We start from the raw sequence: 72,089 nt of genomic DNA, 5'->3' as shown, positions 1-72,089 counted from the left end.
GTTATGAAGGCCCTTCACATTGTGCAATGTGTCAGAAGAATGAAGAAAACATCCAACATCTCTTCGTGGGATGTCCTTTTGCTCGTGCCTGTTGCCAAGAGCTAGTAAGACCACTGGGGGTAAGTATACTGCATTCACTACCTATGCATATGCTTCTAACAACTTGGAAAAAAAAGTATCCATATACTTTAAAAAATAAAGAAATAGTTAAAAGATATTGGCTGAGTTTTCCCTCATTTATATGTTGGCAAATCTAGTTAGCAAGAAACCAGAGGATCTTCAAGGACTGCACTCCAAGCAACAGAATAGTTCTGGCTAAAACTTGGAGCATGACAACCGAATTCATCAACTCCAAAGGAGCCAAAGCAATAGATAACAAATATATGTAACACAAGGAAAGAACCTAGTTAGAATTTGCGATGAGCAAGAAGCAAAAAACAAACATTAGCAATACAACTATCAGTATATTTTTTATTAGTGCTCAGAAATGGAAAATCAGAATTAAAAAAGAGGATTTCAAAGAATGGTCAGAAAATTTAAATAGGCCCTGTTTATTGTTTGATCAAGCTTCTAAGTCTAATCTAAGCAAGGTTGGAGCTTGAGGTCTCATTTTCGATCCAGGAGGAATCAATCCCATCACTTATGAATGGGGATTAGGATAATTATCCAACAACGGGGCAGAAGCATATGGTCTCCTCTTGGGAATGGAAATATTAAGGCAATACGATATCAAGAATCCAAACATATTGGGGGATTCTGCAATAATTATTCAATCAATTCTTGAAAGAAGAAGCCTCAAGAACTAGATGATGAGTCAAATAACCAAAAGGGTGGAAAAAAATCTTCAGTATCTTGGAGAAGTCACCTTCAATCATATCCTAGAGAAAATAATTGTACTATTGATATGCAGGCCAATTTGGAAGTCAATCGTCCTGTGGGAGAATCCATAATTGACAATGACATTTCTCAAAAATCAATCCCATAGGACCTCAACCCTTCAATTGCAGAGATTTGCATCCAAGCCGAGAACATCAAGGCAAGAAACACTCGCTTCAGTGCGAAAAGCTAGAAATCAGAAGCTCACAAAAATCAGGAAAATCACAATGTACAAACATCATTTTCAGAGTTTTTCTATCAAGCGAATAATAGCTACCCAAGCTTGCCATGAAATGATCAAGTTCTCTATCTTGAAGTGGCCCTCAACGCAGCTATATAGCCTTCCTCTCCCAATGATTGTTCTCAACTCTTCGTTGCTCATTCTCTCTGGTTTTCTCTTGTTTGCGAGGTTAGTTCCATGCGCTCTCCTTTATTTTCCGCCTTGTCACAGAAGCAGCTCTCAATCATCTTGTAAAAGTCATTGTGCTTCTTTAGTGTTTGAGCTAACCCTCTCTGCTTTAGTCTTTCCCCTCCCCTTCACGCAGCTCTGGTGGCATTTGTTTCTCCCCTTTGCGCTACTCTGGTGGTATTTGCTTCTCCCCGTCGCACAGCTCTAGTGGTTTGTGCGTCTCCCCTTTGCGCATCTCTGGTGGTCCATGCTTCTCCCCTTTGCACAACTTTGGTGGATTATCTTCAACCTCGACTCTTGGCTTATTTTGTTATTTCCTAAGAGAGTCTCTCTAGCCTATGAATCTCTGTTCTCCTCTCAGTGGCAGTTGTCAGTCACCATTGGCCTGTCTTGTGGAAAAATTAGCATCTACTCTCGACTTCTTATTGCCTCTGGAAAATGTGCCAAAGTGCGAGAGTTGTGCTGTGTGTAGAGCCAAACAATTCATGAACGAGTAGATTAGATAAATGATCAAGGACTATAAATTTAAAGCAAAGTCTGAGAACTCCTTCCTTAAGAGACAACTAGAAGAGCAAAGGAAGGAAATTGCAGCTCTAAAGCACAAATGTAAGCACATGGATGAAACGATCAACTATTTGAAGAATTTACTGATCAATCAAATGGGAGAGAACTCTAACTATCAAAGCAGCAAGAACCAACCTCCGTCTCATCATGAATCTTCTGTCGACAAAAATTAGATACTACATTTCTTCTCTTTTCCCCTCTGCAAAGTTCTTCCACTAGTAGTTTATTATGTTATGTAAATGCAAATTATTGTTGAAACGGTTCGAATGTATTTATAAGAATAGTCCAATTGGTATTTTCATAACCAAAAAGGGAAGGGTATGGAAAATAAGAATTGTTTGCCCTCTATTTTTCTTCCGAGATGCCTCTCTCCATTTTGCACCGACGTAAGGGGAGCTTGCCTCCTTTTTTTGTTTGAAATAGAAATCTAATAACCAACTCTGTTAAAAAAAAAATACTAATAATTCAAAATATAATACAAATCCTTTATTTATAAAAAGAACTCATGATTATAGAGAAATATAATACATTGAAATTGTGTTTAAAATTATATATTATTATATCCATGAAAAATTTATATTTGAAATAATAACAATATATATTTATTATTATATTTTATTGAGATTTTAACTGATTTATCTGATTATTAATTAAACTTTAACATTTAAATAATTAGAAATGAATTTTTTTTTAATAGATATGTAATCTATTTATATCTATTAAAATTAAATTATAATTTCATCTTAAAATTACTTTATAAGAATTAAATCAATACATACATGCTTGTCAATTTAATTTATTTAAAAAAATAAAAAAACTATTGAACTGTTTTAATTTTGATCATTACATTTGGATATTCCAAGAACGAGTCAAAGTAAAAACAAAAAACTATTGAACTGTTTTAATTTTGATCATTACATTGGATATTTCAAGAACGAGTCAAAGTTTAAACGGTAATTTGGATATTTCAAAAGTGATCTCACTCCATGTCTAATAACATTTTAATTTAAAAAGATTTCATAATAAAAGTAATTATTTTTTTTCGAAATTATTGAGTAATTAGTACCAAGTTTCAAATCCTATCAGAAACACTTTTAGTTTTTTATTATAAAATTCAAGAAATGAGCTCCCAACTCACATAAAGTCTCAATTCATGCTAAATTTTAAATTTTTAGATATCTAATTTACAAAATATATACATGTAAAACTTAATTTTCAATAACAATTAAAAAATCACTACTCTAAATAAGTTCCAAATAGATATTTAAAAAGTTATCTCACTCAATAATAATAATAAAACTTTTAATTCTAATCACAACATACTCGATATTTAAAAAATCATAGTGTGATAAGTCCCAAGTGGATATTTAAAGGGTGATCTCACTCCATAAATCCCAGGTGACACTGAGAATGGGGTGGTCATTGGCCTGTATCCAATGACTAGTCTAAGTCATGATGAGCCATTCACAAAATAATCCCATGTGATTGTGATGTATACGTTTTGGCAGGTCTGCTAAACTATGTGGGGAAATAATTGGAAAACTGCTACGTAAGGAAATGACGAATAGAAATTTGCAAATATAAGTTAAACCAGAAAAAGAAATAAATCAAGACAGGTGTATGAGAAATGATTGAAAAACTGTGAGCTACTTGTGATCGTAGAGTTTTTTGAAATAAATTTTAAATCAAGCCTTTTGAAATAATTTTTAAATTAATTTAAAATTAGAATAATTAATTTAAAATTAGAATAGATTTAAATAAATAAAATTATAATAATGATGGAGTAGGGTATTAATAATAAATTTAGATGTCAGTTAAAAGTGTAAAATAATTGATGATAAATTATATTGTTAAATATTTTTTTATATTAAAAGGTAGTGGGTAGTGAGGGGAGGAGAAGCCACGAAAGGCGAGGGATTTTTTTAATCTCGAATGAAAATAAGTGATTAAGTATTTTTGGGACTAGGTAAGAAGACCAATAACCAAGTTGAAATGTATGGGTTTTTGTTTGAAATATGCTAAGCAGAGAAAATGGAGATCACTAGGCTTGTAATTTTAGGTGATTCTCTTCTCACTATCCATCATCTACATAAAAGATATTTTCCTAACACAATCAATTAAAGCTCCTACTTCATAGAATTATTGGGGCCCTTGATCAATTTCAACACAAGACTTTCTTCCATATCCGAAGATCCTTAAATAAGGAAGCGGATGAGCAAGCAAGCCTTGCTCGTCTTCTAAAAACAAGTCAAGTTGACATCAACAATTTTAAGGACTCGTGAAACATTCCACGACTCGTATTTCTCCAAAAATGGTCTTCCTACATCCTTTTAGAACAACTCCATTTAATCTAATTGAAATATATGATAAGAACATTGAGGGAACTTATTATACTCTCCCCCTCTTAGATATTAACCCCATCAATATGGATCATGCAATAACCACTTGGCACTTCATAAAATAGAAGGTGGAAATTGGAATGTGGGCACGTCATGTTGAGGATCCTCTTCATAATACCTCGCATGTGGAGGGGACTCAAGCCGAACATCGTCACAACCTCAATTAGGATTTGGCACATGAAGTGTTGATGGGTTTAACGTGGTGGCTAATCATCAAACTTAATAGCGATGAGATATGTTCTCCATGTGAATTCTCTGGCACTACAAACAAATTTATGGATAGACTTGGTTGCTCTGTATATGGCCTCTAGGGAGGTTAAGCTTGTTACAATGTTGATAGGATTCACTGATTGGAAAGAATATCTGTGTAATTTTCAACATTCTAATTGGTGAATTAGGGAATGACTAGTCCATTTTCATGGTCAATGGAAATGTTGGAGATAAGGGGATTGGCAATTCCGATGCATTGTGGACTTTCTAGTCTAAATGTGTGGTGAATCCCCCTACAACCACCCCCCCTTCCAAATTCAATCCAAAACTCTAAATTTGTTTTTTGGATTCATCAAATGTTGATCTGATTGGTTGGAGTGAAGTAACTGGTCTCAGGGTTCATAGCTACGAAGGGATTCACAACCAATTTGAATTGTTTATGACCTCTAAGTATCCCTCTATTTGCTTGGTTGATATCATCTTTTCCTGTAGTAAACTTCTGTAATTTGAGTCTTTATGTGTCGATTTGGAACTTTTCTCTCTACATTTCAGAGTCAGGGGTTCTCTAGTTCCCTCTCTTCCCCTCCCTGGTCCTCTCAGTTTCCCTCATCATACCTTTCGGTACCCCTTTCAACTATTGGATCCCCAACTCCTTTTAGTACTACAAATTGGATCCCCGCCACTAATAAAGGGTCAATGGAACTGAGAAAATAATTACTAGTTGTTGTAGGTGACAACAGTATTGGAAGTAGGGGTCTTTAGAATAAAAATTATTTACACCTTGAGAACATGGATTTAAACTAGAAATTACAATAGAAATCAAATACAGTTGTCTTCCTCACTTAAGAAGCTCAATCTTTAAAGGACAAATTCGAGAGATAAGACAATGAAATGGATGTTTTATGCAAGTTTATTAGTGTCATGCAAATTCATTTAGCAACATGGGAAATTCAATTCTCAACAAGTAGTGCTTCGAATATGCCTCATGGCAACTTGTCAATTGATCTCAATAGGCATGTAAATGTTGACCTCTCTCTCTTTAGACCTAAATTTTTGTTGCAAATATATCCTTTTATTGGATTAGTTTTGAAAGTTATATGTTTTATCGACTATATGCAGTAAGTAAGTCATATACAATAGTTTTTTGATAACAAAAGTTTTGGTTCCACCTTGTTATAGACATATTTGGGCACTGTAACTCCAATCACATATGTCCATAAACCAAGGGCTCTCAAACCCCTAAAAGTGTTGTTTCATAGCCTAAAGGATCAAGGTCAACTGATTACATCATTTCCCAGAAGTTCTCCCTGAAAAACTGCTCAGAACTAGTCAAAACTGGACCATACAGACTGCTCCATGCTGAGGGTGTGATGCATCTCACCTACTACACACAAAGGGTGCGATGGGCGAGAGAAAACAATTGGCAGAAGCAGTTTGCTAGGTGGAAACTCAAAGAATCTTCTAGAAACTGCTCATATGACACTTGCCTCTCTGAATTCGCCCAGGGATGAGTAAGAGATCATGAAATATCCAAGTGGAACCAAGAAATATCAATGAAATGACACTAATCGAAATCCCAGAAGCTGACTCACTCTCCTGCAAACATCTATATATGGATCCCTCATCTTAGAAATCCAGAGGCTGAAATTTTGTAATTTGCAAGGAAGTGTTGTTGGTTTGTCTTTGAAGACATTGTATTGTTGGGTGAAATTGCTTTGTATGAGGTGAAGAGGGCCTTCATGCTGGGAGGATGATGCCGGATCAGACAGCTTGGTTGTAATCCTCTCTTTTACTACTTCTATCAATAAATCTATTTGAGTTTTCCTCCATATGCTTGTATATCTCTAAATCTTGTATTTGTATATGCATTTATATGGTTAATGTACATCTGATCCTACATTGTTTATGGTTATAGATATCTATGCTTTGATGGTATTTTGCTACTTTGACTCTACAGGTGTTCTTTGAAGCGGGACAAGTGAGAAAGGAGTGGCGAAAGCTCTATCAAGGGAGAGAGGAAACAAGCAAGGAGACTAGCGAAACACTGAGGTTGGTACTCTCTGCTTCTCTCTCATCTATCTCTCATAAAGGAAAACACAAGTAACTTTAGTTTTTTTGTTTCTAAGATAGCTACCCATCTTAGTGGGACTAGCAGCTCTGAATGGACACTAGTTTTCTCAATAACAAAATGCCGACTCTGCTGGGAAGCGAATAGTTTGCTTGTTTTGTTACTGTTGTTTGCTTTATAAACCACAGACGGAGCCTGAAGTTAAGCCAACTATCCTTCGAACTGCTTTTGCTATGCAACTGCAAAGTAGATCAACGCTACTTTAGTAAATCTCCGGGTTGGTTTATGAACTGAACATCTGACTTGCAAACATCCTAAGTGCCCTGGTGGTAGCTCAGATAACGTCATTAGATCATCCCCTATACTTTTTGTTTACTGAAAATTCTTAGCTCAGCCTAAATCCCTGAACTTAGCTGTAAACTGTGAGTGAAAACCAAGCTCAGGCTCGTCCCTGGACCATCGCATTGTCTCTCATTGGAAATCTGGATGCATCACACCTCCCATGTGTTGCAGGTGAGATGCATCCTTGTTTCCCTGTGTTACAGGTGCGATGATTGAGTAAGACTCTTTCTGCCTCCAGATTTTGGTTTTTTCTTCATTGTCTTCAGCTTTATTCAGTATTTTTGTTGTCTATGATCAGTATATCATTGTCAAAAATATCTTCCTTTGCATTATTCAGCCGTCGCTGATAAGGAATTGTGAATGTTTTTAATGTATTTTTCATCATTTACAGTTCTCCTTTGCAAATAGTAGCTTAATCGAACTGTCGTCTTTTGATTTGAAAGTGTCGCAAGTGTCATTTTCATTCAAGAAAAAGAGTGTCATAAAGCATTCCTCTTTTATATAGTCGATTACACTTTTGCCATTGTATTTGATTTGAATTAATAGTATTTCAAGTGTCGAAAGCAATTTTAAATTCGAAATCGCAAAGTGTCGTCTTAGTCTTCCTTTTGTTTTTTGAAGAGAAAATTGTTAGTACTGTCGCTTTGAAAGAATATAGTTCAGATCTGTACTTAGTTTTCTTTTGTCATTCTCACATTGAGGAAACTGAAAAGCAGTACATGCATGTGCATTTTCATTTAGACTGCATGCTGAAATTGATTTAGGAAAAGTGCATCTAGTGTATGCTCTCTGCTCTATGTTGAAAGAATTTCATTTCTCTTTCCTTAGTAGCTAGGATTTTCATTGCAAAAAGAAAGTAAACGACTGTTTATCATCTTAGATTGCATATTTAGGAATTTTATATCTACATCACGCAGTGAACCTTAAAGGAAAACTTCTTAAGAAAGATCAACTGTAAAATAAACCTCAATGAACATAAAAACGCTTTGGAACCTAATGCACAACATCTAGAAGTCTAGGCTAGAGATGTATTCCGGCGTCGTAAAGCCTGGTAACTATCGCTTTCATCATAGGTTGGGTGATTCCTCCTCTTTGAGACGACAAGTGCCAGTACGGACTTGTGCTCCCACGTACCGTCGAGTATATATTTGGAGACCACAATAGGCTACATCCTTTATCCTTAGGAAGCCGTGTCTTCCACCCTATCGATCGCAATGCACCAAACACAGTATTTGGGAAGATTGACTATTGTACCGTAAAAAGTATTCTGCAGTTTTGCGATTAGTTTGGTAATCCATCTGTCTAGATTTCTAGAGAAGTCACTTTCATTCCTTTTCAGACTCCCTAAAAGAAAAGGTCCATCTAAGCACTTGTCACTTCAGGCTCATTAAAAATCAAAGGCGACTAGAGTCATCTTTAGATTTTTCTCGACTCTTAAAAATTGAAAAAGCAAGTTGTGTCAAAGCGTCATAAAATTCATTTAATTCGGAATAACATTTTCCCCTTTTTATTTTGATTTGATCAAGTAATCCACAATCGTGGAAGAAAGTCAATCAAAACCCCGTCGTTCGCAGAGACTAACGAGTCAACCATTTTTGACTCCAGAAACAAAACCATTTCGAGCCAAACGATCTCGTTTAACTGGGTCAAAATCTCCTGTTTTGTTTGAAACTTGTGTTTCAACATCCTCATAGACTCCAGTTACTCCAACTATTTCTGGTATCCCTGCCTCTACAGAAGAAGTTCCATAGTTACAAGAGGACATTAGAACTGATCCTTGTGTAATGGTAAACACTTCTATTCCTAAACGAGCTCTGTCTAGGACTTATTCGGAAGGTGTCACCCCTCTAACATCTATCGTTGCAGAGTGTGTACCTTCTTCGGCACCAGAAATATTTTACGGACCTGACGATCTACCTCTTCCACCTGGACTGATTGCTATAGAAGAGATTGTGGAGGATCTTCCATCCAGTACACCATTGCATTTTGGAACTGGGATCCACCTATATCCTTCTGATATAGAAGTTAGTCACCCTTCATCGCAAGTTCCTGTAGAATCATTAGGAAATATTTTGGATAGACTTAATATGTCTGAACAACCATCGACATCTAGGATTGTGTCATCTAATACAACAGCAGCAAAACCTCTTGCCACTACTCCAACAATGTTCGTTGGTATACCATATGTCCCAACTAGCTCTCAACCGGTAGATGGAGTCCACCCAGGGACTGTTTCAATAGTATGGTCTGTTCCTGTTTATTCATCCGGAATATTATCTGGAATTTCTTATGTTGAGTCTAAGCAAATTGATCCTTCACAACAGTGTCAATTTGGGCAGTCCAGTCTACAAAGACTAATTTTCCCTTTGAACAATGGATTTCCACCATATGGGGGGCAGTATGCCTTTTCCTTGTTCCCTCCAGGAGAACAACCATATGAGAGTTCACAACAGAATTTGGGTCAAGCTGGAACTGCATCCAGTAGTTGGGTGCCAATACTTCCTCAATAACCAAGAGTTGTATATTCAATACAGCCAAATTAGTCTATGTTGAATATTCCCACTACACTGGCTATTGTGACGGTGTCGCAAGTGCAAGCGTTGCCTGTTGTATGTCAACCTCAAGTCTCTGAGGTCGTAATACAATAACCTCTTGTCTCAACGACTCAACCACAATTTCTGATTAGTGGCTCCTTAACTGAAGCGACTCAGGCTCAAACGGGTACTATCACCCTTCATCTTGGTCAAATATCCAGTATTGGACAACAGCAAATGGCTTCACAACCATGGCTGGTGCAATATCAACAACCGCAATTCCAGCAAGCTTACCCAGGACCTGAGCAACAAAGCTGTGCGAGTAATGGACAACCGTATATTCAAAATGGTTACCATCAATCATATCATAATGGTTATGCCCATCAACCTTATCAAAGTTATCAGCATCAAATACATTATGCTGGTATGAAAAGACCCACTGCTCAGGCGATCTCATCTTATTCTGGGTATGCTTCGCAAAACCTGAATCAACAGTTTCCCTCCATCGCAACTTTAGAATTACCAGATCTGAATTTGCTAACAAATGATCCAATTGCTTACGCCCCTTGGTGGCCAAAGATTCCTCATAAACTTCTATCAGATATTCCTAAATTAAATGGAAATCCGGGTGAAGATCCGTCGAATCATGTGATCACATTTCATCTGTGGTGTTCGTCCAACACTCTCAATGATGATTCGATTAGGCTTCACCTTTTTCAGTGAACGTTAACTAGTTCGGAAGCGAAGTGGTACATCGAATTGCCTAGAGCTTCATTTGATAACTTCAGTGCCCTTGCCACCACCTTTTTAACCCATTTTTAGTTACAAATAAGGTATAAAACAGGAACAGAGCTTCTTACCAATTTTAAGGAGACGACAACCACTCACATATCTGATCATATTCATGAGTGGCAACGTCATCTTCGAATGGTAAAAACATATGTTCCTGATCAGCTGCTAGATGAATGGTTTATTAAGTCATTGTTACCTTCTATTACAGAAGATGTGGCTAAGGGGGGAGTTGTCACTGAAGAGCAAGTCATTGCTTGTGCGCAATATCTAGACTTGATCTATACTTAGTCTGCCATGCTCTATGACAAAATTCCTGATGCTCCTAAACCAGAGTTTTTCGTTCCTCCTCCTAAATCAAACAAAGAATCTCATGCCGACAATGGCATGATAGGTACAACCAGCATGAAAACCGCAAAGGCTACATCAAAGAAAGCCCATATGGTTTCTGGTCAAAATGCGAATGAAGAACTTCTTGCCTCGGAGGTTAATGTCGTGTCGACCGAAAAAGGCAAAGAACCGAAGCAACCAGGGGGCAAGAAGAAAGGGAAAAGTAAAAAGAAGAAACAAGATGATTCGTCTCCTGAAAAAGCTTCTGCAAACCCTTATGGGCAAAAGAAACCTCTTGGGCCATGTCACATATGTGATGAAGACCATTGGATGAAAGATTTTCAGTATAAAGCTGAGATTAAGAAGTTCTTTAAGAGTTCAAAAACTTCAGCAATATTGACCGATCTGTTTCCGAACCCAAAAACCAATCTAGTTGCTAGCGACAATACTTCCCCATCCCAGTGCTTATGTTGTCCATTTCGAAACAACAAAATGATGCTTTGATATCGACAAGGAATAAAGATTACGGGAATCCACAGCTGTCGAACAACAAGGCTGCAGATGAACCTAGTATTTCGACAACAACTTTGACCGAAGTTGTGCCACCCATCATTCCTGAGCTAACGATAAAGCTGCCAAAGGGAGTAGTACAAAAATCGACATTTAATCCTCGTTCTCAAGCAGCACAGAATTATAATATAGTAGAGGATTTGGCCCAATCGCCATCCGTTATGTCGACGCTAGAAGTACTGCAAAATTGCCCCTCCCAAAATCAGGCTCTATTATCAACAATAGGTGGGATTGACCCAACGGATTCCAATCTTGTGGCCTTTAATCATATAGGATATGAACCTCAGTTACCAGCACAACTTGCTTTCGTCATCCAAGTTAAAGCCCTCAGCAAAACTGTTCATCTAACAATTATTGATGAGGGGGCATCTACCTGCATTATGTCAATGAGTTGCTGGAAAACTTTAGGCTTGCCACCCTTGTCAAGATCATCAACGACATTAAAAGCATTCGATGGACAAACATACACCCTGTACGATATTTTAAGTAACTTTCAAGTTGAACTGGGGGGCAAGACAGTAGAAATTGATGTCAAAGTTATCGATTGAAACCTCGATTAAAATATCCTACTGGGAAGGCCCTGGATTTATGCTATGGCCACTGTTGTGTCAACTTACTTAAGAAATATTGCATTTCCCTTTCAAGGAGGAATTACAATCGTTGATCAACAAACCTTTCTCCCCAACAATTCACAAGTTACAGGAAGCATTCCAATGATCCATGGAAGCTCTCATTCGCTTCAAAATGTCAGAGTAGGCCTACTAAAATACCTGGCCTTAATGGGTACTTTTGCCTTATCGCCTCCAAGAAATCTGGTGGAAGTGGCCACGATAGGAACCTGCAATATGATATCTTCCATTCAGAATATTTCCGAACATTTTGTTAGCATGGATCATCAATAGGTATTGCCTCCAAGCCCAATAGAAATTTTGTGACAATCAATTTTCTCGGCATGGGCAGAAAACCCAAATCAACGCTCATCAAGTGTTTGGATAGATAGGTCAAAGGAATATGGCACCTCTTCAGATCCTTGTTCACATGTACATTCTACAGATGAAGGAATTATTTAGTCGATGATGATAGGAGAGGCACCATGGGAAGATTACCACCATCGTTCCCATCTTCCGGATTACAACGAAGATTATTCTAGTGACCTTAATCATCCTTCAGTTTTTTATTTTCTATCAAATACTGTAAATACGGTGGATTCCGAGCGAAATCTATCCCATATTGAAGAAATTATCACCATAAATATCTCGACCAAACCTAATGTTGTAGAGAATATTCATGTCGACAAATCTTGTTCTTCTTTAGAATTAGAAATATATTGCACTCTCTTTAGCGAATTCAGAGATGTCTTTGCATGGTCATATGAAGAAATGCCAGGCGTTGACTCGAGCATAGTTGAACACGAAATCAAGATGTATCCAGATGTCAAACCAGTACAACAACAGCTTCGACAAGTGCACCCGAAGAAATCCGCTATCATCAAGGCAGAAGTTGAAAAACTTTTACATGCTGGTTTCATTTACTCGGTTCCTCTAATTGATTGGGTATCGAATATTGTTCCTGTGATGAAAAATCAAGGAACGATTAGAGTGTGTGTCGATTACAGGGATGTAAATAAAGCTTGTCCAAAAGACAACTACCCTACACCCTTCATCGACTAGATAATTGATGAATGCACCGGATGCGAAATCTTTTCGTTTATGGATGGACTTTCTCGGTATAATCAAATAAATATCCGCCCATAGGACTAGTCGAAGATTGCATTTATATGTCCGTGGGGCACATTCGTGTACCGCAAACTACCTTTCGGTTTAAAGAACGTAGGGGCAACTTTCCAGAGGGCTATGAATTATGCCTTCCATGACATCGAGAACATAGTTCAACCATATCTCAACGATCTACCGGCTCATTCTCGAAAGCGGACTGATCATCTGCAGCATTTGAGAGCTATATTTCTACGTTATCGACACTACAAGATACGACTCAATCCGCACAAGTGTGTGTTTTGTGTCGATTCAGGTCGTTACCTTGGCTTCGTAGTTTCTAAGGACGGAATTAGACTCGACCCATGTAAGGTTCAAGCAATCATCGATATGCCTCCACCTTCAAATTTGCTTCAGATTCAGAAACTCCAAGGGAAAGCAAACTTTCTGAGGATGTTCATTCCAAATTACGCCGAACTTGCTAAAGGTTATACGCATCTTTTGAAAAAAGAAGTACCCTTCAACTGGGATCAGGTTGCGCAAGCTTCCTTTGATGCTCTAAAGGATTCCCTAATAAAAGCATCATTAATGTACGCTCCTGACTATCAAAGAAGCCTGATATTTTTATGATTCAAGAGACAAAGATAAATGAAAAAGAAATGGAAACAATGACCCAAAAAATTAAAAAACCACCAAGGAACATCAATTCCAACAAACGAAGCTTTAAGAGGTATTTGTACATTATGTAAAATAGAGAATTGGGAGTTGATTCAACAAAAAATAGAGTTTCATTGGATAATAATAATAATAATAATAATAATAAAATTTTAAAAATTAAAAATTAAAAATTAAAAAATTAAAAAATCACTACAGGGATTAGGAAGTCTGTTGGACCACCTTAAAAAATTATCTTTTGTAGGTCCAAAACATAGGCATAATATAAGAGGGGATCACAACTTGGTATTGAATGCAGAGGAGAAGTTTGGTGGGAAATATAATGTTGATCCATCAAAGGAAATGGTAGAATCCATTATGGAAACTTGCAGATTAATGGACATGCCTCCTCGCAATGGAAAGTATACATGGAGAAACAAAAGAGTCGGTAAAAATAATATAGAGGAAAAGCTTGACAGATTTCTAATCCAAGACGAAATAGCCACCTCCTTCAGTGAAATAAAATCCAAAATCATTTACAACATAGCATCGCATCACAAACGGGTGGAACTTTCACTTGGTTCATTAGAAAATTTTGGCTCTGTTCCTTTTAAATTCATTTCCATCTAGAACGACAATGAAGAAGTTAAATAAAATATTGCAGAAGTATGGGCAAATCAAATTATAGGCTCTCCTAGTTATGTCTTGGAATCTAAACTTAAAGCATTAAGGAAAGAGCTGAAACATTGGGCAAGGAGAAAAAAATTAGAAACACACAAAAAAAGCTAGAAATAACAGAAAAAATAGAGAGAATTCAAGTGGAAAAAGAGTAGTAAGAGGAAATGCAGGAGAGTCTATGGCAAGAAAAGCAAGCGTATTGGGAATTGTATAGGAAAAACATAATGAAAGAAGAAGAGTGGAGACTAAAGTCCCAAAGCCTATGGCTTAAAGTAGGAGACAAGAATACAACTTTTTTCCATATTACTGCTAGGATAAGGAGAATGAAAAATCAAATAGACAGTATTAAGGATAATGAAGGAAAAGAAGTGAGAGGACAAGAGGAAATAAATAAGGAGGATTTTAGATATTATAAAAATTTGCTATCATCCTTAGCAACAAATGATGAGTATGAAGAATTTTTATCGCATACCCCAAGAAAAATCAGTTATGGAGAAGACAACGAATTTAGAAAAGAAGTTGAAGAAAAGGAAGTGGTTTCTATTATTTGGGATTTACATCCAGATAAGGCCCCAGGCCCGGATGGGTTCCCTATCTCCTTATATAAAAATAACTGGAGTATCATAAAAAAATATTTGGTAAGAATGATGAGAAATGGTTTTGGGAAATACAAGATAACAGGATTCAAAAATCCTCTTTCCTCACTCTAGTTCCAAAAGAATCGAATGAAAATAATTTTAGTAGGTTCAGGCTGATCTCACTGTGTAACTCCTACAAAATTATTACAAAGATTCTGGCAAATAGAATAAAAGCAGTGCTCCCAAAAATTATCTCAGAAAACCAAGGAGGATTTGTTCCAAAAAGACAAATCCTTGACAATATTCTAATAGTTCAAGAAGCACTGCACTCTAGCCTTCTGAAAAAGGAAAAAGGAATGATAATCAAGCTTGATATGGTAAATGCTTTTGACAGGGTCAATCTGGGCTTCCTTGTGGTTGTCCTTCAGAGGTTTGGTTTCTCAAAAAAGGCAATAGACATAATTAAGTTCTATATAGTGGTTCCTTGGATTTCACCATTGATCAATGGAAGACAAAGTGAATTTTTCCAAAGTTCAAGAGGGCTTCGAGAGGGTTTCCCCCTATCTCCCTTCCTATATATTATTCTGGTGGACTCTCTAAGCCGAAATCTCGAAAAATGCAGACAAGATCAGTCTATCACAAGTCTCTCAATTTCTGAAGAAGTAAAAAGCATAAACCACTCTGTATTCATAGACAATACCTTGGTTGTGCGAGGGGCCTCTTGTATAATGGAAAGAAGAATAAAAAATGTGTTGAACAATTTTATGGAAGTCTCTCCGGGGCTTCCAAATAATAATAAATGTAGAATTTTCTGATGGAACACTCCTCTTCGCTCTCTCCAAAAAATATCATAAATTCTAGAAATCTCTTTATAAGAAAAATGGAGCCACTTTCATTACCTTGGCCTCCTTATCTCCAAAGAAAATCTGAAGACCAAGATATGGAATAAGTACATTGAAAAAATGAAAAAAGAAAAGGGTGCAAAACTGGGGAATGAACTAACTAAACATGGCAAAAATGGTGGTATTAATCAAGGCATTACTAACAACACTCCCAATTTATGAGTATGCAACAATTCTAGCTCCTGCAAGCATACACAAACAAATCGAACTAGTAATCAGGGGGTTCCTATAGCAAGGAAGTAAAGTAGAAATAAAGAAGCTTAGCCAGGTAAAATGGGATGAAGTAACACAACATTATGAGAAAGGTGGTTTGGCTATAAGACTTCCTGGGATAATGAATTTGGCATTGGGGGCAAAAATAACATGGATATTTATAACTGGAGAGAGCAGCTAGCAGAAGTAAATCCTGGAAGAAAAATATATGAACCATAATAGAATTATTTTATTAGAAAAAGGTTTCCCAATAAGGCCATGCACCCAGGTCTGGAGTTTGATTAAAAAGACCCTTTCCCTAATCAAAGAAAACTCCTCCATGATCCCTGGGAATGGTAAACTCATCAAAATATGGAAGGACAAAATAATGGGAAATCAACCTATAACTTTCCAAGAAAATCTACAAGATCTTAGAAGGTGTATGGAAACCAAAGGAATCAGTACTCTGGAAGACATCTCTCTTTGGCGAGATGGATATTGGGAGGACTGGAGGATCCTCAATCTACCCCAAGGCCTTGTCCCTCAGTGGAAGACACTAATATCTCATCTTAAAAGGGTTGCACCATTGAGTATGGACACAAAGGATACTCTTCATTGGGACCCTGATGGAGGGGCTTTTTCAGTGAAATCTGGATATGAAACCTTACATCAGAAAGGAAATAGTGATTGGGAACTCTAGAGGGAGGCATGGAAAATAGAATCCCTGCCTAAAATCAAAGTGTTCATGTGGACACTCCTCAAAGGCAAGATTCTTACCGTTGATAATATTAAAAAGAAAGGTTATGAAGGCCCTTCACATTGTGCAATGTGTCAGAAGAATGAAGAAAACATCCAGCATCTCTTCATGGGATGTCCTTTTGCTCGTGCTTGCTTGCAAGAGCTAGTAAGACCACTGGGGGTAAGTATACTGCATTCGCTACCTATGCATAAGCTTCTAAAAAGTATCCATATACTTTAAAAAATAAAGAAACGATTAAAAGATATTGGCTGAGTTTTCCCTCATTTATATGTTGGCAAATCTAGTTAGCAAGAAACCAGAGGATCTTCAAAGACCACACTCCAAGCAACATAACAGTTCTGGCTAAAACTTGGAGCATGACAACCGAATTCATAAACTCCAAATGAGCCAAATCAATAGATAACAAATATATCTAACACAAGGAAAGAACCTAGTTAGAATTTGCGATGAGTAAGAAGCAAAAAACAAACATTAGCAATACAACTATCAGTAGATTTTTTATTAGTGCTCAGAACTAGAAAATCAAAATTAAAAAAGAGGATTTCAAAGCATGGTCAGAAAATTTAAATAGGCCCTATTTATTGTTTGATGGATCTTCTAAGTCTAATCTAAGCAAGGTTGGAGCTTGAGGTATCATTTTCGATCCAGGAGGAATCAATCCCATCAATTATGAATGGGGATTAGGATAATTATCCAACAACGAGGCAGAAGCATATGGTCTCCTCTTGGGAATGGAAATATTAAGGCAGTGCGGTATCAAGAATCCAAACATATTAGCCCCAAGGGTTAGCTCAATCGGTCAAGCCGGGGCCTCGCCAATGGGAGGTCACAGGGTCGAAACCCGAAAGCTCTTGGGGTTAGGTCTGTGATGGCCGAGGGGTGTGACCCCCTTAGGGTGGGGTCCACCCTAGAGACTTCCGATCCTGGACGTAGCGGACCACTGACCATGGTATCCGTGAACCAGAAGTGAAAAAAAAAATAAAAAAATCCAAACATATTGGGGGATTCTGCAATAATTATTCAATCAATGCTTGAAAGAAGAAGCCTCAAGAACTAGATAATGAGTCAAACAACCAAAAGGGTGGAAAAAAATCTTCAGTATCTTGGAGAAGTAACCTTCAATCATATCCTAAAGAAAATAATTGTACTGCTGATATGCAGGCCAATTTGACAGTCAATCGTCCTGTGGGAGAATCCATAATTGACAATGAGATTTCTCAAAAATCAATCCCATAGGACCTCAATCCTTCAATTGTAGAGATTTGCATCCAAGCCAAGAACATCAAGGCAGGAAACACTCGCTTCAGTGCAAAAAGCTAGAAATCAGAAGCTCACAAAAATCAGGAAAATCACAATGTACAAACATCATTTTCAGAGTTTGTCTATCAAGCGAATAATAGCTACTCAAGCTCGCCGTGAAATGATCAAGTTCTCTATCTTCAAGTGGCCCTCAGCGCAGCTATATAGCCTTCCTCTCCCAACGATTGTTCTCAACTCTCCATTGCTCATTCTCTCTAGTTTTTTCTTGTCTGCGAGGTTAGTTCCATGTGCTCTCCTTTATTTTCCACCTTGTCACAGAAGCAGCTCTCAATCATCTTGTAAATGTCACTATGCTTCTTTAGTGTTTGAGCTAACCCTCTCTGCTTTAGTCTTTCCTCTCCCCTTCACGCAGCTCTGGTGGCATTTGTTTCTCCCCTTTGCACTACTCTGGTGGTATTTGCTTCTTCCTGTCACACAGCTCTAGTGGTTTCTGCGTCTCCCCTTTGTGCATCTTTGGTGGTCCGTGCTTCTCCCCTTTGCACAACTTTGGTGGATTATCTTCAACCTCGACTCTTGGCTTATTTCGTTATTTCCTAAGAGAGTCTCTCTAGTCTGTGAATCTCTGTTCTCCTCCCAGTGGCTGTTGTCGGTCGCCATTGGCCTGACTTGTGGAAAAATTAGCATCTACTCTCGACTTCTCATTGCCTCTTCTTCTTCCTGTAGGAAAGGATGTGTGCATCCCTCAGGAAAAATGGAGCGAATCCTCTGGAAAATGTGCCAAAGTGCGAGAGTTGTGCTGTGTGTAGAGCCAACAAATTCATGAACGAGTAGATTAAAGAAATGATCAAGGACTATAAATTTAAAGCAAAGTCTGAGAACTCCTTCCTTAAGAGACAACTAGAAGAGAAAAGGAAGGAAATTGTAGCTCTAACGCACAAATGTAAGAACATGGATGAAACGATCAACTATTTGAAGAATTTACTGATCAATCAAATGGGAGAGAACTCTAACTATCAAAGCAGCAAGAACCAACCTCCGTCTCATCATGAATCTTCTGTCAACAAAAATTAGATACTACATTTCTTCTCTTTTCCCCTCTGCAAAGTTCTTCCACTAGTAGTTTATTATGTTATGTAAATCCAAATTATTGTTGAAACGGTTCGAATGTATTTATAAGAATAGTCCAATTGGTATTTTCATAACCAAAAAGGGAAGGGTATGGAAAATAAGAATTGTTTGCCCTCTGTTTTTCTTCCTAGATGCCTCTCTCCATTTTGCACCGACGTAAGGGGAGCTTGCCTCCTTTTTTTGTTTGAAATAAAAATCTAATAACCAACTCTGTTTAAAAAAAAAAATTACTAATAATTCAAGATATAATACAAATTCTTTATTTATAAAAAGAACTTATGATTATAGAGAAATATGATACATTGAAATTGTGTTTAAAATTATATATTATTATATCCATGAAAAATTTATATTTGAGATAACAATATATATTTATTATTATATTTTATTGAGATTTTAACTGATTTATCTGATTATTAATTAAACTTTGACATTTAAATAATTAGAAATGAATTTTTTTTTGATATATATGTAATCTATTTATATCTATTAAAATTAAATTATAATTTCATCTTAAAATTACTTTATAAGAATTAAATCAATACATACACGCTTGTCAATTTAATTTATTTAAAAAAATAAAAAAACTATTGAACTGTTTTAATTTTGATCATTACATTTGGATATTCCAAGAACGAGTCAAAGTAAAAACAAAAAACTATTGAACTATTTTAATTTTGATCATTACATTGGATATTTCAAGAACGAGTCAAAGTTTAAACGGTAATTTGGATATTTTATAAGTGATCTCACTCCATGTCTAGTAACATTTTAATTTAAAAAGATTTCATAATAAAAATAATTATTTTTTTTCCGAAATTATTGAGTAATTAGTACCAAGTTTCAAATCCTATCAGAAACACTTTTAGTTTTTAATTATAAAATTCAAGAAATGAGCTCCCAACTCACATAAAGTCTCAATTCATACTATTAAAACTTAATTTTCAATAACAATTAAAAAATCACTACTCTAAATAAGTTCCAAATAGATATTTAAAAAGTTATCTCACTCAATAACAACAATAATAATAATAAAACTTTTAATTCTAATCACAACATACTCGATATTTAAAGGGTGATCTCACTCCATAAATCCCAGGTGACTGAGAATGGGGTGGTCATTGGTCTATATCCAATGACTAGTCATGATGAGCCATTCACAAAATAATCCCATGTGATTGTGATGTATACGTTTTGGCAGGTCTGCTAAACTATGTAGGGAAATAATTGGAAAACTGCTACGTAAGGACTAAATTGTGATGTATATGTTTTGGCAGGTCTGCTAAACTATGTAAAGGAAATGATTGAAAAACTGTGAGCTACTTGTGATCGTAGAGTCTTTTGAAATAAATTTTAAATCAAGCCTTTTGAAATAATTTTTAAATTAAATTTAAAATTAGAATAGATTTAAATAAATAAAATTATAATGATGATGGAGTAGGGTATTAATAATAAATTTAGATGTCAGTTAAAAGTGTAAAATAATTGATGATAAATTATATCGTTAAATATTTTTTTATATTAAAAGGTAGTGGGTAGTGAGGGGAGGAGAAGCCACGGGAGGCGAGGGATTTTTTTAATCTCGAATGAAAATAAGTGATTAAGTATTTTTGGGACTAGGTAAGAAGACCAATAACCAAGTTGAAATGTATTGGTTTTTGTTTGAAATATGTTTAGTAGAGAAAATGGAGATCACTAAGCTTGTAATTTTAGGTGATTCTCTTCTCACTATCCATCATCTATATAAAAGATATTTTCCTAACACAATCAATTAAAGCTCATACTTCATAGAATTATTGGGGCCCTTGATCAATTTCAACACAAGACTTTCTTCCATATCCGAAGATCCTTAAATATGGAAGCGGATGAGCAAGCAAGCCTTGCTCATCTTCTAAAAACAAGTCAAGTTGACATCAACAATTTTAAGGACTCGCGAAACATTCCACGACCCGTATTTCTCCAAAAATGGTCTTCCTACATCCTTTTAGAACAACTCCATTTAATCTAATTGAAATATATGATAAGAACATTGAGGGCCCACTTATTATACTCTCCCCCTCTCAGATATTAACTCCTTCAATATGGATCATGCATTAACCACTTGGCACTTCATAAAATAGAAGGCGGCAATTGGAATGCGGGCACGTCATGTTGAGGATCATCTTCATAATACCTCGCATGTGGAGGGGACTCAAGCCGAACATCGTCACAACCTCAATTAGGATTTGGCCCGTGAAGTCTTGATGGGTTTAACGTGGTGGCTAATCATCAAACTTAATAGCGATGAGATATGTTCTCCATGTGAATTCTCTGGCACTACAAATAAATTTATGGATAGACTCGGTTGCTCTGTATATGGCCTCTAGGGAGGTTAAGCTTGTTACAATGTTGATAGGATTCACTGATTGGAAAGACTATCTGTGTAATTTTCAACGTTCTAATTGGTGAATTAGGAAATGACTAGTCCATTTTCGTGGTCAATGGAAATGTTGGAGATAAGGGGATTGGCAATTCCGATGCATTGTGGACTTTCTAGTCTAAATGTGTGGTGAATCCCCCTACAACCAACCCCCCCCCTTCCAAATTCAATCCAAAACTCTAAATTTGTTTTTTGGATTCATCAAATGTTGAGCTGATTGGTTGGGGTGAAGTAAGTGGTCTCAGGGTTCATAGCTACGAAGGGATTCACAACCAATTTGAATTGTTTCTGACCTCTAAGTATCCCTCTATTTGCTTGGTTGATATCATCTTTTCCTGTAGTAAACTTCTGTAATTTGAGTCTTTATGTGTCAATTTTGAACTTTTCTCTCTACATTTCAGAGTCAGGGGTTCTCTAGTTCCCTCTCTTCCCCTCCCTGGTCCTCTCAGTTTCCCTCATCATACCTTTCGGTACCCCTTTCAACTATTGGATCCCCAACTCCTTTTAGTACTACAAATTGGATCCCCGCCACTAATAAAGGGTCAATGGAACTGAGAAAATAATTACTAGTTGTTGTAGGTGACAACAGTATTGGAAGTAGGGGTCCTCAGAATATAAAATATTTACACCTTGAGAACATGGATTTAAACTAGAAATTACAATAGAAATCAAATACAGTTGTCTTCCTCACTTAAGAAGCTCAATCTTTAAAGGACAAATTCGAGAGATAAGACAATGAAATGGATGTTCTATGCAAGTTTATTAGTGACATGCAAATTCATTTAGCAACATGGGAAATTCAATTCTCAACAAGTAGTGCTTCGAATAGGCCTCATGGCAACTTGTCAATTGATCTCAATAGGCCTGTAAATGTTGACCTCTCTCTCTTTAGACCTGAATTTTTGTTGCAAATATATCCTTTTATTGGATTAGTTTTGAAAGTTATATGTTTTATCAACTATATGCAGTAAGTAAGTCATATACAATAGTTTTTTGATAACAAAAGTTTTGGTTCCACCTTGTTATAGACATATTTGGGCACGGCAACTCCAATCACATATGTCCATTTCCCATAAGTTCTCCCTGAAAAACTGCTCAGAACTAGTCAAAACTGGACCATACAGACTGCTCCATGCTGAGGGTGTGATGCATCTCACCTACTACACACAATGGGTGCGATGGGCGAGAGAAGACAAATGGCAGAAGCAGTTTGCTAGGTGGAAACTCAAAGAATCTTCTAGAAACTGCTCATATGACACTTGCCTCTTTGAATTCGCCCAAGGATGAGTAAGAGATCATGAAATATCCAAGTGGAACCAAGAAATATCAGTGAAATGACACTAATCAAAATCCCAGAAGCTAACTCACTCTCCTGCAAACATCTATATATGGATCCCTCATCCTAGAGATCCAGAGGCTGGAATTTTGTAATTTGCAAGGAAGTGTTGTTGGTTTGTCTTTGAAGACATTGTATTGTTGGGTGATCTTGCTTTGTATGAGGTGAAGAGGGCTTTAATGCTGGGAGGATGATGTCGGATCAGACAGCTTGGTTGTAATCCTCTCTTCTACTACTTCTATCAATAAATCTATTTGAGTTTTCCTCCATATGCTTGTATATCTCTAAATCTTGTATTTGTATATGCATTTATATGGTTAATGTACATCTGATCCTACATTGTTTATGGTTATAGATATCTATGCTTTGATGGTATTTTGCTGCTTTGACTCTACAGGTGTTCTTTGAAGCGGGACAAGTGAGAAAGGAGTGGCGAAAGCTCTATCAAGGGAGAGAGGAAACAAGCAAGGAGACTAGCGAAACACTGAGGTTGGTACTCTCTACTTCTCTCTCATCTATCTCTCATAAAGGAAAACACAAGTAACTTTAGTTTGTTTGTTTCTAAGATAGCTACCCATCTTAGTGGGACTAGCAGCTCTGAATGGACACTAGTTTTCTCGATAACAAAATGCCGACTCTGCTGGGGAGCGAATAGTTTGCTTGTTTTGTTACTGTTGTTTGCTTTATAAACCACAGACGGAGCCTGAAGTTAAGCCAACTATCCTTCGAACTGCTTTTGCTATGCAACTGCAAAGTAGATCAACGTTGCTTCAGTAAATCTCCAGGTTGGTTTATGAACTGAACATCTGACTTGCAAACATCCTAAGTGCCTTGGTGGTAGCTTAGATAACGTCATTAGATCAGCCCCTATACTTTGTGTTTACTGAAAATCCTTAGCTCAGCCTAAATCCCTGAACTTAGCTGTAAACTGTGAGTGAAAACCAAGCTCAGGCTCGTCCTTGGACCATTGCATTGTCTCTCATTGGAAATCTGGATGCATCGCACCTCCCGTGTGTTGCAGGTGAGATGCATCCTTGTTTCCCTGTGTTACAGGTGCGATGATTGAGTAAGACTGTTTCTGCCTCCAGATTTTGGTTTTTTCTTCATTGTCTTCAACTTTATTCAGTAGTTTTGTTGTCTATGATCAGTATATCATTGTCAAAAATATCTTCCTTTGCATTATTCAGCCGCCGCTAATAAGGAATTGTGAATGTTTTTTATGTATTTTTCATCATTTACAGTTCTCCTTTGCAAATAGTAGCTTAATCGAACTGTCGTCTTTTGATTTGAAAGTGTCGCAAGTGTCATTTTCAGTCAAGAAAAAGAGTGTCATAAAGCATTCCTCTTTTAGATAGTCGATTACACTTTTTCCATTGTATTTGATTTGAATTAATAGTATTTCAAGTGTCGAAAGCAATTTTAAATTCGAAATCGCAAAGTGTCGTCTTAGTCTTCCTTTCGTTTTTTGAAGAGAAAATTGTTAGTACTGTCGCTTTGAAAGAATATAGTTCAGATCTGTACTTAGTTTTCTTTTGTCATTCTCACATTAAGGAAACTGAAAAACAATACATGCATGTGCATTTTCATTTAGACTGCATGCTGAAATTGATTTAGGAAAAGTGCATCTAGTGTGTGCTCTCTGCTCTATGTTGAAAGAATTTCATTTCTCTTTCCTTAGTAGCTAGGATTTTCATTGCAAAAAGAAAGTAAACGACTGTTTATCATCTTAGATTGCATATTTAGGAATTGTATATCTACATCACGCGGTGAACCTTAAAGGAAAACTTCTTAAGAAAGATCAACTGTAAAATAAACCTCAATGAACATAAAAACGCTTTGGAACCTAATGCACAACATCTAGAAGTCTAGGCTAGAGATGTATTCCGGCGTCGTAAAGCTTGGTAACTATCGCTTTCATCATAGGTTGGGTGATTCCTCCTCTTTGAGACGACAAGTGCCAGTACGGACTTGTTCTCCCACGTACCGTCGAGTATATATTTGGAGACCACAATAGGCTACATCCTTTATCCTTAGGAAGCCGTGTCTGCCACCCTATCGATCGCAATGCACCAAACACAGCATTCGGGAAGATTGACTGTCGTACCGTAAAAAGTATTCTGCAGTTTTGCGATTGGTTTGGTAATCCATCTGTCTAGATTTCCAGAGAATTCACGTTCATTCCTTTTCAGACTCCCTAAAAGAAAAGGTCCATCTGAGCACTTGTCACTTTAGGCTCATTAAAAATCAAAGGCGACTAGAGTCATCTTTAGATTTTTCTCGACTCTTAAAAATTGAAAAAGCAAGTTGTGTCAAAGCGTCATAAAATTCATTTAATTCGGAATAACATTTTCCCCTTTTTATTTTGATTTGATCAAGTAATCCACAATCGTGGAAGAAAGTCAATCAAAACCCCATCGTTCGCAGAGGCTAACGAGTCAACCATTTTTGACTCCGAAAACAAAACCATTTCGAGCCAAACGATCTCATTTAACTGGGTCAAAATCTCCTGGTTTGTTTGAAACTTGTGTTTCAACATCCTCATAGACTCCAGTTACTCCAACTATTTCTGGTATCCATGCCTCTACAGAAGAAGTTCCACAGTTACAAGAGGAAATTAGAACCGATCCTTGTGTAATGGTAAACACTTCTATTCCCAAACAAGCTCTGTCTAGGACTTATTCGGAAGGTGTCACCCCTCTAACATCTATCGTTGCAGAGTGTGTACCTTCTTCGGCACCAGAAATATTTTACGGACCTGACGATCTACCTCTTCCACCTGGACTGCTTGCTATAGAAGAGATTGTGGAGGATCTTCCATCCAGTACACCATTGCATTTTGGAACTGGGATCCACCTATATCCTTCTGATACAGAAGTTAGTCACCCTTCATCGCAAGTTCCTGTAGAATCGTTAGGAAATATTTTGGATAGACTTAATATGTCTGAACAACCATCGACATCTAGGATTGTGTCATCCGATACAACAGTAGCAAAACCTCTTGCCACTACTCCAACAATTTTCGTTGGTATACCATCTGTCCCAACTAGCTCTCAACCGGTAGATGGAGTCCACCCAGGGACTGTTTCGACAGTATGGTTTGTTCCTGTTTGTTCATCCGGAATATTATCTAGAATTTCTTATGTTGAGTCTCAACAAATTGATCCTTCACAACAGTGTCAATTTGGGCATTCCAGTCTACAAAGACTAATTTTCCCTTTGAACACTGGATTGTCGCCATATGGGGGGCAGTATGCCTTTTCCTTGTTCCCTCCGGGAGAACAACCATATGAGAGTTCACAACAGAATTTGGGTCAAGCTGGAACTGCATCCAGTATTTGGGTGCTAATACTGCCTCAACAACCAAGAGTTGTATATTCAATACAACCAAATTAGTCTATGTTGAATATTCCGACTACACTGGCTATTGTGACGGTGTCGCAAGTACAAGCGTTGCCTGTTGTATGTCAACCTCAAGTCTCTGAGGTCGTAATACAATAGCCTCTTGTCTCAACGACTCAACCACAATTTCCGATTAGTGGCTCCTTAACTGAAGCGACTCAGGCTCAAACGGGTACTATCACCCCTCATCTTGGTCAAATATCCAGTATTGGACAACAGCAAATGGCTTCACAACCATGGCTGGTGCAATATCAACAACCGCAATTCCAACAAGCTTACCGAGGACCTGAGCAACAAAGCTTTGCGGGTAATGGACAGCCGTATATTCAAAATGGTTACCATCAATCATATCATAATGGTTATGCCCATCAACCTTATCAAAGTTATCAGCATCAAATACATTATGCTGGTATGAAAATACCCATTGCTCAGGCGATCCCATCTTATTCTGGGTATGCTTCGCAAAACCTGAATCAACAGTTGCCCTCCATCGCAACATTAGAATTACCAGATCTGAATTGGCTAACAAATGATCCAATTGCTTACGCCCCTTGGTGGCCAACGATTCCTCATAAACTTCTGTCAGATATTCCTAAATTAAATGGAAATCCGGGTGAAGATCCGTCGAATCATGTGATGACCTTTCATCTGTGGTGTTGGTCCAACACTCTCAATGATGATTCGATTAGGCTTCACCTTTTTCAGCGAACGTTAACTGGTCTGGAAGCGAAGTGGTACATCGAATTGCCTAGAGCTTCATTTGATAACTTCAGCGCCCTTGCCACCACCTTTTTAACCCATTTTTAGTTACCAATAAGGTATAAAACAGGAAAAGAGCTTCTTACCAATTTTAAGCAGACAACAACCACTCACATTTCTGATCATATTCATGAGTGGCAACGTCATTTTCGAATGGTAAAAACATATGTTCCTGATCAGTTGCTAGCTGAATGGTTTATTAAGTCATTGTTACCTTCTATTACAGAAGATGTGGCTAAGGGGGGAGTTGTCACTGAAGAGCAAGTCATTGCTCGTGTGCAATATATAGACTTGATCTATACTTAGTCTGGCATGCTCTATGACAAAATTCCTGATGCTCCTAGACCAGAGTTTTTCATTCCTCCTCCTAAATCAAAAAAAGAATCTCATGCCGACAATGGCATGATAGGTACAACCAGCACGAAAACCGCAAAGGCTACATCAAAGAAAGACCGTACGATTTTTGGTCAAAATGCGAATGAAGAACTTCTTGCCTCGGAGGTTAATGTCGTGTCGACCGAAAAAGGCAAAGAACCAAAGCAACCAGGGGGCAAGAAGAAAGGGAAAAGTAAAAAGAATAAACAAGATGATTCGTCTCCTGAAAAATCTTCTGCAAACCCTTATGGGCAAAAGAAACCTCCTGGGCCATGTCACATATGTGATGAAGACCATTGGATGAAAGATTGTCAGTATAAAGCTGAGATTAAGAAATTCTTTAAGAGTTCAAAAACTTCAGCAATATTGACCGATCTGTTTCCGAACCCAGAAACCAATCCAGTTGCTAGCGACAATGCTTCCCCATCCCAGTGCTTATGTTGTCCATTTCGAAACAACAAAATGATGCTTTGATATCGACAAGGAATAAAGATTATGGGAATCCACAGCGGTCGAACAACAAGGCTGCAGATGAACCTAGTAGTTCGACAACAACTTTGACCGAAGTTGTGCCACCCATCATTCCTGAGCTAACGATAAAGCTGCCAAAGGGAGTAGTACAAAAATCGACATTTAATCCTCGTGCTCGAGTAGCACAGAATTATAATATAGTAGAGGATTTGGCCCAATCGCCATCCGTTATGTCGACGCTTGAAGTACTGCAAAATTGCCCCTCCCAAAAGCAGGCTCTATTATCAGCAATAGGTGGGATTGACCCAGCGGATTCCAATCTTGTGGCCTTTAATCATAAAGGATATGAACCTCAGTTACCAGCACAACTCGCTTTCCTCATCCAAGTGAAAGCCCTCAGCAAAACTGTTCATGTAACAATTATTGATGAGGGGGCATCTACCTGCATTATGTCAATGAGTTGCTGGAAAACTTTAGGCTCACCACCCTTGTCAAGATCATCAACGACATTAAAATCATTCGATGGACAAACATACACCCCGTACGAGATTTTAAGTAACTTTCAAGTTGAACTGGGGGGCAAGATAGTAGAAATTGATGTCGAAGTCATCGATGGAAACCTCAATTACAATATCCTACTAGGAAGGCCCTGGATTTACGATATGGCAACTGTTGTGTCAACTTACGTTAGAAATATTGCATTTCCCTTTCAAGGAGGAATTACAATCGTTGATCAACAAACCTTTCTCCCCAACAATTCACAAGTTACAGGAAGCATTCCAATGATCCATGGAAGCTCTCATTTGCTTCAAAATGTCAGAGTAGGCCTACTAAAATACCCGGCCTTGATGGGTACTTTTTCCTTATCGCCTCCAAGAAATCTGGTGGAAGTGGCCACGATAGGAGCCTGCAATATGATATCTTCCATTTAGAATATTTCCGAACATTTTGTTAGCATGGATCATCAATAGGTATTACCTCCAAGCCCAATAGAAATTTTGTGGCAATCAATTTTCTCGGCATGGGCAGAAAACCCAAATCAATGCTCATCGAGTGTTTGGATAGATAGGTCAAAGGAATATGGCACCTCTTCAAATCCTTGTTCACATGTACATTCTACAGATGAAGGAATTATTCAGTCGATGATGATAGGAGAGGCACCATGGGAAGATTACCACCATCGTTCCCATCTTCCGGATTACAACGAAGATTATTCCAATGACCTTAATCATCCTTCAGTTTTTGATTTTCTATCAAATACTGTAAATACGGTGGATTCCGAGCGAAATCTATCCAATATTGAAGAAATTATCACCATAAATATCTCGACCAAACCTAATGTTGTAGAGAATATTCATGTCGACAAATCTTGTTCTTCTTTAGAACTAGAAATATATTGCGCTCTCTTTATCAAATTCAGAGATGTCTTTGCATGGTCATATGAAGAAATGCCAGGTGTTGACTCGAGCATAGTTGAACACGAAATCAAGATGTATCCAGATGTCAAACCGGTACAACAACGGCTTCGACAGGTGCACCCGAAGAAATCCGCTGTCATCAAGGAAGAAGTTGAAAAACTTTTACATGCTGGTTTCATTTACCCGGTTCCTCTAATTGATTGGGTATCCAATATTGTTCCTGTGATGAAAAATCAAGGAACGATTAGAGTGTGTGTCGATTACAGGGATGTAAATCAAGCTTGTCCAAAAGACAACTACCCTACACCCTTCATCGACCAGATAATTGATGAATGCACCTGATGCGAAATCTTTTCATTTATGGATGGATTTTCTGGGTATAATCAAATAAATATCCGCCCACAGGACTAGTCGAAGATTGCATTTATATGTCTGTGGGGCACATTCGCGTACCACAAACTACCTTTCAGTTTAAAGAACGTAGGGGCAACTTTCCAGTGGGCTATGAATTATGCCTTCCATGACATCAAGAACATTGTTCAACCATATCTCAACGATCTACCGACTCATTCGCAAAAGCGGACTGATCATCTGCAGCATTTGAGAGCTATATTTCTACGTTATCGACACTACAAGATACGACTCAATCCACACAAGTGTGTGTTTTGTGTCGATTCAGGTCGTTACCTTGGCTTCGTAGTTTCTAAGGACGGAATTCGACTCGACCCATGTAAGGTTCAAGCAATCATTGATATGCCTCCACCTTCAAATTTGCTTCAGATTCAGAAACTCCAAGGGAAAGCAAACTTTCTGAGGATGTTCATTCCAAATTATGCCGAACTTGCTAAAGGTTATATGCATCTTTTGAAAAAAGAAGTACCCTTCAACTGGGATCAGGTTGTGCAAGCTTCCTTTGATGATCTAAAGGAATCCCTAATAAAAGCATCATTAACGTACGCTCCTGACTATCAAAGAAGCCTAATATTTTTATGATTCAAGAGACAAAGATAAATGAAAAAGAAATGGAAACAATGACCCAAAAAATTAAAAACTACCAAGGAACATCAATTCCAACAAATGAAGCTTTAAGAGGTATTTGTACATTATGTAAAATAGAGAATTGGGAGTTGATTCAACACAAAATAGAGTTTCAATGGATAAAAAAAATAAAAATTAATAATAATAATAATAATAAAATTTTAAAAAATTAAAAATTAAAAAATTAAAAAATTAAAAAATCACTACAGGGATTAGGAAGTCTGTTGGACCACCTTAAAAAATTATCTTTTGTAGGTCCAAAACATAGGCATAATATAAGAGGGGATCACAACTTGGTATTGAATGCAGATAAGTTTGGTGGGAAATATAATGTTGATCCATCAAAGGAAATGGTAGAATCTATTATGGAAACTTGCAGATTAATGGACATGCCTCCTCGCAATGGAAAGTATACATGGAGCAACAAAAGAGTCGGTAAAAATAATATAGAGGAAAAGCTTGACAGATTTCTAATCCAAGATGAAATAGCCACCTCCTTCAGTGAAATAAAATCCAAAATCATTCACAACATAGCATCGCATCACAAACTGGTGGAACTTTCACTTGGGTCATTAGAAAACTTTGGCTCTGTTCCTTTTAAATTCAGTTCCATCTAGAACGACAATGAAGAAGTTAAATAAAATATTGCAGAAGTATGGGCAAATCAAATTATAGGCTCTCCTAGTTATGTCTTGGAATCTAAACTTAAAGCATTAAGGAAAGAGCTGAAACATTGGGCAAGGAGAAAACAATTAGAAACACACAAAAAAAGCTAGAAATAATAGAAAAAATAGAGAGAATTCACGTGGAAAAAGAGTAGTAAGAGGAAATGCAGGAGAGTCTATGGCAGGAAAAGCAAGCATATTGGGAATTGTATAGGAAAAACAGAATGAAAGAAGAAGAGTGGAGACTAAAGTCCCAAAGCCTATGGCTTAAAGCAGGAGACAAGAATACAACTTTTTTCCATATTACTGCTAGGATAAGGAGAATGAAAAATCAAATAGACAGTATTAAGGATAACGAAGGAAAAGAAGTGAGAGGACAAGAGGAAATAAATAAGGAGGATTTTAGATATTATAAAAATTTGTTATCATCCTCAGCAACAAATGATGAGTATGAAGAATTTTTATGGCATACCCCAAGAAAAATCAGTGATGGAGAAAACAACGAATTTAGAAAAGAAGTTGAAGAAAAGGAAGTGGTTGCTGTTATTTGGGATTTACATCCAGATAAGGCCCCAGGCCCGGATGGGTTCCCTATCTCCTTATACAAAAATAATTGGAGTATCATAAAAAAATATTTGGTAAGAATGATGAGAAATATTTTGGGAAATACATGATAACAGGATTCAAAAATTCCTCTTTCCTCACTCTAGTTCCAAAAGAATCGAATGAAAATAATTTTAGTAGGTTCAGGTTGATCTCACTGTGTAACTCCTACAAAATTATTACAAAGATTCTGACAAATAGAATAAAAGCAATGCTCCCATAAATTATCTCAGAAAACCAAGGAGGATTTCTTCCAAAAAGACAAATCCTTGACAATATTCTAATAGTTCAAGAAGCATTGCACTCTAGCCTTCTGAAAAAGGAAAAAGGAATGATAATCAAGCTTGATATGGTAAATGCTTTTGACAGGGTCAATCTGGGCTTCCTTGTGGTTGTCCTTCAGAGGTTTGGTTTCTCAAAAAAGGCAATAGACATAATTAAGGTCTATATAGTGGTTCCTTGGATTTCACCATTGATCAATGGAAGACAAAGTGAATTTTTCCAAAGTTCAAGAGGGCTTCGAGAGGGTTGCCCCCTATCTCCCTTCCTATATATTATTATGGTGGACTCTCTAAGCCGAAATCTTGAAAAATGCAGACAAGATCAGTCTATCACAAGTCTCTCAATTTCTGAAGAAGTAAAAAGCATAAACCACTCTGTGTTCGTAGACAATACCTTGGTTGTGGGAGGGGCCTCTTGTATAATGGAAAGAAGAATAAAAAAGGTGTTGAACAATTTTATGGGAGTCTCTCCGGGGCTTCCAAATAATAAAAAATGTAGAATTTTCTGATGGAACACTCCTCTTCGCTCTCTCCAAAAAATATCATAAATTCTAGAAATCTCTTTATAAGAAAAATGGAGCCACTTTCATTACCTTGGCCTCCCTATCTCCAAAGAAAATCTGAAGACCAAGATATGGAATAAGTACATTGAAAAAATGAAAAAAGAAAAGGGTGCAAAACTAGGGAATGAACTGACTAAACATGGCAGAAATGGTGGTATTAATCAAGGCATTACTAACAACACTCCCAATTTATCAGTATGCAACAATTCTAGCTCCTGCAAGCATACACAAACAAATCGAGCTAGTAATCAGGGGGTTCCTATGGCAAGGAAGTAAAGTAGAAATAAAGAAGCTTAGCCTGGTAAAATGGGATGAAGTAACACAGCATTATGAGAAAGGTGGTTTGGTTATAAGACTTCCTGGGATAATGAATTTGGCATTGGGGGCCAAAATAACATGGATATTTATAACTGGAGAGAGCAGCTAGCGGAAGTAAATCCTAGAAGAAAAATATATGAACCATAATAGAATTCTTTTATTAGAAAAAGGTTCCCCAATAAGGCCATGCACCCAGGTTTGGAGTTTGATTACAAAGACCCTTTCCCTAATCAAAGAAAACTCCTCCATGATCCCTGGGAATGGCAAACTCATCAAAATATGGAAGGACAAAATAATGGGAAATCAACCTATAACTTTCCAAGAAAATCTACAAGATCTAAGAAGGTGTATGGAAACCAAAGGAGTCAGTACTCTGGAAGATATCTCTCTTTGGCGAGATGGATATTGGGAGGACTGGAGGATCCTCAATCTACCCCAAGGCCTTGTCCCTCAATGGAAGAAACTAATATCTCATCTTAAAAGGGTTGCACCATTGAGTATGGACACAAAGGATACTCTTCATTTGGACCCTGATGGAGGGGCTTTTTCAGTGAAATCTGGATATGAAACCTTACATCAGAAAGGAAATAGTGATTGGGAACTCTAGAGGGAGGCATGGAAAATAGAATCCCTGCTTAAAATCAAAGTGTTCATGTGGACACTCCTCAAAGGCAAGATTCTTACCGCTGATAATATTAAAAAGAAAGGTTATGAAGGCCCTTCACATTGTGCAATGTGTCAGAAGAATGAAGAAAACATCCAGCATCTCTTCATGGGATGTCCTTTTGCTCGTGCCTGCTTGCAAGAGCTAGTAAGACCACTGGGGGTAAGTATACTGCATTCGCTACCTATGCATACGCTTCTAAAAAGTATCCATATACTTTAAAAAATAAAGAAACGGTTAAAAGATATTCGCTGAGTTTTCCCTCATTTATATGTTGGCAAATCTAGTTAGCAAGAAACCAGAGGATCTTCAAGGACTGCACTCCAAGCAACAGAACAGTTCTGGCTAAAACTTGGAGCATGACAACCGAATTCATCAACTCCAAAGGAGCCAAAGCAATAGATAACAAATATATGTAACACAAGGAAAGAACCTAGTTAGAATTTGCGATGAGCAAGAAGCAAAAAACAAACATTAGCAATACAACTATCAGTAGATTTTTTATTAGTGCTCAGAACTGGAAAATCAGAATTAAAAAAGAGGATTTCAAAGCATGGTCAGAAAATTTAAATAGGCCCTGTTTATTGTTTGATCGAGCTTCTAAGTCTAATCTAAGCAAGGTTGGAGCTCGAAGTCTCATTTTCGATCCAGGAGGAATCAATCCCATCACTTATGAATGGGGATTAGGATAATTATCCAACAACAGGGTAGAAGCATATGGTCTCCTCTTGGGAATGGAAATATTAAGGCAGTGCGATATCAAGAATCCAAACATATTGGGGGATTCTACAATAATTATTCAATCAATGCTTGAAAGAAGAAGCCTCAAGAACTAGATGATGAGTCAAATGACCAAAAGGGTGGAAAAAAATCTTCAGTATCTTGGAGAAGTCACCTTCAATCATATCCTAGAGAAAATAATTGTACTGCTGATATGCAAGCCAATTTGGCAGTTAATCGTCCTGTGGGAGAATCCATAATTGACAATGAGATTTCTCAAAAATCAATCCTATAGGACCTCAATCCTTCAATTGCAGAGATTTGCATCCAAGCCGAGAACATCAAGGCAGGAAACACTCGCTTCAGTGCGAAAAGCTAGAAATCAGAAGCTCACAAAAATCAGGAAAATCACAATGTACAAACATCATTTTCAGAGTTTGTCTATCAAGCGAATAATAGCTACCCAAGCTCGCCATGAAATGATCAAGTTCTCTATCTTGAAGTGGCCCTCAGCGCAACTATATAGCCTTCCTCTCCCAATGATTGTTCTCAACTCTTCGTTGCTCATTCTCTCTGGTTTTCTCTTGTCTACGAGGTTAGTTCCATGCGCTCTCCTTTATTTTCCGCCTTGTCACAGAAGCAGCTCTCAATCATCTTGTAAATGTCACTGTGCTTCTTTAGTGTTTGATCTAACCCTCTCTGCTTTAGTCTTTCCCCTCCCCTTCACACAGATCTGGTGGCATTTGTTTCTCCCGTTTGCGCTACTCTGGTGTTATTTGCTTCTCCCCGTCGCACAGCTCTAGTGGTTTGTGCGTCTCCCCTTTGCGCATCTCTAGTGGTCCGTGCTTCTCCCCTTTGCACAACTTTGGTGGATTATCTTCAACCTCGACTCTTGGCCTATTTCGTTATTTCCTAAGAGAGTCTCTCTAGCCTGTGAATCTCTATTCTCCTCTCAGTGGCAGTTGTCGGTCACCATTGGCCTGTCATGTGGAAAAATTAGCATCTACTCTCGACTTCTTATTGCCTCTTCTTCTTCCTGTAGGAAAGGACGTGTGCATCCCTCAGGAAAATTGGAGCAAAATCCTCTGGAAAATGTGCCAAAGTGCGAGAGTTGTGCTGTGTGTAGAGCCAAACAATTCATGAACGAGTAGATTAGAGAAATGATCAAGGACTATAAATTTAAAGCAAAGTCTGAGAACTCCTTCCTTAAGAGACAACTAGAAGAGCAAAGGAAGGAAATTGCAGCTCTAAAGCACAAATGTAAGCACATGGATGAAACGATCAACTATTTGAAGAATTTACTGATCAATCAAATGGGAGAGAACTCTAACTATCAAAGCAGCAAGAACCAACCTCCGTCTCATCATGAATCTTCTGTCAACAAAAATTAGATTCTACATTTCTTCTCTTTTCCCCTTTGCAAAGTTCTTCCACTATTATTTTATTATGTTATGTAAATGCAAATTATTGTTGAAACAGTTCGAATGTATTTATAAGAATAGTCCAATTGGTATTTTCATAACCAAAAAGGGAAGGGTATGGAAAATAAGAATTGTTTGCCCTCTGTTTTTCTTCCGAGATGCCTCTCTCCATTTTGCACCGACGTAAAGGGAGCTTGCCTCCTTTTTTTGCTTGAAATAGAAATCTAATAACCAACTCTGTTAAAAAAAAAAAATTACTAATAATTCAAAATATAATACAAATCCTTTATTTATAAAAAGAACTCATGATTATAGAGAAATATAATACATTGAAATTGTGTTTAAAATTATATATTATTATATCCATGAAAAATTTATATTTGAAATAATAACAATATATATTTATTATTATATTTTATTGAGATTTTAACTGATTTATCTGATTATTAATTAAACTTTAACATTTAAATAATTAGAAATGAATTTTTTTTTAATAGATATGTAATCTATTTATATCTATTAAAATTAAATTATAATTTCATCTTAAAATTACTTTATAAGAATTAAATCAATACATACATGCTTGTCAATTTAATTTATTTAAAAAAATAAAAAACTATTGAACTGTTTTAATTTTGATCATTACATTTGGATATTCCAAGAACGAGTCAAAGTAAAAACAAAAAACTATTGAACTGTTTTAATTTTGATCATTACATTGGATATTTCAAGAACGAGTCAAAGTTTAAACGGTAATTTGGATATTTCAAAAGTGATCTCACTCCATGTCTAGTAACATTTTAATTTAAAAAAAATTCATAATAAAAATAATTATTTTTTTTCGAAATTATTGAGTAATTAGTACCAAGTTTCAAATCCTATCAGAAACACTTTTAGTTTTTTATTATAAAATTCAAGAAATGAGCTCCCAACTCACATAAAGTCTCAATTCATACTAAATTTTAAATTTTTATATATCTCATTTACAAAATATATACATGTAAAACTTAATTTTCAATAACAATTAAAAAATCACTACTCTAAATAAGTTCCAAATAGATATTTAATAATAATAATAGAACTTTTAATTCTAATCACAACATACTCGATATTTAAAAAATCATACTGTGATAAGTCCCAAGTGGATATTTAAAGGGTGATCTCACTCCATAAATCCCAGGTGACACTGAGAATGGGGTGGTCATTGGCCTATATCCAATGACTAGTCTAAGTCATGATGAGCCATTCACAAAATAATCCCATGTGATTGTGATGTATACGTTTTGGCAGGTCTGCTAAACTATGTGGGGAAATAATTGGAAAACTGCTACGTAAGGAAATGACGAATAGAAATTTGCAAATATAAGTTAAACCAGAAAAAGAAATAAATCAAGACAGGTGTATGAGAAAAATCTGGACTAAATTGTGATGTATATGTTTTGGCAGGTCTGCTAAACTATGTAAAGGAAATGATTGAAAAACTGTGAGCTACTTGTGATCGTAGAGTCTTTTGAAATAAATTTTAAATCAAGCCTTTTGAAATAATTTTTAAATTAAATTAAAATTAGAATAGATTTAAATAAATAAAATTATAATGATGATGGAGTAGGGTATTAATAATAAATTTAGATGTCAGTTAAAAGTGTAAAATAATTGATGATAAATTATATTGTTAAATATTTTTTTATATTAAAAGGGTAGTGGGTAGTGAGGGGAGGAGAAGCCACGAGAGGCGAGGGATTTTTTTAATCTCGAATGAAAATAAGTGATTAAGTATTTTTGGGACTAGGTAAGAGGACCAATAACCAGGTTGAAATGTATGGGTTTTTGTTTGAAATATGCTTAGCAAAGAAAATGGAGATCACTAAGCTTGTAATTTTAGGTGATTCTCTTCTCACTATCCATCATCTATATAAAAGATATTTTCCTAACACAATCAACTTAAGCTCCTACTTCATAGAATTATTGGGGCCCTTAATCAATTTCAACACAAGACTTTCTTCCATATCCGAAGATCCTTAAATAAGGAAGCGGATGAGCAAGCAAGCCTTGCTCGTCTTCTAAAAACAAGTCAAGTTGACATCAACAATTTTAAGGACTCGCGAAACATTCCACGACTCGTATTTCTCCAAAAATGGTCTTCCTACATCCTTTTAGAACAACTCCATTTAATCTAATTGAAATATATGATAAGAACATTGAGGGCACTTATTATACTCTCCCCCTCTTAGATATTAACCCCATCAATATGGATCATGCATTAACCACTTGGCACTTTATAAAATAGAAGGTGGCAATTGGAATGCGGGCACGTCATGTTGAGGATCCTCTTCATAATACCTCGCATGTGGAGGGGACTCAAGCCGAACATCGTCACAACCTCAATTAGGATTTGGCACCTGAAGTGTTGATGGGTTTAACGTGGTGGCTAATCATCAAACTTAATAGCGATGAGATATGTTCTCCATGTGAATTCTCTGGCACTACAAACAAATTTATGGATAGACTCAGTTGCTCTGTATATGGCCTCTAGGGAGGTTAAGCTTGTTACAATGTTGATAGGATTCATTGATTGGAAAGACTATATGTGTAATTTTCAACATTCTAATTGGTGAATTAGGGAATGACTAGTCCATTTTCATGGTCAATGGAAATGTTGGAGATAAGGGGATTGGCAATTCCGATGCATTGTGGACTTTCTAGTCTAAATGTGTGGTGAATCCCCCTACAACCACCCCCCCTTCCAAATTCAATCCAAAACTCTAAATTTGTTTTTTGGATTCATCAAATGTTGATCTGATTGGTTGGGGTGAAGTAACTGGTCTCAGGGTTCATAGCTACGAAGGGATTCACAACCAATTTGAATTGTTTTTGACCTCTAAGTATCCCTCTATTTGCTTGGTTGATATCATCTTTTCCTGTAGTAAACTTCTGTAATTTGTGTCTTTATGTGTCGATTTGGAAATTTTCTCTCTACATTTTCAGAGTCAGGGGTTCTCTAGTTCCCCCTCTTCCCCTCCCTGGTCCTCTTAGTTTCCCTCATCATACCTTTTGGTACCCCTTTCAACTGTTGGATCCCCAACTCCTCTTAGTACTACAAATTGGATCCCCACCACTAATAAAGGGTCAATGGAACTGAGCAAATAATTACTAGTTGTTGTAGGTGACAACAGTATTGGAAGTAGGGGTCCTCAGAATATAGAATATTTACATCTTGAGAACATGGATTTAAACTAGAAATTACAATAGAAATCAAATACAATTGTCTTCCTCACTTAAGAAGCTCAATCTTTAAAGGCCAAATTCGAGAGACAAGACAATGAAATGGATGTTCTATGCAAGTTTATTAGTGACATGCAAATGCATTTAGCAACATGGGAAATTCAATGCTCAACAAGTAGTGCTTCGAATAGGCCTCATGGCAACATGTCAATTGATCTCAATAGGCTTGTAAATGTTGACCTCTCTCTCTTTAGACCTGAATTTTTGTTGCAAATATATCCTTTTATTGGATTAGTTTTGAAAGTTATATGTTTTATCGACTATATGCAGTAAGTAAGTCATCTACAGTAGTTGTTTTGATAACAAAAGTTCTGGTTCCACCTCTTGGTCTTCCTTTCAAGGAACAATTGCATGGAAAAGGAATGTAAACATCAACAAGTGTTTTATTGCGATTGAGTACAAACTTATAGAAGAAATACTCATTTTTGTTAATATATATATATATGGAAAATTGTATTAGAAAAAAACATGTATATGATAAAAATTGTACTAAATTGTGATGTATTTTTGTTAAAGAAAATAAATGAAAACAAGTATATGATAAAAACATGTACTTAAAATAATGAAGACCCATGAACTAATTGTATCTCAAGTGTTTTTTGGAAATAGATTCTAAATTGAAATAAAATTATGATAGAAATTAAAAAAATGTAAGTAATGAAATGATATATCACTAATTGTAATTGTAATGGAGTAGTGAAGTTAATAATAATTTTAAATGTTTATTTATATAAAATAATTGACCATAAATTATTAAAATATTCTTTATATTTAACATAAGAAAATAAATTAAAGTGTATGCTAATATTTTTTTGTTAAATTGTGATGTATATAATTTGGTGTTTTAGTAAACCAAATAAATAAATGGATGAAAATATTTAAACTAATTATGGTTTGTATATTAACTCCCATCACCCATAGCCTCATATATATGAGATTATAATTTGCATATTAACTCCCTTTACCTCCATCTTTAATATGCAAACCATAATATATGAGGGTGGGTATGGGGAGAGTTAATATTCAAACTATAATATATAAGGGTGGGGCTACAGGGAGTTAATAAGCAACCCATATGGAAGTTAATAGGTACAAACCTTAATAATAATTATGGTTTCCACATTAACTTCCTACAACCCTACTCTCACTCTCATATATTATGTGCAAATCATAATATATGAGAGAGTGAGAGTGGGATGCGACGACACCAAAAATTATAATTAGTATGGTTTACATATTAACTCCCCTCAACTCAACCTCCACCCTCATTATTATAGTTTAGTATGGTTTACATATTAATTGCCCCCATCCTATATTATAGTTTGGTATGGTTCATATTAATTGCACTCATGCTCACCCTCATAAATGTGGTACTCATCCTCATATATGGCGAGGGTAGATTTGCATATTAACTTTGTCTACCCACCCTCATATGATATGGTTTGCATATTAACTCTTTCGTTTATATAGAAAAAATTTTACATCAATTTTAAATAAATGTAATTGTGAAATAGCAATTAGGTAAAAATAAATAAAATAATTTATTATTAATCTAGTGAACTTAATAATGAATTTAAATATTCATTGGAAAGTGTGAAATTGTTAATAAATATATTATTAAAATATTTTTTTGGTATGAAGATGATTTATTCAAAATTTGTAATTTTAATTTAAGAATAAATAAAAAAATATCAAAGTTAAGTTTTATGAAAATTTTGAAAATTTTAAAAATAACGAAACTGATTGCATATTATAAATTTTATTTTATTAATTTGGGAATATTTTAGATAAAAATTCCTAATTTTACAATAATGAAAATAACAGATATTATATCAAATTTGAGTGATTACTAAAAAGTAACCATTTAACTTTGCAGACTATGGCCCATACTATATTAAATTTGAGTGATTAAGGATGCCCATATTATATCTAAATTGAGTGGTTACGAAAAATTAGGAATCTTAACTTAAGACTATGGCCCATATTCTATTAAATTTGAGTGATTAAGGATGCCCATATTATATCAAAATTGAGTTGTTACGAAAAATTAGGAATCTTAACTCAACTCCTCTTAAGATGCTGACAAATTAAGTAGATGACAATGAATACGAGAGGATAGGGAATCTATGGATCTAAGTTCCCCACTTTGTTCAAAAATCATTGATTGGGAAACTTCTCTATATATAGGCGAGCCGGTAGCAATTTCGTTTCACAACTACTGTGCAGGCCATTTCCAAGTGTGTAGGGCGGAGAAATCTGTGAGACACCCGCCATCACCATGAGTACTTTGGCTGTAGCTGATGCAGAAAGACGAGTAGGCGATTATCATTCCAACCTGTGGGACGATGCTCTCATACAGTCGCTCTCCACGCCTTATGAGGTGATTCACTTTCATTTTAATTTGTTTCTTTTTAATTACTTTACACACGAACATGTCAAAGCACGAAATTCTAATGGAGTTGTCTATAATGCGATTTTTTGGAGATTCCGGTGACGGAATCTGGCCGAAGAAATTGAGGTTAAATCTTGATTTGTTGCGGTTAAAATGGTTTTTTAACTGCATATTTGGATTCAACAGCCTGGAAAACCCCTGGGACGCTTTCATTGTGCAGAAACTAGCTATCAAACTTGCGATTCCAATAAATTCCCGCAGGATTTCGACCGGAAAAACCCACCAGAAAAAGTTTCAAAAAGTCGCGTTATAGACAACTGCAATTCTAATTCAAATTAAAAAAACAACAAACCGTCCCTACCACACTACCTACGCTCATTAACTTCTTTCTTTCGTTCCTTCTTTAGAATGGACTGATTCTCTCTTGTACTCCAATTTCCCATATTTGGAGTTTGAAAGAGCTCTAACCTGCACTGCAATTTACGATATTTGAGCAGGCATCTCCGTACAGTGATGTTGCTGAGAAACTTATTGGCGAGATAAAGGAGATGTTCGCTTCAATTTCGATTGAAGATGGAGACGATGAGACATGTTATTTCCTTCAACGCCTTTGGATGGTCGATAACGCTGAGCGTTTGGGGATTAGCAGGCATTTCGAAAATGAAATCAAAGCAGCCATTGAAGATGTTTACAGGTATAGCCACTGTTTATTTTTAACGCCTGGTATAATTATTAGATGTTTTGTTGACCTTTTTCTCTTTGAGTAACTATTTATTTTTTAATGTTTACTATAATTATTATATGTTTTTGAACTTTTTCATGTTCAGTATAATTATGAGATGTTTTGGGACTTTTTAATGTTTAGTATAATTATTAGATATTTTTCACGTTAAGTAACCATTTATTTTTTAATGTTTAGTATAATTATGAGATGTTTTTGAACTTTTTATCCCTATTCAGTAGCCATCGAAGATGGTTACAGGTCAATCCAGATTGTTATATAGTCACCTTTTATATTTATATTTATATATATAATATATATAAAGCATAATTTTATTATTAAATATTTTTTTTTAAGTTATATAGTCCTCTAAAAAATGAGAAATCCAAAATAGCTAAGTGTCAAAGAAATTATATTTTATAAGCCTAATTTATTATTAAATATCTTTTATATTTAATATATAATTTTATTATTAAATATTTTTTAATAATGTTTTATTATAGATTAATTTATTTATTTTTAAATAATAAGTTTAAATTGCTGAATTTATTTGGAAAATCTATAATTTCATAACAAATTTTATTAGCAGAAGGTGACTCAAAAATTTTAAAAATATAATAATTAAACTAAGTTGCTTTTTAATAGTAGTTGTTGTAGGTTTCCTATTTCAATTTAAGGTGGAAGAGGATTTTTCGACTTTCTTCTTTTATTTTTATTTGATCCCTAGATTGATTCTTAAGGGAATATGCTCAATATATGCTTAAGTTGAATGCTTATCAATGGTTGTAGTGTGTTACATAGTTTGTTAGGTTGCATTGACTTTTAATAAGTTAAGAAAATTAGATTCATGCAAAATGGCTACCCACCTACCAATTTCCTAGGGATTTAAGATTATTCTAATTCTAATATATTCATATTCTAATTAGATGGAGAAATTACTATATAGACAAATTTTATTTAGCAAAATGATCCATTTTACAATAAGATGTGTAGTTCTTTTTTTTCCCAAATTAAATTATATTTGTGCCACATGACTCTAGACCCACCAATTTTGTAGGGATTTGAGATTATTCCAATTTTAATAAGTTCATATTTTAATTAGATGGGTAAATTAACATATAAGCAAATTTTCTTTATCAAAATAGTCCATTTTACAATAAGAATAAAATGTGTAATTCTTTTTTTTCTTTGCAAATTAAAGTTGACCCATAACTTTTTTATACATGATTGATTATGTAAATATGTATATTAATAAGGCATTCTTTGTGTTGCAATAATTTTTTTGTTACAATATTTTTTATATTTAAGAAATTTTAAACCATATCAACTACATTAATCATTGGGATGATAAAAACATTATAGATATGAGATATATTTTTTATATAATTATACTACTAAAATACACAACGTAAAAATAAATTGTTTTGACACAGCAGTCATTGGAGTGATAAAGGCATTGCATGTGGACGACATAGTGTTGTTGCTGATCTCAACTCAACTGCTTTGGCATTTAGAACTCTACGATTACATGGATACAGCGTGTCTTCAGGTATGCATTTATAAAACGGTAGAATACATAGATATAAAGAGATAGAACATTTAGATATTATATATGGTTTGGGTTTTCTAAAATAGAAAATACTAAAATGATTATGTTTAAAAAAATTATTTTATAAATAATTATAATTTAAATTTATTTAAAATAATAAAAAATTATTATTATTAGATAAATAATATATTTAATTTGGAAATAAGTAATATATTAAATATATTATTATAATAATTTCAGTTTTTGTGATGAAAAATTATTATTATTATTAATTTAGATAAATAATATATTTTATTTGGAGATAGATAATATTTTAAATTTTATTATGTTATAGGAATGTCTATTTTGGAATAAAATTTTTAGACTTTTAATTTAATTATCAATGATTATTAGGTGGATATTCTTAGTAGTATACATGAATCAAAAGTTGACATTTATCTAAGTAATTATGTATTTTTTGTTTTTTAATTAAATTGATTAATTGGAAAAAAAATGTCATGTAAACAAGTGTCACATGAATTAACTTACTGTTTCTTTCGCATGTTGTACTGATAAGTTTTGGTATCAGCTCATGGTATTATAACAAAGCCTCTTTACAAGTTTAGAATCTAAATGGCAAAAAAAAGTAAATTTCATGGATAAGAATCTTGTTCCATATTTTTTCAAATATATATGTGTTTAACCTATAAACTATTATTTTTATTATTAATAATAATAATTTAAAATAAAATTATAATTTAGTTACCTATTAAATGATAAAATATTATATAAAATTGTGAGATTTCAAATTTTTAAATATTTATCAAAAAAATTATTTACAATAACTATCATAAAAATCATTCTAATTATAACACCTTTTTAGATACAGTTAAAAAATCTGAACACAAATTTACTTTTGCTGAGGCTTTAAGACAAGTTTTTATTTCATTTACAGATGTTTTTAAGATTTTCCAAGACCAAAAGGGGGAGTTTGCCTACTCTGCCAATCAGACAGAGGGAGAGATCAAAGGCATTCTCAATTTACTGCGGGCCTCGTTAATTGCCTTTCCTGGGGAGAGAGTTATGCGAGAGGCTGAAACCTTCGCTACAACATATTTAAAAGAAGCCCTGACGAAAATTCAGGGCTCCCGTCTCTCGCAAGAGGTGAGCCACCGGTAAAAATTTAGAACCTCCTACTTGCTTGATATTATATTATATTTTGACATTTAATGTTGTGGGTCGCAGATAGAGTACGTTCTCGAATATGGGTGGCTCACAGATTTGCCGAGATTGGAAACCAGGAATTACATTGAAGTATTAGGAGAGGAGATTACGCCATATTTTAAGTAAGCTGAGGAAATATATTCGTTTGTTTTATGATATAGTTGTTTGTAAATTTATGAGTTATGGATAATTGGATTTTAGATATTACTAGATTTTGGTATGGGATAGATAGGAGTGAAATTAATTATTTAATTTTATTTATTAATTTTTACTAGTACTATTGGTTAAGGATAGGCTTTCCTAAGATCCAGATTAAACCTTATGGAGGCTGTTGCATTTTTGTTAGGGGAAGACACATGCTAAAGTCTAGTCAGCTTAGGACCGAGGTCACAGTTTCTCAAGCCATAAGTCAAAACTAGAGAAACACAAAAGACAACTTGACAAACAAAAAAACTATTTAACTTCAATCATGTTTATCAAAATTTTGAAATATTTTAAAATTTACAATCTAATTATTCTAAAAAAAATTACAAACACATGAATAAATTTAACTATTTTACTTCATTATTTTTGAAATATTTCAAAATTTACAATCTAATCACCCTAAAAAAAATTGCAAACACATTATAAGTATCACTATTAATTAGTGTCTATCTAAATTGCTGAAATTTGAAAATTGCAATTTTCTTTTGGTTTTTTCAGGAAGCCATGTATGGCAGTTGAAAAGCTTTTAAAGCTTGCAAAAATAGAGTTCAATCTCTTTCACTCCTTACAACAGACAGAGTTAAAACATCTCTCCAGGTAGATGAACCGTGCCACTGGATTCTGTCTTCTTCACATACAAACTTGGAATTGGGTGCTCTGATCATCTAATATTCATCTATAAATTTTTTATGCAGATGGTGGAAAGATTCGGGTTTCGCTCAACTTACATTCACTCGGCATCGTCACGTGGAATTTTACACGTTGGCCTCCTGCATTGCCACTGAGCCCAAACATTCTGCATTCAGACTGGGCTTTGCTAAACTGTGCTATCTTGGAATAGTTTTGGATGATATTTATGACACTTACGGAAAGATGGAGGAGTTGGAACTTTTCACAGCAGCAATTAAGAGGTGATGATTGTCATTTTAGTAAAATTCAGAAGAGTTTTAGATATAAGCCGATAATTATTTTTAACTGTTTTAAAAAAGTTATGGTTATATATCATTATTTTATAAGGTCATTTTTGTTTGCCAAGTTGTTTGTGCTTTTCTAGGCTTGATATGTGGTTGAGAAACTCTTACCCATGGGCATCTAAGGAGTCAAAAAGGGAGAAACTCTGACCCATGGGCATCTAAGTAGTCAAAAGGGATTGCACCAGTTTGTGTTCTTCCAAGCTTGACACGTGGCTTGAGAAACTCCGACCCATGGGCATCTAAGTAGTCAAAAGGGATTGCACATGTTTGTGTTCTTCCAGGCTTGACACCTGGTTTGAGAAACTCCTACCCATGGGCATCTAAGTAGTCAAAAGGGATTGCACCCAAATCACCGGGGGATTGCACCCAGCCTTCTGCCACACCAACCCTAAATTCACTGGATTTTAGCATATCCCCTCCCCTAGTACATGCTCAATAGCCTAGATGTTTGATCTTGGGTGGCCTTGCACTTGACTTCACAAGGTCATCCTTATTTTCATGATCAACTTTTAAATATTTCCATAATTATGACCTAAGTCAATTGTTTAACTTGGCTCATATCATTTAAATTTCTAAAATTTACAGTCTAATTAAAATTCCTGAATAACTAATATCCCTTTTTGATAATTTTAATTTTAAAATAGCAATATCAAATAAGGTTAATAAATTTTAGAAATCTGAATAATATGACTTAAAGTACTTTGTTCATATTCATCAAATCCATAATATTTCAAACTCTGCAATAAACACAAAGATGACTCTAATTGACTTCTACTGATGGGAGATTCCAGTATTCAATTACTAGAAAATTCAATAATTAACACTTAATTTGATCTGCCCAGAATCAACACCAGACATAAACTCACAAAGCACAAACAAACCAATTACAGTAATCACTTTCAACAATGATTTTACAACCAAGGTCAATATGAATTTACAAACAAAACCAAATAAAATATAGGAATCAATTTCAACAGTGATTTTAGAACTTTAGTTACCTAGAAAAACTGAGAAAAAAAAAAAATCACCTTTCCCAATGATTTTACATGAATAAGGATTAACCATTAACTGACTTAGCAAAATTGTGTTGATTTGTATAAGTAATAATGTTTTGGTATTTTTTATGAGTTGTAAATTTGTTGGTTGATATAAATTTAGTTACATCAAATTTTTAGATTTAGCATTCGAATTTCAGAAAAGAAATTACAGAGAAACTATTTTTAAGAAATTAATGAGGTAGAATTCATGTGAATATTTGGGATGGTTTAGAATTAGTGTTTTGATGGTGTAAAATTGGAGTCTTGAATTTCACAGTATAAATTTACTGTTCAGTATAAAAGTTTATTGTGTTCAGTATAAGTCAGCTGCAGTTAAGCAGATGAGTCAGGTATAATAAAGTATGAAGTATATGAGTCAGTGGAGTACAACTTTTATAAGGAAACTTTTATCAAATTTCTATTTTGGTTCTTTCTTTAAGTATTAAACTATCCCGAAAACTAAATTCAGCCTCACTTAAATTGAAAAAAAAAAACACTTCGCTGTACATTTACCCATTAACTGTCTTATCCGTTTTGTAATCAGATGGGATCCATCGACCACAGAGTGCCTTCCTGAATATATGAAAGGAGTATACATGGCATTTTACGATTGTGTTAATGAAATGGCTCGACAGGCGGAGAAAACTCAAGGCTGGGATACGCTGGACTATGCGCGAAAAACTGTATGCAGCAATAGTTAATCGAAATAATAGATTTATTTGCACATCAAAAACTCTTTTCTGATGCATGAAATGCCTCCTCGAATTTTGTTTTTTTGCTGTGCAGTGGGAAGCTTTATTCGATGCGTTTATGGAAGAAGCAAAGTGGATCTCCAGTGGTTATGTGCCCACATTTGAGAAATATTTAGAGAACGGGAAGGTGAGTTTTGGGTATCGAGCAGCCACACTGCAACCCATCCTCACACTGGACATTCCTCTTCCTCTACACATCCTGCCAGAAATCGATTTTCCATCCACCTTTAATGATTTGGCATCTTCCATTCTTCGCTTGCGAGGTGACATTTGTGGCTACCAGGTGAACTGACATTTTTTGTTAGGCATTTTTATGTAAATTGCAGTTTTTGGGAATCTCTAGAAATCTGAAATCAAGAGAAAGATCAATTAACCCTTCTCCTCCTGACCATATTCCCTGAATCTACAATGTCATTTCCAATGAAATCAATTGTTTTGGTTTTGAATTTCAACTGCATGATAGTGATCACAGTACCCCATGGTGATTGCAGGCCGAGAGAAGTCGTGGGGAACAAGCTTCTTCGATATCCTGTTATATGAAAGATAATCCGGGATCAACTGAGGAAGATGCTCTGAGCCATGTCAACGCCATGATCGGTGGCAAGATCCCTGAGTTTAATTGGGAGTTTATGAAACCCAGCAAGGCTCCAATTTCTTCCAAGAAATACGCTTTTGACATTCTCAGAGCTTTCTACCACCTCTACAAATACCGAGATGGCTTCAGCATTGCCAAAATTGAAACAAAGAAATTGGTGATGAGAACTGTCCTTGACCCTGTACCAATGTAAGTCTATCAATAAAGTCTGAGTCCTTTCGAGAACTGTCCTTGTCCCTGTACCATGTTAAGTCCTATTCATAAGTCCTATTGAGTACATGCAATACATATGGACCATGGAAGCCTAAGGAAGCTTAATATCATTCTAAGAGTTCTTTTATCTTCTATGAGAAGTTCTTTTACTCAAGTAATTGCCCCATTTCATCATGGAACTCATCAAATTGCCCCATTTCATCATGGAACTCATCATTGTTTCTTTAGTTTATTTTTAAAATGTTGATTTTCAATCTTTATGAAAATAGATTGATATTTTTTATACTAAAATTCATCTCTTTAAAGTATCTAGATTTGCTTTTATTTTTCAATTTTTTTTATGGCATCATTGAATCTATCGAACACTTAGAGAAATTAAATTCCCTCTATTTGGATTTGTTTCTTTTTTTCCTAAATATTGTCGAATGTATTTATATTTATTTTTTATTCAATTTAATTTTGTGTTATTTAAGATAGAGTCCACTTGTATTTAAAAAAAAATGTAATATTATGTTTATCATTTTACTCATTTATTTCTAACAACTTCAACCATTATGGACAATAGAGCATCTCACTATTCTCCGTACAAAAATTTCCAATAGTCATGTCTTTCTCATTAAGAAATGAGAATATCTCATACTTTTCCAATAGTCATATCTTTCTCTTTAAGGAATGAGAATATATCATACTTCTTAAATGTTACATATCGAAGAGTAAGTTAAAGCTATAACATGATACTCTAAGGTAAGTTATAATTTCTTTCTAACCCACAATAATTTATGAATATCGATAAACATGCATCATCCCGACCACTCGACCACTAATTAAAATTGAACACTTATTACCCCTTCCAAGGCATTTAAACCTATCTTAAAAGGGTAATCCAAAAAATACCCCTAAAAGACGTAAATTTTTGAAATCATGTATTATCTATAAAGGGTAATTGATTCATCACAAAATATTTTCCTTTGACATCTAAAAACTAAAATAATCTCTATTATGGTTGACTCTTAGATATCCCATGATATAGTCTACCCCTCCACAACATTAATTCCATCATATGTATAGAGAAATATTCTACCACTATTTTGGTCTATGCACTTTATTATGTGTCATTGATCTCGATTGGATCATTTTATTGTTTTTCATCCATCTTGATGCTTTTAGAGTGCAAAAAAGTGGGTGGATCAACTAACGAGACCATTTTCACTGGGGGAGCCTATCTTTTCAAATTAAAATATGAAAACTTTCAGGAGCAATTTGAGGCATCAAATGTTGTTTTTTAGGGGTAAAAATTTGTTGCTTAAGTGTCACAATTTGTTGTGTAATTCTACACACAAAAACCTTTCCAACGATGCAATAATTGCCTCAATCAAAGTTTGTATGCAAAAGTTATGCCACTCAGAAGTTGACCTTCCTATTTTGACTACCATAATTCAAGAGGATGCCACGTCAACCCCCATCATTCATCGGAAAGGGACTAGCTAGGAGATCATGATGAAAAATACTCACAAAGAGTCTATATTTTAACTCTAGTTAAGATTTGGAGTTTTTGACGGTGCTGGACCCGCCAACATGTCAGAGGGTCTCCTTGGTAAGAAGTCCCAATTAGACTCAGGCCGTTTGGTGTAGGAGTCCCAGCATTGGGTCGTATGGTAATGCCTTGACCACGATTTCACATAGAGGCAAGTAAGATAACTCCGTTAATAGCAAGGGTGTGACATATGCAGAGCCAAGGAAGGTGCATGAGAGGTTCCAGCACACGGGGGTTGAGATGAGTGCGCCCCTTGGAAACCTGTGATAGCATGGAGTTAAGAAGGGAACACATGATCAAGGATGCATCACAACATGGAAGGAAAGTTAGCTAGCAATCCAAAGTGATGGTTAAACCAACAACACAATTAAGAAATATTCATACATACATACACAGAGATATACATGCATGCGTAAGCAAACAAATACATATATCATTTAGAGTAAACATATAGTTGAAATACAATACAACATATTCATGAAACATGTTGCCTCTTGTGATATTAATAAGTGTAAGTTCCAGTTCTAACAACAGAACGTTACATCCACAAATGCCTACTCCCCCAAAGAGATGTACTAGCTCTACACAGTGGAGAAGCCAAGGCTCATTTCAATATTGTCCAAGCTCTCTCTAAGATAGTCCTATAGAAATATTGGCTGACTAGAAGCCTAGCAATGAGTTATGAGGGACTATTTATAGCAAAGGGTGGGGTGACCTTTGACATTCCCCTTTGTGACAGTGCATCTACCCTCATGACTCTGCATCTACTTTATGATTGTTAAATCCAACTATCGACACTTGAACTTGCAATTGACAAGGTGTTACATTACAATGCACATGTACCCATGTGAGACAAAATGGGTTTGAGGAAGCCATGCAAGACATTACTATGACTCGGACAACCATGGGAAGTCCGACTCTTCAACATCCTCGCGATGATCAATAATAGCGTACTGATGCCAATATTGGTAGTCTGTGATGGTGTTTATGTACTCCAAGGTGACATATTTCTGGAACTTGACTCTTGCCTCCATAGCATCTGGGTACACTGCTCAGGCTCCTCTGTCCAACTCGTCTGAAAGCATGTGCATCATTGTCTTCAATGCGGTCGGACCGACAACATACTTGTGCATGGTGTCTAAACTGATTAGCAAGTCTAGGCTGGTGGCTATGCGCATCAACTTGTCAAAGTACGAGTCAATCTCTAGTCGGACTTGTGCCTTTGTCTTCGCTTGTGTGAGAGTCCCAATAGATGGGATCGCATGTGTGCACACCACAACATCCATACGCTTGAATACATGTGCATGGGAGGCCTGTAGACTATTGATGAGCTATGGGAGCTCTTCATAGTTCTGAATCTGACTTTGGATGTGTGCCTTCAGATCAACCACTATGGGCTTCATCATCTTAGGCAAGTGAAGTGGGGCTCCCTTGTATCTCATCATCCACGTATGCGTGCAATCAAGATCAACATGTACGTTTGATAAGATACGTGCTCTTCTAGCACATCGTTACTACCATCCATTGAGATGGACGACTGCCTTATGCACGGTACCAAACTTGGAATACAACACTTGCATAACTATGTCAAGGGACAATACTTCATCTAGTATTTCCTTCTTCAGTTCTTCTCGAGTAGACGTTGTCACCGACTCTGCTCCTTGCTTCGATGTTTGTAGCTCCTTAGCCATTCGCTCATTCTAAGATATCATAAAGCGAACACTTGAGCTAGTGGCTTCAGCATATGCTCTAGTGGCATCGACGAAGGCTGTTGGATGTTTGCACAAGCCAGACACGATCACTTGTTCCTCGTCCTACGCAAGAGATGTATGATCTTTCGGAGTTGACAGTCTGCAAGATTGTGTAATTCTATGTTGAGATTCATCGAATGAGATGTTGTGCATCTCTCCTTCCAGCTGATCTCCAAGGATCTCAGTGTCTCCTTGGTCATTTGGGACTTGCTCATCTTTTGGATGTGGTGAAGCTAGTGGGTCGACCCTTGGTGGTGAGGCATGAAGTCGATGTCTTGCTCTAACTACTACTACTCCATGTTCGTATCCATCTGTTCAAGTGCTTGCTCTATCTCCTGAGGGAAGTCCTACTCCTGCGATGGTTAATCCTTTTCGGTTGATGCCAGTTGTTCTGATGAGTCCACTACTTGTACATGCATTGTTTCATCCATTTGCACATGTTGCACCCCCTTCTGCACCTGTTGTTGTTGTGCTTCCCTCTCCTGTTTGCGCAACTCCTATTCCTTTTAGAGTTGCTCCTTCAACTCATGCAACTCCTTCTCTGTTTCCTCCATTCTCTATTTCTCTCTCTACTTTTCCGTGTTTAGCTTCTCTCGTTGTTGCCTAGTTTCCTCTATGGCCAAAGTTGCTTTCTCCACAAGTGGATCTGCTTGGAACTTGTAGATTTTCTCTTCCTCCATGTTACACAGTAATTTGTCACTGCCTTCCTGTCAGTCACCCTGCTGTGTCAATCACTAAGCTTCATGTCTTCTGAACTAGCCCAGAAACCCATTTTTCTAAAGTTTTATGCATCAGCGCGTCTGTTTGAAAAATATCCGCGATTACTGGCGCTCCATAGTGTATTCAATGCGCTGACAGCTCGGAAGGACACCACTTTTCCGCGCTGGTCGCCAGCGCGCCTTTCCCGTGCGCTTCCGCGCTGACATGACTGTCCCAGTTATGTAGACGCGGCGACATCGCGTCAGTTTCCTCATTATCCGCGCTGATCCAGTTTGGGCGAATTTGTTCAAACAACAAGCCTTCCAGATAACTCCAGGCTTGGTTGTTAGCTTTGTGAATGTCGACTCCTTTCTATGGCATGACTGTTCGACCCTTTGCAACCGTTTCCCTCAAAGATAAGCTCATCCTTCCACCTTTTTAGGAGACTCCTTCTCCTATATAAACTTCCACCATTACCATGAGCAGCTAGTTAGACTTAGCTTGGAATAGCTTGGATTGTACATAGCTTGTAGTGCTCAGATTGCTGCTATAGGTGCGATCCCTACTAGCCCAGCAGGGGTCTAGCAACAATCACACAATGCTGCTACGCATGTTCCTAATTACAATTAAACAAGAGGTAAGAAGCACCTACTTGGATTCCTGCGCTGTCGTTTGACGAAGAGATGTTGCCTTCGCTCCTCCGCTTCGGCTGGTCACAATCCTCCGCGATCTTCGCGAATAGATACCTGCACACACGAAGAGGAAACAAACACAAGCGTGAAATCTAGTAAAAGTAACCATACATCAGTCAGAAAAGATGTAATTCACATTTAACCATTGCATAGACAAATGAGAATGGAACAATAATAGCAGTCATCTATTATTAATCAGGATAGAGAAGAGTACAACCAAATGTTCTGACGTCGGTAACCTTCTCAAGAGGGGCCAGTCAGCATGTATCTCAAGCATCCACCTTTGAGGATGATTCTCCCAAGACAAACAACTCTCTCTCTCACACAAATAGCACAAACAACCTTCCCTAAGCAATCAATCACTTCCACACCTAGCACACCACACCTATAGCAGCAATCTGAGCACTACAAGCTCTGTACAATCTAAGCTATTCCAAGCTAAGTCTAACTAGATGCTCATGGTAATGGTGGAAGTTTATATAGGAGAAGGAGTCTCCTAAAAAGGTGGAAGGATGAGCTTATCTTTGAGGGAAACGGTTGCAAAGGGTCGAACAGTCATGCCATAGAAAGGAGTCGACATTCACAAAGCTAACAACCAAGCCTGGAGTTATCTGGAAGGCTGGTTGTTTGAACAAATTCGCCCAAACTGGATCAGCGCGGATAATGAGGAAACTGACGCGATGTCGCTGCGTCTACATAACTGGGACAGTCATGTCAGCGCGGAAGCGCACGGGAAAGGCGCGCTGGCGACCAGCGCGGAAAAGTGGTGTCCTTCCGAGCTGTCAGCGCATTGAATACACTATGGAGCACCAGTAATCGCGGATATTTTTCAAACAGACGCGCTGATGCATAAAACTTTAGAAAAATGGGTTTCTGGGCTAGTTCAGAAGACATGAAGCTTAGTGATTGACACAGCAGGGTGACTGACAGGAAGGCAGTGACAAATTACTGTGTAACAGATGCCCCCTAAAGCATGAAGACCGAGAGAGTGGGAGGGGTGAAATGCTTTACAACACACGCCGAACTGGAACACCACCAGGAAGGACCGAAATATCTCTGATAATCAAGTACATGCAGTCTAGGCATGGGCGCAGCCATCCAAAAGACATGCGAAAAGGTCTGTGGAATGGACGCAGCCACCCAGCTAAAGAGACCATAATAATGACAAGGTATGGTCGCAGCCATCCATGAAGACTCAGGTATGGGCGCAGCCATCCATCAATGAGTCATGTAATGATCATCCACAAAATCGCAACCTAGCCCATAACAGACACGGATCCAGGGTCTTGCGCTCCATCCTGATCCGAACAAAGTACAAGTTCAAACATGTGAATATATAAGTCGAAGTCGAACATGCATGAACATCGTCTGATTACCAGTCAATGATGAAAACCGTTAACAGACGCGAGAGGGACCACCAATAATGACAATGGCCCTCAAGGTACTATAGGTACAATCCGCGGCATGTGAATCAATGAGCTGTTGTCGAACATCCACGGAATCATTCGATCGGAGGCCAATGATGAAAACCTCTCGTCGAACACGAAGAACCTGCCATTGAGGCATGCAGGCTCTAAGGCACCTGAAGGGAGTCTCTAAGTCACCTTCCCGGATAATGAGCTGAAGTCGACAGGAAGGGACCTTGATCGAAGGTGGGCCATAATGATTCCCACATCATCGACGCGAGACAGAGGAAAAATGATTTGTGTGAGATGACAGATGAGGTTGTATTATTGCAGAGGTCAACTTCTCTTGAACATATCGGCGGCACTGTAGCGGGTTTGGCAGTATTTGACATCAAATGAGCAAAGGATATAGTGATGATGGCAATGGGCAGATGAGAGGTCGAATAGGATAACCCAAACCCACGGAGGCCAGTGAAAAACAAGATGAGATGATCCCACCCAGACACGAAGCAGAAGAGTGCCATGTTCAAGAGCGACATACTGCCGACACGACTATGATTACTGTTCCATTTTCCCCACCATTTCTGGCAGGTACCCCGGTTATTTTTGGATGACAAGCTTGACGGGGATAGCATATGCTTGAAGAGTGTCATTTCGACAATATCCGATGTCATCAAGTGTTTAACGAGCCTGACAAAGGAAAAACTCGGCGTCTTTTCTTGTTTAGAGAGCCTGAAAAGACAGCAGAAAAGAAGACTCCAGGGGGGTCCTTTTTCATACAGTTGTGTCTCTCGAGCCCGAAAAAGTATAAAACAATGCTCGAAAGAACCGCCCGACCATTACGATCGAGGAGTACTTTTCGTAAATAGTGCTTTTGACCCGAAAAAGTAAAAAAGCGGTCGAAAACACGTCGTTTTAGAGCCGATATCGAGTGCGAAACGACAAACACCCGGCAATCTTTTTAAGTTACACGGTCCGAAAAAGAGCTTAAAATGACCGCCTCTCGTTCCTTTTAACGAGCTAAAAGGAGACTCGGCTATCTTTTCTTGTTTAATGTCGGAAAAGAGCTTAAAGACGACATTGTTGGGGGCTAAGTGATTTCAGAACCATGATGATTTCCACCGTTTATACTAACCTGCACAAGAGCACTACCCGCATAAATCCATTCGATATGAGTAAAAAACATATCAAAACATGTATTTGACAAAACTAGGGCTAAATTTATGGCAAAAGGTGGTAAAAAACCCAAAAATATGACAATTTTATAAGTTTTTGCTATAAATAGAAGAGGGTGAAAACTCATTTTTACCATTTTACCATTTCTGGATGTGAAGGACGTGGAGAAGCCAGAAAGTTGACGGAGTGATTTCCAGCCCGTACGGACACCATTTCTCGAACCGCTTCTTCCAGGTAGGTCCTCGCTCTCTTGCCCTGCATTTTGGTCGTTTTTGGTAGAATTTTAGCGGTCGAATTTGCCCAATCGGGCGAATTCTTAGTGCATGGATGCGCTCTCGGTCAGCGCGGATATCCCACGCGGGTCCGCGCTGGCCGAATTAGGACAAAACGTGGCCAACTTCGGGTCAGCGCGGAAAACCCGTGTTCTTCCGCGCTGACCTCGAAAATTAACAAAGGGCTGTCATGGCCAGCGCGTCTGTTTTTAAAACAGCCGCGCTGGCGCGGAAAAATTATTTAGTTTTAATTTGAACGTAAAAAATCCAATGGCAGCACTTCTAATTTCTTTTCATGGTTCCTGCAGGACGTAATGGCTTTCCAATGGCAGGAAAGAGTGCACGATGTCGAAGATGTTGCTGCTTGGGCAAATGCGGATTGCTGCAATGCCATGCGGGCTTGCGGTTTTATGAAATTTTTCCTCACACCTCGCCTAAGAGCTCAGCATGATCTTCTCGAGCTACTGATCAGGGCATGGAACCCGGTGGATATGAAATTCACTATCCGGGGCCAGGATATCGAATTTGACCATATGGATATCTTCTTTTTGACCGGGCTGTCACGCCGAGGTGCGAGGCCCATCATAGAGGGGCAGCGACCTAGCGGCGGCACGCTAGATGATCTGATGGCTCGGGTATGTCCGGAGGCTGAGAAAGCGCGAAGTGGGAAAGTAGCAATCCCCACAGTGGGAAACATAGTGCTTCGCACCATTTTGTTCATGGTGACCCGGGCAGCGGGTAGTATGGCCAACCACGAGGCCTCAAAGACTCATCTCTTGCTAGCTCTCGATTGCCTTGAGCCTACCGTGTTTGATTGGTGCACAGCAGTGACCAATAACATGAAGAGGCAGCTGAGCAACTGTCGTCGCGGGGAGACGAAACAGTTCGGCTACGGGTCCATCTTAGTCCCGCTCATTCTGGAGCGAGTGCCAGCCATGCGGCTGCAGACGATGGCCGTGGATGCTCCCAGGGATCCTCGAGAGACGAGGGCCTCACGATGGGCTCGAATCATGCCACGCGGAGGTGGCGGCCGGCCACATAGCTGGGGAGCATTTTTCCGAGACTGGCTGGATCAGCAGGAGATCTTTGTGGAGGACTGGCCATATGCGGGCATGGATTTCCGCCATGACCCTGATCTGGCACTGCCCCCAGGTGAACAGTGGGATGATGCAGGTATAACACTTTGACTTTTGAATTTTTTAATGTTTTTGGATTTTTTATGTACATGTCTTTAACAAATGTCATGGTATGCAGATGTGGGGCCTACTAGACCGATTGGCCTGGCTGCCACGGCACGGAAAGAAGGACAAGGAGCTGGGGTCCTAGCTTTAGCCCCTCCAGGGGTTGATACGTCAAAGACTGTGGCTCGCAACCTTGAGGGGTTGCTGGAGGGGGTGCCTGACTACCAGGGGGTCGAGGAGGTCCCCATAGAGCATCAGATCCATACAGTGGGGGTGCAACCCAGGGTGCACCGCCTTCTGAGGCGGGTGGCACGAGCAGCTGTGTACTACAGGGAGCATCACCCAGCCGAATAGTCGCCTAGGCTTTATTTCCACTGTTATTTTGAGACTCATGACTCAGACATACTGATTTTTGGACATATACACTTATTTTTGAGCGCCTTAGTGCGCCACACGATATATATATATATACATACCGGTTTTTGGATGGATCATTGTTACATGTGATGATGTTTTGTTTATGTTATGCATTTATTCAATACAATTGTGATCTTATGTATGAATTTGCACGACACATGACCCATGGATTTTATATTTTTTGATGCAAGCTTAAAAGCACCTATATGCAAACTATGCTTGAAATGATTTATTTACATATGCTTTACTCTATTATGCTTTCTATGTCTTCTTGCATGATGTTTATCTGTTACGCAAATGTCTATCTAACACATGATTTGCCAATGCGTCGGTCAACGTATTTAATCGTCTCGGAATGTGTTGATAAGTAATGTAATCAAAGTTCCGTTCTAACAATCTTACACGTAGGTACATCCTTAATATGCGTTGGTCTCTGACGGAATATCGCCCGTTGAGTTGATGGACAACTAGCTGGGAGTCCAGGTTCACCACTAGTTCGCGGATGCCAAGGTCAACCGCTTCGGCAAGTAATTCAATTACAGCGCTGTATTCGGCAACGTTGTTAGTGGTACGACCTAGGCAGACACCCTGAAGGTCTACCAATTCTCCGTGAGGATCGTAGATCACCCACGCCGCAGATGACAAATTGCAAGTACTACGGCAGGCGCCATCAGCGAAACCAACATAAGGTGCACTAGACATCTGCACAAGAAGAAGAAAACACAATAAGAGGCAAACACGCTTTCACACCAAGGCAAAACGAAAACATGCACAACACACAAAACACACGTATATACAAAGTGAATGCGCGAAGTTATGCATAATATTTCTTCAGGTACAGCCCGTTGCGGGGCTTGTCCAGAGGATTTCCTTCATAATCAATCAACTCATATGCGCCCTTTTGTAAAACTCTTTTCACGATGTAGGGACCTAACCACATAGATTCGAGTTTTCCTGCCCCCAGCTTATCCTTAGCTTGATCGTAGAGCAGTACTAAATCTCCCTCAACAAAGGAACGCGGGTGAATATTCTGATCGAAGTGAGCCTTGACTCTCTTCTTCTGTGCTTCGATAGCCAGAGAAGCCAAACGACGAGTCTCGTCTAACCGTTCTAGGTAAAGAAGCCGTTCCTCCACCGGAGTGGTGTTGGGGAGTAACTCGACAGCTAATTTTAATGAAGGAATCTCGCATTCGACGGGAAGGGTAGCCTCCAGTCCATAAACCAACTGGAAAGGGGTGAAACCGGTGGCATCCTTCACAGAAGTCCGGTAGGCCCACAAGGCTGGGAAAAGCATAAGGTGCCAGTTAGACTTGTGCGTATTGACGGTGCGCTGGAGCATAGTGATCAAGACTTTGTTCACGGCTTCAACTTGGCCGTTAGATTGCGGATAGTACGGTGTCGAACTATCTTGGCGCAAGCCTAGTTGGGTTGTTAGCTCCGTCATCATATGATTTCGGAAATGCTTTCCATGATCTGTAACAATAGCCTGAGGGACTCCGAAACGAGTGATAATATGATTGAATAAAAACTGCGCCGCGGTGTAACCGTCTTCGTTTAATGTAGGCATCGCTTCGGCCCACTTGGTGAAATAGTCCACAGCAACGATAATGTACCCATGCCCCCCGGCCGAACGAGGGTTACAGGACGTATAATCGATGCCCCATTTTGCAAATGGACCTACGGTTACGACAGGGTGCAGTGGTGCAACAGGTGCACGCATCTTCCGGTGGTAAACCTGGCATTCGTGACATGCACGTACAGCAAGGATGCAATCCTTGAAAATAGAAGGCCAGAAATAACCAGCACGGAGGATCTTCTGAGCGGTAGCATATCCAGACATATGGCCGCCACAAGCGCCGGAGTGGCAGTCATTCAAGACTCTCTCAGCCTCCTCAAGGGTTAAGCATCGGCGAAGAACAGAATCGACGCCGAGGCGGTACAGGGTATCGCCCAAAATGCGATATGGTTGAGCTTGGTGACGAATTCGTCGTCGAGCATCTTTCGATGTGTTGGGACGAAACGAAGACGTTTGTAAATATACGATAATGTCCCCGTACCATGGGTCGAGAGTGCTGATGAGAAATAGCGTTTCATCCGGAATATGTTCCTCTGAACGAGATGGTGTAGACTGAGATGGTAAGGAGCAGAGTAGTTCGGCGAAGACCAGTGATTTCTTAGACTTGGCTGCAGTGAATTCCAAGTCGAACTCTTGGAGGATTACGATCCACTTGGAGTATTTGCCCCCCAGCAACTGACGTGACAAAATATAGGTCATGGGGTTGCAATCAGAGATCACGGTCGTCGTGCGCAACAGGATGTAATGACGGAAACGTTGGACGGCACAGACAGCTGCCAATGCCAACTTCTCGACGTATGCATAGCGAGTTTCCGTATCCAGAAGGTTGCGGCTGAGATAATATACAACATGCTCGGTGCCATCGTCGTCGTCTTGCACTAAAACCATGCCGATGGTGGTATCGGCGGCGGCCAAATAAAGGGTGTAGTCACGGTGGTAATTTGGAGGTCTTAGGAGCGGAGCTGAGACCAGAAGGTCTTTAAGACGCTCAAAAGATTGCTGAGCGATAGCGTCCCAGCGAAAGGGCGTGTCTCGCTTCAATAATCGCGTGAAACCCTTAGCCACCTCGGCATAATTTGGGATGAATCGTCTGAGAAAATTGGCTTTCCCTTGCAAGCTCTGTAACTGCTGTAGAGAGGCAGGGGGAGGAAGATTCAAAATGGCCTCGACCTTAAGGGGATCCAGACGGATACCTTCCCGGGAGACGATAAACCCGAGCAGTCGGCCAGATTCTACGCAGAAGACACACTTATGCAGATTGAGTCGAATACGGTAGTGTCGACAGCGGAGAAAGATTTCGCGTAAATGAGATGGATGGTCTTGACGTTTAGCTGAATGAGCTGGTAGGTCATCCAGGTAAGGTTGTACGATGTGCCGGATATCATGAAAAGCATACGACATCGCACGCTGGAAAGTAGCACCGGCATTTTTGAGACCGAAAGGTAGCTTCTTGTAAGCGAAGGTGCCCCAAGGACAAATGAAAGCAGTCTTGTGCTGGTCTGCGGGGGCTATGTTGATCTGGTTGTAACCAGAGAAGCCGTCCATAAATGAATAAATTTCGCTTCCTGCGCAATCGTCGATAAGCTGATCAATAAAAGGCGTAGGAAAGTTATCTTTTGGACAGGCGCGATTGATGTCGCGATAATCAACACAAACCCGAATAGTACCCTGTTTTTTATTCACAGGGACTATATTAGATACCCATTCCGTGAGAGGAATGGCATAGATGAAACCAGCTCGAAGGAGTTTTTCAACTTCGGCCTTGATGGCTGCAGCCTTTCGAGGGTGCACTGGGCGTAAGCGTTGACGAACAGGCTTAGCGCCGGGATAAGTAGGGATTTCGTGCTCCACGATACTGGGGTCAATGCCGGGCATTTCCTCGTAAGACCATGCGAAAACGTCACGGAATTCACGAAATAAATCAGTGTAAAGTTGAATTTCCTCAGGAGTGCATGTGACTCCAATATGAATATTTTCGACAACCCCTGTTTTGACAGAGATGTCGATAGCCAGAGTTTGCGTAATGTTACCCATGTTTCCTTCCGAAGACACTTGATACAACTGAACAGGCGTTTGGAGAGGGATAGATGGGACACATGAAGCAAACCGCTCGAGACATGTGGCCATTTCCGAATGAGGAGGGAGAAACGAAGAGCGATGGTGGTAATCTGACCAAGGGAGCTCCTCGGGAGACATAGTCTCAATGATAGCCTCGTCGGAGGGAAATGATTCCTTCAGGGGATCCGAAGTGGCCTCTCCTCCCATCCAAGGGAAGCAGTCATATGAATCGGGAACACTGCTTGGAAAAGCAGGTTCGGGAGGTGGAGCCGATGCAGCGACTATCTCGATGTAGTTGAGCTCGGCGGGACTCAACGGCATCATCTCGCCCCAAGAGTCTTCCTGATTCAAGGGAGGGAGAACCCATGGATCGGAACGCACTGAGATCATGTTAACGGAGGCGAGATTTGGAGGTGGGAGGGGAAAGACTCCCATCAGGGAAGGATCTTTAAATAATCCAGCACCCACACTCACTAGCGATTTGGAGGTATGCTCTACGAATGGCACATTCCCTTCAGAAGAGGAAGCGAAAAAGGACAGCTGGTCCACTGTGACGATTTTCCCTTGATGGGGAAAGCGAACGACACGGAACAAAGAGGAAGCCACGGCCTGCATGGCATATGTCCAACTTCGTCCAAGGAGGAGGTTGTAAGTGAGATTAGCGTCAACGACTTCAACCTCGACCTCTACCGTTTTCCCTTCTAAAGAGATAGGCAATCGCGGGAGGATACCATATGGACGAGATTCTCTTCCATCGAAAGCCTCTAGGGTGGTAGGAGACTGGCTCAGAGCAGGGGAACCAATAGCCTTCCAACAAGCAACCGACATGATGCAGGTTGAGGCACCTTCATCAATGACCGTACGATGGATCGTTTTGCCATTGATGAGAACCTGTATAAGGAAGGCCACCTGGTGAGGCAATCTCTGCGTAAAACCCTCGAGATCAAAAGAGATTAAATCCGAATCTGCCGGGTCTATGCCACCAATTGCTGATAGCAGGGACTTCCTCTGGGAGGGGCAGCTCTGGAGGACTTCTAATGCGGACATAGCAGACGGAGCCTGAGCTAAGTCCTCGACAATGCTATAATGCTGTGCAGCACGAGCATTGGGATTATAAGATGACTTCCTGAGTACACCTTTGGGAGGGGGTCGGGGGATCGTCTCGGTGCTGGGCCTTTCGATGTGAAGGGGACCAGAACTGGACGGAGGAGCGCTGGAGGGAACTTCCGGCTCCTTCCCGGCTGAAGATGGATAATCTTTCGCTCGAGTCGTGACATGGATGGGGATGGTTCCAGCCATGAACACTTGAGAACCAAATGAGGAAGAGGATTGAGAAGGATCTGCCACCTGATGCGTTTGCTGGGACGGGAAAGGCTCTTTAAGCACGGCAGGGGACCCTGGAGCACCTTTCAAAAGCCGACTAACCTCGGACCGCCTGGGGCAATCCTTGGTGTAGTGATCCTCTTCGCAAATGAGACAAGGATACTTAGGCTTCCGTTTGGCTCCTTCCTCGGAGGGAGGTTTAGGAGGGTTCTGCTTCGGCTGTCCAGATTTATCTTTGGCCTTCCCTTTCTTTTTGCCTTTCGAGGATTTGTCTGCCGCGGTGGACTGAACGGCATTTACCTCGGAGGTATTCCCAGGAATAGATTGGCTCTGAGAAGCATTTTCGTTAGATGCATTTTGTTTCTGCTTCCCAGGGTTCGCGGCCGATTTCTTAGATGGTGAGTTTACGGAACCGATAACTCCATCAACAGAAGGCTTTGGTGGAGCTTTGGGTTGTCCGTGTCTCGGGGCATCCGGCAAATACTCATACAAGGTACCTGACTGAGAATACACTAAGTCCAGGTATTGAGCTCGCGCGATTGCTTGCTCCTCAGTTACACACGCCCCCATTGCGATATCTTTGGCAATTTTAGGGACAAAGGACGTGGTAAATCAGTCGGTCAGGAGTTGATCAGGGATCCAAAATTTAATCAAGCGACGACACCTTCTCCATTCATGTATATGATCGGAGATGTGCGTTGTCGTATCCTGTTTTAGAGACGTGAGAAGATGGGTCCCAGTCTCGTACCGAATGGGTAACTGAAAATGAGTTAAAAAGGCCATAGCCAACGAGTTAAAATCAGAAAACATGCCGCGATTGAGTTCGATGTACCATTTAGCAGCTGAGCCAGTGAGGGTCCTCTGGAAGAGGCGAAGTCGGATAGAATCATCAAGCCATGAGTTAGATGAGCACCAAAGGTGATAAGTCATTACATGGGCCTGAGGATCCTCTCCGGCTTTGCCGTCGAACTTTGGACAGTCACCTGGTATTTTGGTTGGAACCGGTGGCCAATATGGATTATGCAAAATAGGGTCATTTGTTAACTTGGACACATCAGGTAGTTCCAACGTTGCCAAAAATGGTAGCTGCGGGTTGAAGGACATCTGTGGCTGTGGATTCGAGGCGACATTAGGGTTCCACCCAGATTGGGGTTGCCCCCACGAACTTTGTCCGGACGGGCCCGGCCCAAAAGGACCTGACGCGTAGGAATTTTGTCCCGACGGACCAGGTCCAAAAGGACCTGGCGCATAGGGAGTTTGTCCGTAGGAGTTTTGTCCGTATGGATTTTGGCCATATGCGGACGGCTGTCCCTGTGTCTGCCCCCCAGCTCCCCAAGTATTAGCAGCTTGCCCGACAGGTTGACCATATTGATAATTTTGATAAGGAGTGGCCTGTGGTTGCTGATAATTTTGATAAGGAGCATACTGATTTTGCCCCTGGGGTGGCTGGTAGCCAGATGACTGCTGGGTCCCATACGGAGCCTGGTAGGCAGGCTGCGTTTGGTATGAAGGTTGATAACCTGTTTGAGTTTGAGGCCCAGAGTAATGTCCTTGAACCGGCTGGGGTTGAACCATATGTCCCGAAGGTTGACTTGGTCGGATTCGAGATGGACCTGGTTGGCCAGCAGGGTAGCCTTGCTGGGCGCCAGGTTGTCCATGTGCCACCAAGGGTTGTCTTTGCGGAACGGATGGTCGAATCGGCTGGATAGCTGGTTGACGCCGAGGTTGGCCAGCTTGTCCAGTTTGACGATGAGGGTGGACACCGGGTTGATTCGGCTGTATAGACGGTTGGCCCGTTTGTCCCCCAGTGTGACCAAATTGAGAAGAGGGTTGGGCTTGCTGCATAGCAGGTTGCCCCCCTTGGTGCATGGGCTGAGCAGAGGGTTGGCCTTGCTGTAGAGCAGGTTGCCCCCCTTGCCCAGAAGGATTCATGATTTGAGGGGTGGGTTGGCCCTGTTGAACATAGGGTTGTCCACCCTGCCCAGGGAATTGACCAGACTGGGCGGTAGGTTGGCCCTGTTGTACATAGGGTTGTCCACCCTGCCCAAGAGGATACCCTTGCTGGACTACTGGTTGATTTGGAGGATTGTAAACTGAGCCAGTTTGTCCAGAGGGGTACCCTTGCTGGAAACCGAGTTGGCCTTGTTGAAAAGAAGGTTGCTCTGGTTGTCCAGTGGGTTGATTTTGATATGGATATGGCGGACCTCCAATGCCCAAGGGTTGTTCCTGGTAAGGTTGACCTTGTGGGCCCCCAGATTGTCCTGGGTCAGGCGGGCCATAAATTGGTTGCCCCTGGGGGGTTTGCACGTAGAATGGCTGGCCTTGATTGGGTGGTCCTATGGGCTGCCTGGGAGGATCCCGGTTCCCTTTGAACATATGAGTAGCGTAATCGTACGTGATATTCAAGGGTTCCTCCTTTTCTTCGAAAGGGCGATGAGGGAGACCTGAGACGCTCTCAAGGAACTCACCGTTTTCATCATAGAAAAAGAAGGGACCTTCGTAATCCGGGTCCATTATGGGTTCCCCATAAGCATCATACGGCCCTGATCCTGGAATTCCACCAACAAAGGAACCAGCTTGAGGGATTTCAGACGAGGAAACCGGTACAGCACTGACGACCGGAGTCGAACGTGCTACACAGACAGTAGGTTGAGTGGGAACTGAGGTGACGGGCGTGTTAAGCCCTGACGTAAGGGGTGTACTAAGGGGTTGCGAAACAAAAGGCCCAGTGGAAGCAGCAAGACTAGGATCCCATATAGTTGTAGAAGTCGTTCTAGCGGCATACCTATCCCTCAGTGATTGGTATCGTGGAGGGAGGGGAGAGGAAGCCGGGATCGGGGTCTCGACGTCTGTGACCACGGGTGTCTCACCGGTGCTGGAAGCTGCCTCATCCATGTGGGACGAAGACATTGGAGACGACATACCGAGAGGGGTACGAGGGGTACGGGGGGTATAATCGGGCTCCCAGATGGGATTCCAATCCTCTATGTAATCTTCGTCGCCTGGGGCACGTACGTTGATAGGCCGGATACTCGGAACAATGGGAAGAGTACCGCTTACAACTGGTACCTCTGGAGCGACAGAGGACGGAGAACCTTGATCACTTTGACCGGGAGTTGATGGGTCAGCCAGGATGACCAGACCCCTTAGAAAACCTAAAGGAAACTAACGATAAAACCCTACTCAAAACTATCGCACACAAGATCTAAAATAGGTGATGTTATCGTGGCCAAATTAATTTTAAGACACAAGAACCAAACTTGACCTTTTCATGTTTCAGGAGTCGAGAAAAGGACGAAAAGATGACTCCAGTCTCCTTCGAATGTTTAATGAGCACGAAGTGACAAGACGCTCACAGGCACCTTTTCGTTTAGGGAGTCCGAAAAGGATCAAAAGTGACTGCTCTGGAATTCTAGGTAGAGGGTGTGCCAAACTTTTCGCAAAACCACAGAATACTTTTTAGGGTACGGGTGGTCAATCTTCGTGAATGCTGTGTTCACTGCATTGCGAATCGTAGGGCGGCCGACTCGGCTTCCTATGGATAAAGGATAAAAGCCTAGTGGGGTCTCCCTATATACGCGACGGTACGTGGGAGCGCAGTCCGTGTTAGACCACTATCGAGTCACAGAAGGAGGAATCACCCAACCTAATGTGAAACAACAGTGACTATGTTTAAAGACGCCGGAACACGTCTCTAACCTAGACCTCTAGATATTTGCGTTTAGTTCCAATGCGTTTTTAGATTCATTTGGTTCATTTTATAGTTGATCTTGAGATTAAGTTTCGATTTCAAGCTCTATCGTATGTTCGCTCACAATTACCTAGATGCAATCTATATGCCAAAGAATTCCGCTTTGTTCGATGAATTCTAGCTACGAGAGGGCAAGAAATTTTCTACCAAACAAAACAAGTACAAGCAAACAAGCAACTTAATGCAACTAAAGCGAGGAAAGGAAACTTTTCTTTTGAAGATGCAAATCAATGAAATGTTCTTTTCCTTTTCAATTTTCAAAAACAAAGCTACTAGTTTGATTTTCTTTCAGTGACACAAAGCATCTAAAATAATTTGGAGGAACCGGAACACCAAGTAAACTACTTAATGAAAGCACGCAAAGTTCCCGAAACACTCAACCAAAATTTCCAAATCAAAGGAAAACAAAGGTCTGCACGAGCTATGTGATCTAAGCTCTGCAAGACAAGCAAGGATCGCAAGCAAGGAGGAAGCGAAAAGAAACCACTTGGGAACACAACCCAAAACACTCCAACAATCACTGAACAAGTGCATGAACAGATCTGAACTCGGCTGGTCGAACAAGCAAATAAGCTCCCTACGGCAGGCTTGACACACACACGGCCTCTAGATGTCCTAGAGCTAGAGTGCGAAATCAATAGAAAAAAGCAAACACCCGAAGGACGAGAGTCACAACCAGTCAACTAGAGACACAACACAATCCAGCAATTGCAAAAGCGATGATGGGAACACAAACCAAGCAGCGAAAGCAAAAAAGGGAAGGTATTTGCAAACTTGAAACTGAGCAAAAACGAAACCTTATGGAAACAAGCTCCGCAATCAAGCAGTTCAGAGTTCAAACAATGAAAAACAAGTCATCAGACAGGTGGAGAGAAGAAGGGAAAGTCACAGCAAGAGGTTCAGGAGGCCAATTTGGTCAAAAATGAGTTTTACAGGATCAGCGCGGGTAGCCTTCGGCAACTCGGCGCTGACAGGGGGAGGCCTGTAGCAACTTTGCGACGTCAGCGCGGAAAAACAGGAATAAAGCGCGCTGTCTCAGAAAAACGAGGTCAGCGCGGAAAGAAAACACACAGACGCGATGACAAGAAACACAAAGAAGCGGCGGCGCGATGCCAGCGCGGAAGGACACGAATAAAGCGCGCTGTCTCTGAAAACGAGGTCAGCGCGACGGAAAGAAAACCCAAAAACAGGGTCGCGATGTCAGCGCGACTGTTTGGAATTAAAACGCGCTGAGCGCAAAACAAGCAAGGCCAAACTAAAAACTTCCCAAACCAAAGGCAAGAGCTTTTTAACAATAAAGATGCTTCCCAGAAACGCCCAGAAAGTTCATAAGCAAAAGAGACAATCCCAAAAACTCGAAAAGAGATCAATCAAAGCCAAACACAAAAGTGGACTCAAGAGACAAAAAGGCTGATCCCCAGTGGAGTCGCCAAATTGTTGGAGAGGTAAATCCCCTCTACGGGTAGAGGCGATCCCTACTAGCCCAGCAGGGGTCTAGCAACAATCACACAATGCTGCTACGCATGTTCCTAATTACAATTAAACAAGAGGTAAGAAGCACCTACTTGGATTCCTGCGCTGTCGTTTGACGAAGAGATGTTGCCTTCGCTCCTCCGCTTCGGCTGGTCACAATCCTCCGCGATCTTCGCGAATAGATACCTGCACACACGAAGAGGAAACAAACACAAGCGTGAAATCTAGTAAAAGTAACCATACATCAGTCAGAAAAGATGTAATTCACATTTAACCATTGCATAGACAAATGAGAATGGAACAATAATAGCAGTCATCTATTATTAATCAGAATAGAGAAGAGTACAACCAAATGTTCTGACGTCGGTAACCTTCTCAAGAGGGGCCAGTCAGCATGTATCTCAAGCATTCACCTTTGAGGATGATTCTCCCAAGACAAACAACTCTCTCTCTCACACAAATAGCACAAACAACCTTCCCTAAGCAATCAATCACTTCCACACCTAGCACACCACACCTATAGCAGCAATCTGAGCACTACAAGCTCTGTACAATCCAAGCTATTCCAAGCTAAGTCTAACTAGCTGCTCATGGTAATGGTGGAAGTTTATATAGGAGAAGGAGTCTCCTAAAAAGGTGGAAGGATGAGCTTATCTTTGAGGGAAACGGTTGCAAAGGGTCGAACAGTCATGCCATAGAAAGGAGTCGACATTCACAAAGCTAACAACCAAGCCTGGAGTTATCTGGAAGGCTGGTTGTTTGAACAAATTCGCCCAAACTGGATCAGCGCGGATAATGAGGAAACTGACGCGATGTCGCCGCGTCTACATAACTGGGACAGTCATGTCAGCGCGGAAGCACACGGGAAAGGCGCGCTGGCGACCAGCGCGGAAAAGTGGTGTCCTTCCGAGCTGTCAGCGCATTGAATACACTATGGAGCGCCAGTAATCGCGGATATTTTTCAAACAGACGCGCTGATGCATAAAACTTTAGAAAAATGGGTTTCTGGGCTAGTTCAGAAGACATGAAGCTTAGTGATTGACACAGCAGGGTGACTGACAGGAAGGCAGTGACAAATTACTGTGTAACACTCCATGTGATCAACAATCTTCCTCTTGCCCTTATCGCGCACTAGTATGTTCATCTCTACTACTGTTATTGCTTATGGTGCTCTCCAAGATGTTGCTTCACGTTGCTTCGCTAACCACTCCACAACAAAGCCGGCCTGTTCATTGGGTTTGGAGAAAATATAGCAATATCTCCATGGGTCCTCCTTTACCCAATGAAATGCCCCGTGGATCCAATTGAATTGTACTCTTGTGCATTAATCTTTCACAAGACAATGTGGGTCATACAGATTATAACTTCTGAGGTTGAATGGATACTTCTTCATCTACTATGGTTCGACATCCACATGCTTGAAACTCCGGATCTCGTATAACCCGATGTGCAGCGGAAGAGCGAGCCAAGGTGCCTTCTTCTTCCGGTGCAACCTAGTTGTCAATCCTGCTGAGATGTGATATGTTACTTCCTGCATGACGAGCACATCCAAGGCAAACTTCGGTAGAACATGCAGAGGCTTCTCCACACTATACATCCATATGAAGGTGCCGGATAGTGAGGCATACCAATCAGCGATGTCTATCAGTGCCTCCATTGTCACCATCAACATGTAGGGTGGATCTTGTTCGAATATCATCTTGTAAACTCAGGTGACAAAATGATCGGACAACCGTGTGATAACTACTCTAAAGTTGCATTCTGACAACATCTTACAATAAGTGTTCACAACAGTCTCCGCTGGTGACCATGCCCACTTCAAGCCCAAGACCCTTGTCGGTCACAGACTTCATCCAATATGTAGGCGAACATGTAGATTTCTGCTTGCATACCTTTGGGTTGTTGTCGAGCCCTTGTTACCTGTTCCTTCAGTTGATGAGCCAACATGGCGGACCAGTTACATGGTTTGTCCTCTCTGTCTAGTTGGTCTATCGTGATCACCCAACTTTGTGGGAAGGATTTCGAGCTTTCTTGGCCATACAATCGATACGAAAAGATGACCAAGTATTGAACTGCCTTCCGCAATATCTTTGTCTTATAGATCTGGTTGGGTGTCATCCTGAATCTAGCTGGCTCCTTTACCCAGTTCTTCAAAATATCTCTGGAGTTGGAATTATTGGTGGGTAAGTTGAAGGGAAAACTCAAGGTCGGGATATGCTGGGCTATGCGCAAAAAACTGTATGCAACAATAGTAAATCGAAATAATAGATTTATTTGCACATCAAAAACTCTTTTTTGATGCATGACTTGGCTCCTTGAATTTTGTTTTTTTGATGTGTAGTGGGAAGCTTTATTCGATGCATTTATGGAAGAAGCAAAGTGGATCTCTAGCGGTTACATGCCAACATTTGAGAAATATTTAGAGAATGGGAAGGTGAGTTTTGGGTATCGAGTAGCCACATTGCAACCCATCCTCATGCTGGACATTCCTCTTCCTTTGCACATCCTGCAAGAAATCGATTTTCCATCGAGGTTTAATGATTTGGCATCTTCCATCCTTCGCTTGCAAGGTGACATTTGCGGCTACCAGGTGAACTGACATTTTCTGTCACGCATTTTTATGTAAATTGTAGATTTTGGGAATATTTGGGAATTTTTGTCGAGCATTTTTATGTAAACTACACATTTTGAGAATTCTTATTTTACTCCGATAATCTAGAAGATCAAATAGTTCAATGAGAATTTTTCTTTTACTCAGATAATCTAGAAGATCGAATAGTTCAAAGAGATTAATGAACATTTCTTTGACCATATTCCAAGAATCTACAATCGACATGAGTTCAAAGTTTAAATCTATTACCCATTCAAAATGTTTGCATTGAGTTTCAAACTATTTTTGGTTTTGAATTTCAACTGCATGATATTGATCACACCCCATGGTGATTGCAGGCCGAGAGAAGTCGTGGGGAACAAGCTTCTTTGATATCTTGTTATATGAAAGATAATTCGGGATCAAATGAGGAAGATGCTCTGAGCCATATCAATGCCATGATCGGTGACAAGATCCCTGAGTTTATTTGGGAGTTTCTGAAGCCTAGCAAGGCTCCAATTTCTTCCAAGAAATATGCTTTTGACATTCTTAGAGCTTTCTACCACCTCTACAAGTACCGAGATGGCTTCAACATTTCCAAAATTGAAACAAAGAAATTGGCGATGAGAACTGTCCTTGACCCTGTACCATTGTAAGTCCTATCCATAAAGTCTGAGTCCTTTCCTCTTAATTCTATCCATAAAGTCTAAGTACATGCAATACATATGGAGAATGGAAGCCTAATTGATGATGAGAATTGTCCTTGACCCTGTACCATTGTAAGTCATATCCATAAAGTCTAAGTCCTTTCCTCCTAATTCTATGCATAAAGTCTAAGTACAGGCAATACATATGGAGAATTGAAGACTAATGAAGATTTAATAACATTCTAAGAGTAAATGTTTGTTTTTAATCTTTGTTGTGAAGTTTTTTTAGACTCAATGTTTTAGGAATGGTCTATTGCCTTATTTCATTATGGAAATTATCATTGTGTTTTTTTTAAATGTTGATTTTCTTCTTTATTAAAATAGATTGGTATTTTTAATACCAAAATTGGCCTCCTTAAAGTATTTATTTATTATCTTTTAATTCTTTATGGCATCACATTTAAATTGTATTTATCTTCAATTTAAATTGAATCTATCAAACACTTGCGAAGTTAAATTTCCTAATGTAATTATATGGACTTAGGATGTTTTCTTTTCTCATCAATGTTATAAAATGTATTTATATTTAATTTTTATTTAATTTAATTTTGTGTTATTTAAGATGGAGTCCACTTATATTGAAAAAAAAATGTAATAATATGTTTATCATTTTATTCATTTGTTTCTAAGAACTTCTTCCCATTATGGGCTATAGAGTATCCCACTATTCTAGATACAAAAATTTCCAATATTCATATATCTCAATACAAAAAATTCCAATAGTCATATCTTTGTCATTAAAGAATGAGAATATCTCATACTTCTTAAATGTTACATATCTAAGAGTAAGTTAAAGTTATAACATGATGTTCTAAGAGAAGTTATAATTTCTTTCTAACCCACAATAATTTATGAATATCGATAAACATGCACCATCCCTACCACTAGACCACTAATTAAAATTGAGCACTTATTATCCCTTTCAAGGGGTTTAAACCTATTTTAAAAGGGTAATCCAAAAAACACCCATAAAAGACATAAATTTTTTAAATCACTTATTATCTATAAAAGGTATCAAGTATCATGAAATGTCAAAAGAATGGTCACATCTTCAATACCCTATCAAAGTCCCCACTTTTAATGATTGATTGGTCAATAAACATTGACTCATCACAAAATATTTTCCTTTGACATCTAAAAACTAAAATAATCTCTA

The 72,089-nt window shown here is 38.6% G+C and overlaps 1 protein-coding gene across 2 annotated transcripts; it reads left to right on the top strand.

The window, feature by feature from the left end:
* Positions 1-40,884: 40,884 nt before the first annotated feature.
* LOC149174675 (alpha-farnesene synthase) lies at positions 40,885-48,492 on the top strand. Of its 2 annotated transcripts, none has more exons than XM_089422655.1 (10): positions 40,885-41,067; positions 41,577-41,773; positions 43,234-43,349; positions 44,284-44,492; positions 44,574-44,674; positions 45,255-45,353; positions 45,452-45,667; positions 47,312-47,450; positions 47,554-47,802; positions 48,011-48,492. In XM_089422655.1, the coding sequence occupies exons 1-10, from the start codon at positions 40,966-40,968 to the stop codon at positions 48,305-48,307; spliced, it is 1,725 nt and encodes a 574-aa protein (XP_089278781.1). In that variant the 5' UTR covers positions 40,885-40,965; the 3' UTR covers positions 48,308-48,492. The 2 variants fall into 2 exon arrangements, with proteins under 2 accessions (XP_089278781.1, XP_089278782.1); XM_089422656.1 differs by having other exon boundaries at positions 43,237-43,349; positions 48,011-48,488.
* Positions 48,493-72,089: the final 23,597 nt, after the last annotated feature.

Source organism: Pinus tabuliformis, chromosome 4_1 (assembly GCF_031772625.1).
Source record: "Pinus tabuliformis cultivar Carrire ecotype Pingquan chromosome 4_1, CPIR1, whole genome shotgun sequence".
In the NCBI taxonomy this organism is placed as follows: domain Eukaryota; kingdom Viridiplantae; phylum Streptophyta; class Pinopsida; order Pinales; family Pinaceae; genus Pinus; species Pinus tabuliformis.
This window is presented reverse-complemented; position numbering and strand designations above follow the sequence as displayed.

Bases quoted from the DNA above. Each gene is read 5' to 3' on its own strand.
- LOC149174675 (XM_089422655.1), top strand. From the start codon at position 40,966: ATGAGTACTTTGGCTGTAGCTGATGCAGAAAGACGAGTAGGCGATTAT. The intron at 41,068-41,576 runs GTGATTCACTTT...ATATTTGAGCAG, and splicing joins CGCTCTCCACGCCTTATGAG to GCATCTCCGTACAGTGATGT. The intron at 44,493-44,573 runs GTGAGCCACCGG...TGTGGGTCGCAG, and splicing joins GCTCCCGTCTCTCGCAAGAG to ATAGAGTACGTTCTCGAATA.